This window comes from Oxyura jamaicensis, chromosome 8 (genome assembly GCF_011077185.1).
Source record: "Oxyura jamaicensis isolate SHBP4307 breed ruddy duck chromosome 8, BPBGC_Ojam_1.0, whole genome shotgun sequence".
NCBI lineage: Eukaryota > Metazoa > Chordata > Aves > Anseriformes > Anatidae > Oxyura > Oxyura jamaicensis.
In genome coordinates, this window is record NC_048900.1 from 23,804,713 (window position 1) to 23,865,660 (window position 60,948).

Sequence of the window (60,948 nt, forward strand, 5' to 3'; positions counted from 1 at the left end):
TCTATTTTTTTCCTCCCTTGGTGAATTCATGACAAATTGTGCACAGAACCTTTAACGCTTTGACTAGGTTTGGAGAATCATCTCTGATCCTCAGTATAAATTAAGGTTCCTCTTTATTTCTGAGAGCTTCACTCCAAGGATTATTTGGATTACAAGGAGCAGGATTTGGTGGATCATTTTCTTGAACAACTGCAGGGACCCATGGCCTTGTTACAGACCAGATTAGGAAGTAAAACTAGGCTGTTTGAAAAGGCTTTTGGTATCTAAGGAAACTCATTTCAATGTCCAATGTGATCCATCTTATTCCAGACTCTGACACATCACTATTTGCCACATCTGAACCAGACCCCATAAGAGGGAAGGAGAAGAATCACTGAGGCTCTCTGGAGAGCTGAGTTGAGGAGGGAGAGAACATCAAAAGTGATCCTTGGATGGAAATTGAAGACAATGTCTTGCACCTGAATTATGAACAGAGGGGTTCAGCCAGAGCTCAGACCCATGGTGTTCAGTAAATTCTGAAGCCTGTTGATACTGGAATTATAATTTATTAGCAGATTTCCCAATAGCCAGCAGAGGAGATGAAACAAGTTGTTTTTCACATCTGTGGCAACCAAAGGATCAGATTCAGCAGTATATATATTCAGTGAATCCTCTCTTTGCTGTACTAAAGAGCTTCAGGAATGTTTTTGCAGCACATTTTTACCTTCTATTGTTAAATGCCCATCTTTTCACAAAGATATTCACTCAGGTAGAGGTTTAAGTCAAAGGGGAGGGCAAGCCAGCACACCAAACCATGAAGAAAACAATGGTTGGTATAACAGCTGGGCAAGTAACTAGAAGAGACAATCTCTCTACAATCAGCCAGACCCAGCTCTATTTATGCAGGTGTAAAAGAGCTCTTGCCATTGGAAATAGTGTGCTCTCATTGTATTACACATTCTTTCCTCCATCAGCATCCTGTTTAAACAGGCTCAGTGAGAAGGGGGTGTCTGCTATTCATTTGTGGATGCCTTGTGATGATATGAAGCACAATTGTGTAATTTATGCAGAATAAACCAAGGAATGGCTGCTGTTCAAGGGAACTTGCAAGGTCTCAAAGTGCTTGAAATATTGGAGCAGGCAGAAAAGATAACAAAGCCTGATCTTTTTGCTACTCCTTTAGTTAGGGCTGCTCTTTTACAGGGGGAGAGGAAACAGTTAGCAAAAGAAAGTGATTCAGATGTGCTTGCGTATTGCTGGAAGTGAGAGAAGCACAATGGCTCTGCGAACCTATTGAGAAACTCCACCAAAGCCAGTGTACTTGCCCTGGGAATGAATATTGGCCCGTGGACGCTTCTTTCTGTGCAGTGCAGCTCTTCAGATGTGTGTCAAAATGAATGTTCAATTGTTTGTTTGTTTAGAGCCAACAATGTCAGGCTTCACATTATGACCCTGCTGTGCTTGGCTTGTTCATGACTTCTCTGCCCGAAATCATTTTGTTTTTATTTAGCTGGAGAAGAGAGAAGGACGTTGGAGACTTTGCTCTATCTTGTAAGGCATGATTCAAACTTCAAATGTTAAATCTGGGGCTTGGCTCTGAGGCAGGTCAAAAGAGAATAGCTTGGAATAAACTGCTGATGTGGAGCCTTGCTTTCTACGTAATGGCAGGATGTTTTCATGCCATGAAACTATGAACAAGTCCTCTAGAATTACTACAACGTTACCTTCCAGAGAGATTTTCTGGCTTAAAACTAAGACCTCCTGATTCTGACTTCCTGTGCAGTAATGCTATCACTACATCGAGGTAATAAACTCCCAGGCTTTTCATGTCAGTATTCTGATTCAGTTTACAAGAAATTTTAAGCTGCAAGAAAATACTCAGAAATGAACATGCAAAAAGCAAAGTGTTTCAAACTGCACTTGATATGCTGTTCGCACGCACTGGCTCTATTCTTGTGAGAAAAAAACAAAACAAACAAAAAAAACTTCATTTTTCTTGTTCAGCAGCTTCCTTTTGAAAACACAGCTTGTTCAGTCTTTTTCCATTAATTGATATCAACTTATTGATGGTTCAGTGCTTGCAACAACACAATGTTTGTTCAAGATGCAACTCCAAACTAAGCAGAATGTTAGGCGCTCACTAAGAGCGAGTGTCAAAATGATGGTATTTACGAGGATAGAGATGGCCTTTTCCAGTCAGATCCATTAATGAAACTCATCAGAATGTGGTGTTACTTGGCAAAATAAAACACCATGTCCTTGCTCTGAGAAATATATATGTGTTCTGACATTTTCAGAACACCATAAAAGGGACATTTGGAGTGTTTTGCAATCATGAGAAATAATGGTTTAAAAATACGCTGATTTTATATTAAGAAAATGTGGTCATCCTAAGTAATAATGTTGTTTTGGCAGCTGTCTTAGAAGGACCTCAAAATATTCATTGCTAAACCTCTCAACATCACAGGGAGGTGGGAAAATAACTTGCTAGGGTAAAATTTGATGCATTAGTGGCATTCACAGATATGCCCACAGTCACATAGTGCCTTGAGGATTGTGTCAGAGACTGGAGCAAGCACTATGGATCAGTCTGTCCTGCCTGGTGATATTGTCATCTAAGCATTGTTTCTTTTTGGTTTTAATGTGGACAGTTCATCTAAATCTGGGCTGAGTGACCAATCTGTGCAAGTTCATCAGAACAGAGAGCAGGATAGATCAGAACCACATATTCCTTATATTGCCATAATGCTACTTAGGTTGGAAGGGAACTCTGGAGTCCTCTGGTCCAAAATCCCTTTCAGAGTTTGCTCAGGGTCCTGTTGAGCCAGGTGCTGAACAGCTGCAAGAATGGAGATTTCAAGGCTTTCTTGACCCCCTTTTTAGTGTTTGACTACCCTTGTTACTTTTTCCTAATTCCTATCATATCAGATGATCTCTTCTTGCAGATTGCACCCATTGCCTCTTGTCCTGTCTTTGTGAACTTCTCAAAAAGTCTGACTCTGTCTTCCCTACAGACTACCCAGTAGGTATTTGGAGACAGGAATAAAATCACTCATTAGCTTACTCTTCCTAAGATTGCATCAATGGATTTCCAAAGTTTTATTGGAAAAATATCATTAAGCTCTTGCTCTATTCATATTTCCTTCCCCAGGCATCTACCGTCAGCTCTGCAGGGGAATGAATGTCAGCCTGTGTGGACCATTGGCCTTACCACTATTGCATTTATGTATCCTTGGGAAGGACAAACTTACGCTGACTCACACCCTCAAAGCCTTTCTGTGAGCTACAGGGTTGTGATTGCAAGTGAGCAAGATGACTTAACTGCTACCAGTTGTTTTAGATGTTTAAAATTTCCTCATGTTTGAAAGCCAGTGCAGTGCAGATGCTTTCAGGATCAGGTTCCTTGCAGATTGAATTGCCCTGACATCTGCAAAGTGACTTGCTTCTCAGTGTCTGTTTCAAATTCAATAAAGTTTACAGTAGCCATATCTGACCACAAAGTGCTCCTATCAACTTCTGTGCAGTCCTGGAGCAAAACCCACCTTTCCATTTATTTATTTATTTATTTATTTTTCTGGGGTTTAATTCTCACACAGTCTAGGATGCTACCTAAGTATTCGGCAAATGCCACAAGGTTATGGAACGGTATTACTAGATGCCAGAAACATGCAACAAAACGAGAGAGAAAACTCAGGATGAACCTTCTCTGTTTACGGCTTCTTCCACTCTGCTGTTGTGATAATCATAAAGAAGTCTTTGTTAGAGCAGTTCTCTAGATATTCTGAAAGGGGTCTGAATTGGTGAAAACACTGCACTTTGCTTAAAAACTAGAAACATGATTCCTGCAAGGCTTCTGTATGTTTAATGAATTAAACAGCAGCGGGGCACTGCTTCAGCCTCTGCTTCAGCCAGACCAGTCTTCTCTGCCATGGGGACCAGCATCATGTCCCTCCTGTGAATCACATTCAAAGGCATTCAAAAGATGTAACAATTCTGGTATAAGTGTCATTGATGCAATAAAAGTGGCCACCACTCCTGCCTAGTACTGTCATCCAGATAACTGACATGCAGAGATGGGATGTAAGGCTACGTGGATTGATGTTATGCTACATTATGGCTGAAGTTCTCAGTTCATAACCTTCCTCTCTAATTTTACTTTCCCTTTCCCTTTCCTTTCCTTTCCCAGGTCCCAGTAGATCTGTCTGTATGCCACTGGTTTACTGGGTAGTTCTGGGCAAGCCCTTGCTGCTCCCTCTTTTGCATTTTCCCTCTCCACGAAAACAGACCTCGATTTTATTTGCAATGTGCAGATGGGGATTGCTGCTTATCAGTCTGATGGCTATTATTAGCTACTAGGAATGAGAAGTGATAGCAGCAAGTGAAACAGGGAAAGGGCAAATGTCCCAAATCATTTCCACTGATGACTGTTCCCACTAAGCCTGGGGAGAGGCTGTCACTCTGCAACAATTCTCCTTTGCACCGGTACCAATGAGCAGGTGCTTTAGGTGGCATCAACCCTGAAAGTGGAGGAGGTTACCTCTATAATGGGGTGTATCGTGCTCAGGGTGAAAACTCCCGCCACTAGCAGGCAAGGTTTCATTAAAGGTGTCAGACCTTGTCGCTTCACTTCCAGACCTCTTGGTAATCAGGCAGGAAACCAGAGGATATGTTATTACAGTCAAATTTCTGCCTGATCACCAAACAGCTCAGCAATTTGGTGAAAATTGCCTGGCCCTCCCACATGGAAAATAAATAAATAAAAAAAGATCTTCTCTCAGCATTAACAAGTAAAGGTCAGCAATTTTTAGTATCCATTAATTCATTTTCTCTCTCTTCACTTTTCTTTCTCCTGCATGCACGCATCTTTTTGCACATTGGCGGACTGGAGCAAGGATCTGCTGAGGACACTTGACACCACATAATTCATTCCAAACAAAAGGAAGGAACAGCATGGGAAGGCCAGGAGGTGGAGAAAAGCTCTTTTTAAGGAAATGCTCAAACACTTTAAAGTGTCTTCTCTTGGGGGAGGGGGAAGTAGGGAAAGGAAAAAGGAAATCTTTCTCAGCTCTGGGGTCTCACACATGAATTTTGTGACAGAGATGAACAGAAAGCAGGTGAAAGAATATATGTAGTGAGAACAGAAAGCATATGGGTAAGGAGAGCTCAGCACCTTTCTCACAAATCTTTTTCCCAGGAGAATGAGCTGCTGCTGATTTTGGCTGTCAGCAGTGCTGGGATTTACAAGGTGCTGCTGGGCTTTCTCATCCTAAGTCAAAGAGCGGGATGCAGCAGCATACCATCATCCTTGTCATGGCCTAATGAAAGGACTGGCTAATTGCCTAGTGCAGGTATTCACGAAAAGGTGTTTGCCTGTTTTCTGTGTTATATTCTTTAAAGAAGTGAAATGTTCACCTGGTGCTCAGTGGTGGGAGTGGAGGAACTTGCATAACTTGCATTAAATCTTTTTCTTTAGAAAAAAAAAAAAAAAAAAGAAAAAAAAAAGAGTGAGATAGAGTTGGGCCAGACTTGGCTTATTGGGGTTTCCTTCCTCTTCTTTATGAATTTACCTCAGCAGAGATATTTTTGTTCCTCACTAGTTAGCAAAATGTCCTCAGGATTATTTTCACTCTGGGAGAAGTGGGTGTGATGTGTATTTATTTATGAAGAATGTCTGTATTGCTGTCTTTTCCTGAGCATGGTTGAAAACAAGCAGCGGGAGTTGGCTTCTTTGCATGTGGTGCTGAGCCTCTTTCTGCCTGCTAAGCCTCTGCTTTCTCTTCCCTGCCGTGACGCTACTAACTGTCCCCCAGCTGTCTCTGGCACTTCTCTCGCATCTCCTCTGAGAGCTCCTGGAGCTGTTCTGCTGCTTCACTCTCAGATCAACCTCCTGCCCTTGTACTGGCCACCCCCTCTTGTGCCTCAGCCCCTGCTCAGCCAGATGCTTGGGAGGTGGTTCTTCCTTGTGTCAGTCACTGCTGAACACAGACAATTCAAGACCGATTACTTTTAGCCTGGACGGAAGGCGGCTTCCATGTCCTGCAGCCTCAGTGGTGTGCCTGCAGCCTTAGTTGTGTGATACGTAGGACAAAGCAGAACATCGGGGTTCATTTCTGTGGAGAGACTTTCAGAGCTGAAAGTGGAAAGTGGTCTGCTGCTCTGTGTGGCAAAGTGCACAGAAATTCATCTGCCAGGATAACACTAACCTGAACAGTGCACAGGTGTCCTGCTCACAAACCCAGCTCCACAGCAAGATTTTCTTCTCTTCTACTCACAAGAAGGAGTGTGGCCAGCAATGCAGACATAAGCCGAGCAGTTTAATGTTGTAGGCAGGGATCAGGAGCTGGAGATCAACCACCCAGCCTCAGTCACCTCTCCTGGGCATCTTGGTCTACCAACAGGCAAGGCTCCTGCTGAGATGCAACCGCTTTGCCAGTTCCTTGCTTCAGTTCACCGACCAGAGTTCTCAGGGGTGAAGGCCCCAGTCATGCACTTCAAGCCAAATCCCTTTTGTACCTTGTCTTGTGTGCCAGTATTTTCTGTTATGACACCCAGGGAGCATTTTTGTTCTCTCTCTTCTCCCGTAGCTGCTCCAGGAGCCCATACTGTGTGCTTAAGCCAACCCAAGAGGAACAAAGACAGATGAGGGCAGAGGGCAGAGAAGACATCAGTAACAGAAGACGTCAGAGGGGGGAGCTGAAAGGGGAGACAAAGTAGCTCAAAGTGCTCTGAGATGCTGAGGTGCCATGGGGACGAACAAGTAGGGGCTGACACACCAGACTGGGGCAGCAGAAAAGCTGTAAAGTGTTTTGGGTGCAATGGAGCAGAAATGATGTGCCAGTTGTTTCCAGTTTCCCAGCGGTGAGAAGCTTCATGACTTAATTCAGGGAATATTCAAGCAAAAGGTCTGAGTGCACTCTCCTGCTCTGGACTAAATCTCATTCCTTCTCTCTCCCTGCCTTTGTTTAGCTAAATCCTGAGCTTGCTGGGGTGGGGGTGCTCTTCGGTATGTGCACAGCCTGCACCTCACGCACCAGTGCTAGTGAGAGAAATGACAGCTTGTGTTAAAGGAAAATGGTCTGGGGAGAGCTGGAGCACAGCCACAGGGGTAGCTGCGATGTCTGGGGTACGATGCCCCAGTATGCACCAACTCTTTCACTGCCTCCATTTCCTCAAAAAGGAAGGAAAAGAAAGAAAAAAAAAAAGCCCAGAAAACACAAGGCACAACTGTGTTATTTTTCCTTTCTGAAAACAAACGGTCTTTTCAATTAGACTGATTTGTCCCTGGGACAATCAATCTGAGGTTTATAAAAGCAAACACTAGAGTAATTAGTTCTATCCATGAAGAATATTAACTCTGTTTATCTTTGTGTAATTAATCACTGACCCTGCCAGCTCTACAAAGCCTCCTTTGCACAGATGGGGCAGCCAAGGAGGGGAGCAGAGGGCAGGAGCGGGGTGAGCAACATGAGAGATGCAGCGAGAGCGTGTCAGGATGCTGTAACACACGACTTCCCCCCACACACAAGGGTTCACGTGTGAATCCTGTGACACCATGTCCTAACCCCAGAGCCACAGGGCTGAGCAAGGACCCATACCCAAATAAACACTAAATAACATAGTTTGATATCCTCGTTCACGTTAACCTTTCAGCTGTGGGGACACACATGGTTCATTTGCCGAAGTCATAAGGCAGTGGCTGTGTTTTCCCTGCAGCACTGCAGTGACCAGGGCAGCCAGCAGCCACCAGGTGAGCAAGCGCTCGGATGCCTTCAGGAAGAGGAATCGCAGCCTCTGATCCGGCTGCAGTGACTGCTGCCAAGTGCCACCCCAGAGCTGGCCGTGTGTCAGGGGCTGGTGTTACGAGCTAGCTGTGGTTTGCTCTGATCTGAAGCCTACAGGGAATGAAGCAATTCCCAGTCTCCTCCTCTATCCCTGACCTCCCATTTAACTTTGGAAATGTTTGGATTTATTCAAGTGCTTTTCAACAGCATGAAACAAGATCAAGGACTGCTTCCCTCTTCCCTTACGCTTGGTAGGGTTGTACAGACCATCTCTCCTATGCTGCTTCAGTAAGGTCTTTGACTGATATTACAGTAGCAGCTGAAAACACTGGAATGAAATTCAAGGCGACAAATACGAAACACTGTGCAAGCACGTAGCTAAGACAAGTCAGGGAAAACGCAGCAGGTGTGTGCAGTGGGCAGATGGAAAAATTAGCAATAACATGAGCAGAAATGATGGGTGTCTTGTCTTGATTCGGATTAGGGAAGACCAGGCTCCCTACTGTACAAGACTGTCTCAATTTCTGCCCACAGTCCATTAACACTTCTGCACTGGTCCCAGTGCTTCCCCAGGAGGATTTTACCACGACATACAGAACACACCTTTCTGCATGCAAACCATCGAAGCTGCTTGTGAAAAGCCCTAGGCTGAGCTCTTCTGTTAGGGAGTGAAAAAGTGTCCCCCTTTCATCACCCCTTGATGCCAAGCTACCTTGCTATCTCAGCCGCTCTCCATTGCATCTGAAGAAGTTGAACCACAGGTCAGAGGAAATCTGATCGTCCTCTCCCACATCCTACCCCGAGCTGATGCTCATTAAGGTGAGGTATAGCTTTACCTTCATGGGACACCCCTTTTGCTCTTTATCAGCCCTGCTGAACACTAATCAGGTCACATATGGCCTCTGTCAGCTAGACTGCAAATCTTTTGTACCTTTTAATGAAAACATTGCCGGTGTTTTCTTTTTGTCGCCGTTGGAACCCAGCCACATCTCCGTGATAAATGGTGCCTGTTGATGAAGGAATGCTTCGGCCAGACCCACCACTCCACAAGGACACTGCGCTGATCCAAAACTGCAGCTAGGGGTTGTCTCCACAAGCCCTGGGATGCAGCAGGGGTTTCAGTCCCTCCCAGTTGGTGGGACAACAACAAGAAAAACTCCGACAATTTTATTTTTTTCTCCTTCAGGAAGGCCAATTTTCTGTATTAGCTCACATTGTCATGATAGCTACTAAATTACAAGAACTTCTATCGAAAACCTCAGAATACAAGCCAATTTATTATTATTATTATTATTTACAAAGATCTCAAATTTCAAATACCAGAGATCTTATTTAAGTTTGCTGGTGGACTGCACTTCAAAGACTCATGGAAGAGTGAGGTTTCAGGCAAATCCAGTGAATGACACCACATCCAAGTAATACACAAGGAGTTGGACTCAGTGACCCTTGTGGGTCCCTTCCAGCTCAGAATGGAGCTTTCTGCTCTACAGTCAGAGGTTGGGAGATGAAAACCAGAGTGGGGAGAGAGACTTAAGAATGGGGGTAAGTCTCTGTGTCTTCTTTCACATGGGACAACTGCTGATCAGAGCAGTTACACATGAGCTCCTTCTGCTTCTCCTGAAGGGTTACCCCAGCCATGGGTAATATTCCCTAAACCCTCTCCTAGCTACCCATACTCTTTCTCAACCATAGTTAGATTTTTGTATTGGACCAACAACAACCCTAACCAAAAGCCATATAATTCTTTTACCCAGATCACCAAGCAGATTCACCTCCTCATGCAGCTGTGTGATTGCTGATGGTGAGACGAGATGGGGAGCAGGTCTGTGTAGCCAAGAGGTGGAGAAAAGCGAGTTCTTGTAGCTTTCGTTGATGATCTCAGATCACTTTAAAATAGCCATTAATCCTCTCTCTTTAAAGAGTAATGATTTCAGTGGTGGATAATCTCAGGTCAAGCCCAAGTGGCTGTCAAGATGGGTGGTCATCACAATAAAATATAGGATATCAGGATGCAACTCAATTTAGCAAGTAATCTGCCAAAGTCAGTGACCCTGTAATTAATGTCTTAAGGGAGGGAAAAGAAAATCTTTCCTTACAGGAAGGGAAAGACATTTTAACGTCTTCAGGGGGTTACACAACTGAGCAGTGTTGTCTAAGAATGGAAGCTGGGGAAAGGGATTGCTCTCAATTTCCAGTTTCAATACTTCATTCACAGATGCATGAGATCTGAGAAGTCAATGAGTGTTTCCTCAAAGACAACATAATGATCGTGAGTTCAAGCATATATTTTTCTGTGCAGTGTAAATGAGTTTCTCTGGCCTTTACTGAGAATTCATCACAGAGATCATATGGAGAGGCATCACCAGACCTTGTTATTTTTCTTTTCTGTTTCCTTCCTTTGTTTCAAAAACACAATAATTTTTCCAAAGCCACTGTGTCTGTAAATCAAAATTCCACTTGGACACGGCGCTTCTGTGCTTGTGTCTACAGCTTTCGATGTAAAGTGCTTTAGCGAGACTCGGGGAAAATGGTGAAATAACACACCTGTGTTTCTCCTCAAAGCGAGACAGCTGGGCAGAGGCCAGGCCACAGGTCAGGTTAATCTGATAGTTGTGTATCGAATAGGCACAGCTGAACTGCAGTGGTCTCCAGGTGGCTGCCAGGCTCAAGGGAAGGGGAGGAGGTGGTAGGACCAGGGCAAGAGGAAGAGCTGGGATGAAGAAGTGGTAGAGCCCTGAAGCTGTTAGTTGCTGCTCCTACCACCAAAAGGAGACTGAGAGGATGGAAAGATAACTGCATTGAATAGGAAGGATGCAGGGATGAATAAAGTCCTTGTTCTCTCCATTAACCTCCACTCCAGGGCAGCAGACCACTTCTGTGGAAGCATCTGGGTGCTCTCTGTTCAGCTGCAGTTAGGGTTTCCTTGTACCTGACACCAGTGATGGGGCAGCGCATGCACAAGGCATTCATACAACCTACTCATTTTTCCTTTGTATTCATTGGATGCAAAACACCAGTTTTGGAGAGCTCTGCTTTTTCAAGGCTCTCCACAAGACTATTGAGGAATTCCCACCATTCCTTGACCTCTACAGACCACCATTGGCACAGGTATGAGTTGTTGACCCATCCTTGCCATCTGAGGTGCAAGAGTCTCCTTCAGGTGTCTCAATTAGTTGATTGCCTGCCATAGCACCTGCCCAGTTTTTAATCTGTGCATGTTGTGGGAAGCCATGGCACTTTGGCAGTCCTGGCAAGACACAATTGCAATAGCAGAAAGAATCCAGAAGCAGGACTGGATGTTTATTCAGTCCTGGCCTTTGAGGCTGCAATGACGCTGTGCAAAGGGATTGGGCTCTTTGCCTTTGCCAGTGAATTTTGGAAGGTGAATAAAAAGGGGATTTATTAAGTGGTTTAAGGGTACTAGAAATCCCAGAGGGACTATTCCACATCATGTGGGAGGGAGCTTGTGCACATGTGAGGAGCCACTACTGTTCCCACAGAGGAGAGAAAGTGCAGGAAAAAAAAAATTCTTCCCCCAAGCCGCTGTCCCATTACCCTGCCACCAGCACATGAAATGCAGCATGACTGAAAGGAGTCTGACCTTCAGAAAGCAAGAATGAAAATGTTGCTTTTTATTCAACACACAGCCTTTGCTTAAATCCCTCTGTGGTCTGTTACAGGCTGGCACAAAGGAGCCTTTGATGGCATGGGGTGTCCCGAGGAAGCGGCGATGCCACCTAAGAAGGCACTGGGCTCCCAGGGGTTTTTTGCTTTCTTTCCCACCTGCCCCAGATGAAAGGCCCCAAGGCAAATGGATTTTAGGAGGTGGAGGGGTGAGCTGTTGTGAGCTTGTGTGTTTTACTGCCATATCCCAGCGGTGCACAGCTCCACTGAAAACCGGAGCTCTATTATTCTCTTGTATCAGTAGAAAGGAGCAGGGCAGCAGGGTCAAGGGAACTGAAAGAGGCCTTGCGGGGCAAGCAAAAGAAAGCATTGAGGGGAAAGTAGCACTATCAACTCTTGTGATGTGATAGCAACTTTCACCATCCTTGACCTCTTTCTGAAAAACGGTGCCTATCAGAGACAAATGACTGTGCTGGGAAAGCCTGGAAATTGCACTGGGGAGCAATTCAAAAGGTTTCTAAAAACTGCTAGGGGGAAAAAAACACTACATGTTTTAGATTAAAAGTGTAGGTAGAGTATAACGTCAACAATGTTTTACAAAGAGTATAATAGATCGATGGTCATTAATGATATTAAAATAAAAGTACACAAAGTGAGCATGAACTGACGTCTAAAAATTTACAAAAATATTCAAAGATGTGTGTGCATACATGTGCTATCATAAGAAATTATGTATTATCTATCATGGATATTGTCTATTGAATTAATTAGGTTTTGTTTTAGATATAACAAATAATGTACAATCTAAGCTGAAGCGTATTCTTTCATAAAACGTGTTGTTTATGGCCATGTCCATGACGATGAGGCAGGCAGATGAATTTTGAAGAGGACTGAGGCACAGGTGGTGGCCAGGGCAGAGCTCTGCTGCCTGCACTGTGGCACGCACAGACCAGCAGAGCTTCTGGGGTGCAGCACCTTGTTCTTACATTTAAAGGTCCAAAAAAAAAGGAGATTGTGACTCCAAGTCACTCATGGCAGTGACTCAAAGACACTCAAAGTCAGTGAATGCAGTGAAGAAGAAGAAAGAAGTGCATGATGGCCCGAAACATGCCTGGGGCCACTGCACTGAACTTTGCATTGTAAGGAACATATTTGTGAAAAGTAGAGAGTTTTTTATTTTATTTTATTTTATTTTATTTTATTTTATTTTATTAATTAATTAATTTTTATTTTATTTCCCTCCCTCCTCTTCTGTTTTCCTGCTAAAAGCCAAATTGAGAGCTAGCACAGTTTGGGTGCTAGTTATTTGCCATGCCCTGGTTTCACTTGTGCAATCACTTGAGCAAATGCTGAAATCTTCGTTACGGAAGGTCACCTGGGCAAGTATTTTCCAACCATTATATGTTTCATTCCTTACACAGGATTTAGCATTGCTATTACATTCTAGGCTTCCTCCAGGGGACGAAGGGAGAAAGGAAGCTATTTTTTTTATCCAGGTTTCTGTGAAATTGCTGTTAACCTGTGACACGATGCAAGGCTTGCTGGCTCTACCTGCTGGCTAGAGGGGAAACCACACTCCTCTCTACAGGATGTCCTTAAAGCATTAACAAGCCATTTCTCGAGACAGTAGATTAGAAATAATAGAAGAAATCAAAAAGCAGCTGCTACCTGATCATTCTCAAGCTGTCAGGTATGTCAGCAGAGCAAGACTGATGTTCCGGAGCAGTGGGAATTGATAACATTTCACTGCTTCCTGGCAGGCTCTCAATAACTGAGCAACAAGAAACATCAGCCCGGAAACCAGCCCCACTGCAGGAGCTTCGCTTCTGCGAAGATTAAAGCTCAGACTGTTGCGTGTCCCTCTGCAGGTCTGAGAATTGAGGATCGACTTCATTTCACCTCAATATAATGCTGATCTTGGGCGCTGCAAAGCCATGGGCTGCGAGGAAGGTTTTCATTACCAAATTTTAGCTCCATGGTCTGAGCTCTGATGGAAAAAATTAACAACTACAAAAGCAAAAAGGGGTTTGTCTGTGGTTTAGCTGATTCCTTTTTATTTGGCGTATCGGCAGGAGCGAAGTGAATGGCCTCTTCTCTCAGCTCTTGCTCCAAGTAATGATTGCCTCCAAACAGCAACCCTTATGCAACCAGTATTACAATCTTGACATTATAATCCTTTCCTGAACACACTTTCAAAGTCGACCGTAAAGAATAGAGTGTTTTTCCCTCTTAACTGCCATCCCAGCCTGGCTCTTCATGTCAGCTTGAGCTCCTCTGTTCATGTCTTGTCACAGGCAATCCAAGGTATGCCTCTCTGGGAGCCTTAGAGAGCTCGGATGCCAAACCCCGAGATGAAAATCAGTGGGTTTCCTGTGGAAAAAATGCTCAGAAATCTTATCAGCCCAATAATTTCCAGACATGTCTAATCCTGAGGGACTTGCCACTGGATTTACATCTGGATTGTATAAGTTTCACTGAAACACCTGCATTAGGCTCCCTCTCCAGCCAGCGGAAAAGATCAGCAGGGTTGACGGAGTCCTCCTGGAGGCACTCTGCTCAGCCAGAGACTATGGCAGGATAATAGGGTGATGAGTCTCCTAGCCTGGATGCCTCAACAAAGTGCAGAAAATGACAAGGATACGCTGGAGCCATAGCTAATAACTTTGTTTGAGTTATCAGACCGGAACCCAGCTCTGATCTTTCCGGAGCAAACCCTGTATAGTCTGGTTCTATCCCTCAGAGGAGTAGCTGAGCTTCAGCACACAAAAGACCTTGGTCTCTGGAGAAAGAAGAGTTCATTTTTAAAGCAAAACCACTCAGCAAGGGAAGAATTTTCCCCAACCCCTGCCCTATACTTGCCAACTTTTCTCCCACTAGGGTCAGGATTCAGAAGAGCGGGATCACCGTGGGTTGCTTTTGAAAAGTTCTTCTGCTATTCAGGAGATGTACCAATGGGATTTGTCTAGCACAGATCACAAAGTTTTTCCTTTTCTCTCTCTATGTGTAAACTACTTAATCCCTCAAACTTTTGCCCCATGCAGACTGACAGGGACTTGGAAAGCCAGTGTCCTCCCTGAGAGATGTGTTCTGCTCCCATAAGCAAGAAACCAGAAATGGGAGGGCTCAGCTGGGTGTTTATGGTTCCCCCTGGGTACAAGCTGGATGGAGATATTGCAGCTATGCTGTCCAGCTACAAAGAGTTTGGTTCCCAAATTGCCTGCCCGAAATTTACTACCACCACCGCATGCAAAAAGCCAGCACATCAAAAACTCAGACCCAGAAAGATCTGTCCACTGTGCTGGTGGAGCTAAACCATGGCATGGCCCTTTTGTTGTTACGCAGGGTGAATTCTGAGCAATTTCCTACTGGCAGATAAAATCTTTCTGTGGGTTTTCTGAAAGATGCTCTGAAGCTCGTCTTTCTGGCCTTGTGAAAGAGCAGCAGAGATGACTAGAAAGAAGACTAGAAAGGATTGCCTCTTTAATACATTTGCCATACTGATTGCACACTATGTGGCCAGACAAGTGACAGAAGTCTGAACAGTCTGATTAAATGCATGAGAAGAGAAATACCTTCCAAAAGCTGCTTTTGACAACGTGATATCAAAATGCAAAAAGTTATTTTCACAATGGTTCTATGAAGACAAGGACCCCATTGTGCCCAGTACCACCACAACACAAGCTAAGATTACGCTTACCCCAAATAATTTATGTTCTTAAGCTGAGGAAATAGAAAAGTTCATTTTCTTCACTTTACAGGTGGAAGAGAGTAAGTGATTCACCCAAGGTCACACAGGAAGCCTCTGAAAGAGGCAGAAGCACGACCCAGGTTTGCTGAGCCGTATTCTGGAGCTGTAACCACAAAGCCATTCCTTGCCTCCCAAAGCAGAAATTGGTTCTGGCTGCAACAATTTCTCAATGAGGGGATTTAACCATCATTTGGGTCTCCGTCATGGGTGGGCGGAGCTGAGACAAACCTAAACCCATGACGGCATTCATGGAGTTGACCATGTGGATGTCCCCAATGCCCAGAAGAAATTCATTATGCAAATGACCATCAAAATCAGCCCATCATTTCAAGTCACTAATGGAAAACAACTCTCCCTAAACTGCATTCCCAAAACATTTCCTCCAAGCAGCAGGCTTTAAAATATATATATGCACATATATATTTTTTATTTAATTGGTGTTGTATTTCTCTGACAGATTGGTTCAGAATGCAGAGGGAAGGGAGAAGCCACTGGAATGTGTTCTAAATTAATAGTGAATTGTGACACAATCCAGAGCACTCATAATAATCAAGTTAGTATGTTTTACATTTTCTCTCAATGTGTTTTGCATTTTTGCTGCATGGGGAAGGAGGCTTTAGATATTGAAACAACATAATGTTAAACTTAAAAAAATGACAATTCCAACACTGGCTGCTTTAAATAGTTTATACCTTGATAGTCTAATGCTCTGTGCAATGTACGTATGGCTTTGTTGGGCACCCCTCAAATAAATATAGAATATTTATGGTTAATGGATGAGTGCTATTATAGATTGAAAAAACTTCTGACTGCTGCCTGGCTAACCACTCAGCAGTATTTTTTTTTTCTTTTTCTACATAATAGTAGTAACAAAAGCATAGTAAAGAAATGAATGATAATTTACTTCCATTCTTCCTAATGTCCCTTTACCTGGGACTTCTCAGAGGGCGATGAAGGATGCTTCCCCATGCTCCCTGCAATCCCATTTAGTGGTAGCAAAGAGGTATTATTTCTGCCTTTTCCAGCACTGCATCCTGTTTCCTTCTATTTTCTCTTCCCATCTATGTTAAATATTACTCTATATTTATCTTCTGACCTTGAGGAAGGTCACAGGGGTTTAGGCAGCAGGGCAATTCAATGGGTTTGTTTTAGGAGTCAGGTATTTTCGCTTTTAGTTCTGCAGTAAAAGGGTGAGATTTTTCTCTAATTTAATACAAAATGTATCTTGTTTAAGGTCATTGCAAAATTTCTCTTCATTCATTTCACTTACCTTTGACATAATATAAGAATCACAAGGGAAGATGCCAATTTCTCTTCCCTCCTGAATGGCACAGTCCAGAAACCAAACTTTAAAATTACTGCCCTGAACTGTCTCATAACAAGAGAAAGGAGATGGTCACCTCTCAGGGATCATGGCTAACGTAACTGTTGAACTTAGCTGAGCAACTGGCACTTCTCCACTCTGGTCTGTAAATTCCTGGAGTTTCTCCTGGTGTTTGTGTATTCGGGTTGGATGTTCTCCAAGGCAGAAGGAGCCTCCTGCTCACAGTTTGTATAGTCACTTGGACCACAGAGCCATGACTTTAGTCAGGGTGGATCCTCCTGTAATAAAGTTTATCTTTTCCTTTGTTTGCATTCATAGACCTGAAGACAGGCAAGTGTGGCATTGGAGACAGCACAGCATTTCTTTCTAGTCTGGTTATACATCAAGATGAGCATAATGTCTAATCAAGTCAGTTTGACTATTGATTTGCCTGAACAAATCTTGCAAATCTTGGGAAGCTAATACCTACTTTCACTGTCTTTTCCCTTCGTGCAGTTGAAACAGTATTGTATCTACAGCCACATTGTCTTGAGAACAACATGACAAGTATATAAATGTTTATTTTATTCAGGTCAAACAGAAGGACTTCTAAGGGAGTTCCATCTTCTATGCAATTCTATTTTTTTTTTTATTTTTTTTTCTCCATTCCAGACCTGATAAATAATAAGTGATTCCTGTTGGGCTGATGATTAATTGTATACTTTAAGAATTGGTAACACCATAAATCACTGTTTAGCATTCTTCTTTGGATGTGTATTGCTGGCTGACTAATCAGATTAGACCTGTCTAATCACTGGAAATGGGTATATTAATTATGTCTCCTATTACATTGATTTCTAAGTCAGAATTCAAGATCACATTGATTCTCTAAATGCAGACAGCTTAAGTCAATAAATGGTTCTTGGAGAACGGAAGAAAATTGAAATAAATTGATGGAAAAATGCATCAATGTGCACATGACTTGTATGAAAAGAAAGATCAGCTGATGTGTGTCATCTTTGCTTAATTTCTGAAAAGCTGTTTACATCCTATGGTGATGGCTTTGATACATAAATGAGATTCTCAGAATGAGACTGACACAGTGAAGCTGGTCTGTTATGTGCAATAAACAGTGCTGTTGTTAAGTTTGGCTTTTACACTAAAAGTGCATAGTTTGAGGTCCCTCTTTCCCATGCTAACTGCTAGCCATGTCTACAGCCAGAGACAAGCCTCAGTGCCAAAAACACCACGCTAAACAGAACAAGTTGAAAGGCAGTAGAGAATAAAGCAGTTGACAGTGGATATCCATCTGATGATGGACAGGTAGTCAAACTAACACCTAAACAAGTTCAACAACTACTTAACAGGCAACTCAAATAGATTTGAGAATGTTTAAGACAAACCCATTTGTCACTGTGCCTGGTTAGATTAGCTCCAATAATTCAACATGTTAACAGGAAGGAGAAAGTATGAAAAATACAAGGTGTTATTAATTTCCAGCCATGGTTCCTACCCCACTGTCATACAGAGTGCCCATAAATAAAGAAATACTGATGCCACTACTTTCTTGTAGAAGACAAAAGTCTCTGTCTAACGATTTCTAGTCAGACTGGAATATTCAGGAGCCTCTTCTCCTAGGAACATCTTGAAATTATCCATGAAGTTTTCCATATAAAAATCTCTTCTCATTTAGCATCTAACTCACTGACCTGAATTTTCCTAGACTGAGCTTTCTTAGCAACTGATCAGCACCTTAGCTTTCCACGCTTGCTGTAAGGGATACCATGGTTCTATGAAAAATTAACCAAGGAGGACAGAATAAAGGACTGATACAAACATGTAACATTTGCAACTCAAACTGCAGCACACCTTCCAGATGCAGCTTTGTTTACCCATGAAGCGCATCAAACAAACTCATCCTTCTTGAGCTCTTTTACAGTCTGAACATACTTAATGCTTTTAGCTTGATTTTGTAAGAAGTTCAGTATATACAAAAAGTTGGACTACCCACAGCCATAGAAGCAGGTTATTACCAAGAATAAAAAGTGAATTATTACGATGGGGGAAGAAGAAAGCTTAAAAAATACACAGATCCATAGAGTCCATCTTCATTAGCTCTGCCACTTGCAGAAATACTAGTTTATTATTGAATACTCCTACAAATTCATTTCTTACTCACATGTAGTCACCAGATAACAATTTTTAACAATTTTGTTAACAGTAGTTTTGCCTTCATTCTGCTTGTATCAGCCCTTCACTGATCTTTGTACAACTAGTTATTTGTGTTTCACAGTATCCTTTTATGCTGGTTTATTAATTCCTATTGTTTCCTGACTTCACGATAGCATAATATGATTCACAAGAAGCAAATAATGAAGATCAGTTAGCTATTGAAGTCCTGGCAACACAGTAGCTACCTATGGTCGGGGCTTCATGGTCCATCAGTAAGTCTCTAGATGCTCTCAGCAGACAATATGAAGCCACTCCTCTGAACAAAACACTTGTCATTTGTATTCACAAAATACTGTCCCAAATCAAAATATTTGCTCTATGGTCCCGAGACCTCATGAAGAACCAAGCTAGAAACATATTCAGTGGTAAATACATGTGGGAGAGAAGAACTATTTCAAACAAAGGACAGTGCTGTTATAGGTAAGAGGACATTAAGAGTAGTATAAAATCTGGCTGAAAATATAAACTGACCAAGAAGGGAAATGTGGTCTTGTAACACTCTACAACATGAGGAGGGAGGATAAAGAAGGAAGCAGTAGAAAAGAAGATCTGCAACAAGTTTCAAAATGGAACTTGATGAAACTTTATTTTGAATGTAGGTCCAAGAGGTCCTTCCAGACCTGTTATCTCTCAAAGGAATACTCCACCAGCATGAAAAGAGGTCTATAATGTGACATTGACCTGTAACTGGAGAAATTTGGAGAACATAGAAAACCAGTCTGTTTATGCTGCTGCGGTTCTGGTATCTGTCATTGCTACATTAAAATCATGGTCTAAATTGTGTTAGAGCATAAGTATGGAAGCTATCTTGATGCAAAAACAGTCCCAGCAGATCTGGACAGTGCCATGTTTGTCCTGTGTATGTAAAATGTGGCTGGAAAACTGTATGTACACTTTGTTACTTGTCATGGCAGTTTATTTCTTTTCTTTTGTCTTTAAATCAATCACTTGACTCCCCCCAAATATCAGCCCTAAGATGCAGAAGGCATTTACGCATGCAGGCTATTACTGTACCCACCCAGACCTCCATGCTGATTGTGCAGATTATATAAACCTTTTGGATACATTAGCACCTGAATATGATTTATGAGGGCAGACGGGAGATGGTGATTGACCTGCTTTCATGAAAGCAGCCTGTTTGCTGTGAAACAGCTTCCGGCATAAATCATTTTAGACATGCTTTTACACTAGGACTAAATAAACACTCACTTATGCCTGGTACCTGCTAATATGTTAACAAGTAATGTCCTCGAACAGCCTCATTATTTGATTACATCCGCGACTGAGGACTTTGTGCTGTTGCTTTCTCTGCCTGCCAGGATCTCACTAGCCCAGACACATTAGCTCACTTGAATACAGAGAAAGTGGGATTTTATCAGTCTCCATTATCAACCCAACATAACAAAATAGAGCATAAGGGCATTTATGATCTCACAGCTGAGGCATTGTAACGCAAATGCCTTGATCCCTAAGTTCTTAATGGTGTTGTTGCCATGTCTTTGGGTCAGTAACATTGTGCAGGGTTAATTAAGAAAGACAAACACAGTGGAAATGAAGGAAGCTGGAGGAGTGCCTGCATCCCATTCCTGCCTGCACTTGTGACCAGCGTGCTCTTGGCCTTTGGAAGATAATCTCTGCTGCTGCAACCTCAGCAACATAACCCTCTTCATCAGCAGTTACTGAAGTGGACCATGGCTACAGGTGATCCCACATCTCTCAAGACAGAGGAAGGCAACCACCCAGCACGGAGGGGCAAGGACACCTCTCTCCCCCCGAAAAAGACAGTTTTTGTCTCAGGTGCAGATTTTACTTACTAGCTTTGCTTTCAAAGTAATGCTGGCCACCAGCCCAAGGTAAACTCACCCAAACCACTGCATACCTGCAGGTAACGACCTCCATGTTCACACTCCTTACCTGCACCAAATACAAAGCCAGGTGACATAGATGGGTCCACACAAACCACAGCTATCCTCATCTATGTAACTTTTCTCCTTTTGCAGCTCAGGAGTGTCAACATTGGCAGCTGGACTCACTTGTTCTACATAATTTCATTATTGGGACGGGATTGTGACATGTTAACAGTCCTCGTGAGCCACTTTGGGACCAGACCTTTTGTTAGTATCTGTTTTTCTGGTTGTTTTTCTAGGCACAGAAAGGTGTGATAGAAAGTGCAGGGGCTCAGGTTATATATAGCAGAAGGAGGGTAAAAAATAATCTGTGAAATAAGAGAGGGAAACGGCAGTCTCCAAGGTATGTGAACTTTATGTTTAAAATACGGTGGCAACCACTTGTAAGCATCAGCCACCATAAGCACCTTTGGTGATTTCAACAAGAAATGACTCCGCACTGAGATACTTTATCTGATGGCTGCCACAGCGGCCGTGACCTTACAAGGAGCTGCTCACTAACTTTCCATGGAAAGCAAATTGTGTAATCCATTAAACTGGGCGCCTGTTATCCTGGACAGGTGAGAATGCAGGCCTCCATATGGCATGTTTGGGACCCCTGTTAGAGGGGAGGGGGTGATCCAGAGGATGCCTCCATGCCATTCAGGAGGGCAAAGTGAGAAGCCAGCCTTCACCTGTACCAACTCAGGTTGGTACATGCACAAGGATGCAGGGTTGTTGCATTCTGCAATTGAGGGGGCAATCAGGCCCTGCAATGCCAGGAAATTGTCCCCATTTCAGCGTAATTATCTGAGATCAGAGTTTAAGAAATCCTTTAAAATTCTCAATAACCAAAAGCCTTAGGCATTTGTTTCCTCGTCTTTGGTGGAGTTGTGCCATGCTTTACAGTAACATTCTGTTATTCCTTGCAAAAACTACACTACCTTTAGCAGACTTCAGACCCCAACTCAGGAAAACTTCCCACCATGGGAAAATTTCACAAGTCCCATTGTAATGAAAGGGACTTAAACAGATCCTAGAAGTCAAACGCAGGTTTGGAAATTCTGTGAATCAGGCCCTAAATGCAAGCTTCAGGAATGCATTTAGCTCAGGATACCTTTTTTTTTTTTTTTTTTTTTTTTTACCTGGGACTACATATTCTCCCATTTTTGCAAAGAAAAGGTTAAAGAAGCTGATAAAGGTGAACACTGAACAGGGACTATTTTTATTTTATTAGATTTTCTTTGCACCTCACATTTATCGTGGCTGTTCTGGTAGTGATGCTGTCCTAGCCATGATGTAATCTGCAATTAACTAGTCTCCTTTTGTCAGCCTTCATCATCAAAGCCTGTTTTTATGGAGTGTTAAGTCTAATATTTACAGTGTTAAATACTTGGACAATATTTAAATTGGTTTCATCACTTACTATATTTAGTTGGAGTGATATTGTCTGGTTAACAGCAATGAAAACAATTCCGTTCTTTTGGGTTTTATATCTTGAGTGGGTATTAGGTAACTGGAAAATATGGTCATTATATTTGTCTAACATTTCTACAAGTTGTAACATGGCATTTCAATTTGGGCTTTAACTCATGAATTATCCGTACGCAAAACCTTTGAGAAGTTTCCAGGTTCAACATCCAAACAAGCACAGAGTTCAGTGGTGTTTCTGAAAGGAAAGCAGTTTAATATTTATACACATACATAGAAAAGTATGAAGACATTCTTCAGGACCTTTTCTTTCCAGCAATGCTGCTGTTACACAAAGCCTGCTCTAAAGTTATTTTTAATGTCAAACAAAAAACGCAATGAATATGTGATCTAATCCCAGCCTCATGGACATCACTGCCTTTCTGGGCATTGCTCCTTGCAGTTTTCGTTTGTCCTTGTGATTCATGTTTGTCTCCACTTGTAGCATATGTGGACAAACTTGCCCATACTCTCCTGAGTGATTTTGTCCTTCAAGCCAAAGGCCTGTAAGACTTTGCAGCTGTGCTTATTTCTCATCTCTCACAGTAAGGAACTCTGAGAAGTGCCTACCTTCACCAAAGTAGAGATCTTTACTAGAGGTTTTTGCTAATACTTACGTAGTAGAGCAACTGCTATGCGGACATTTTATTTCAGCTGCAGGGAAAACATCTTACCTTCTTTCTTGTCTTTAGCTTTTCTTTCTTTTTTTTTGTCTTGGTGTCAAGACATCTTGTCATCTCAGCTATGTGATTTCTAGCTATCCCACTGAGTTAGTCATTCTTCTCCTCGATGATCACAGCCATGGTCTCTGGGCCTGAACAATACCTGCTCCATATATTGGCTCCTGTCCACCAGAAGTTTCTGCTCCAGGGGCTTTTGTCTATAGTCCTATGCAAGACACATAACCGTAAAAGAGAAGCTTTATGGAGAAGGATTTTCTCCTGACTCCTAGAAAGGATGGTGCTCACAAACCATAGCTCTGACCCAGCTCTGCTGAGCTTGGTTCTTATGCAGGGGACCCCACTAACAAGAAAGAGCTGTAATCCCTTTAGACAGCTCTTTGAACTGCCCGGGAGCTCTTTGACAAAGTCTGATACAACTTCTGAAACACCGGAAACTTTTAATCACCCATTTTATTTTTTTGTTAGCAGATAAAAATAAGAGATTCTGCAAAAATCTACAGTCAATAGGCTACAGAAAACTAAGTGCAAACCAAAAGATAGACAGTAATATTTTTAGTTACTGTATGAAGTGAAAATTGGTGTACTTCCTTTAATTAGTCATAGGCTATTGAAAGTTGAAATCTGACAGTGGTTAGAGACTTTTTAAAGAAACACAGTAAAGTCCATTCTCTCTGTGAGCTGCGGTTTTGCCTTAACACTGAAATGAGAGTTCACTGAGCTTCAAATAAATATGAAATATGGGACCAGTTCTACTTAAACTTCTACTGTACTTACACAAAAGCCTTCACAGGTGTCACAAAATAGTTGCTTGTGCACAGCTGGCTAGAAGAGGGATGGGGATGAGGAAGGAAGATCCCACCTCTGTGATATGGCCATGCCTGGTGACTGAAGTCTCTTGTGGTGGTTTTAAAGACATCTCAGATGCAACCTGCTGAAGCTCCAGCTTTCAGAGTGACTGTCTGAAAGTAAAATGTACTCCTCCGATAAATAAAGAAAAGAGTGAAACCATAAATAACTAAATAAAATAGGCTTAAATTAACCATCCCTTGTAGATTACTTGGGTAAGGCTCCTTCCCACTCTGTCCCTAGTTAAGTATTCCCAAAGAAAGCAAGTCAAACAAGAGATCTTTGCTTTGGCTTGAATGACAATGCCAAATTGTCCAGAGTTGATACAAAAACACAAGAAGAACCAGAGTCTCTGAACAGTCAGGGGACAGAAGATAGAAGATCTTCTAGAAGGTAGAAAGACTTGATAGCACTTACCTGTTTTCTTTTCTATGTGCTTATTAACTATCTACTCTTACAAAGGTGGGCACAACCTTTTCTGCGTAGGAAATAAGGTGCCGAACATTTATTCCACAAACATTAATAGAGTTTAAACATTCTTAAGACTCTTAGCAAGGGTTTGGGTAGCTGAAGTTGCCATTTTCTATTGTTTTTCACTCTGTCCTTGCTCTTGCAAGATGGACCTTAGAATTCAGTGCCTAGTAAATATGCTCTTCAAGTGTGGTTTGAAAACCCCTGGTGAAATAGTCACAGTATGCTATAGGTGTGGGAAGGATAACGACTCGGGAACCAATGTCTTTTCATTTTATTTCCTATTTTCCACTTAGTCACAAGACTTTTTTTTTTTTTTTAATATATAAACTGTTTTATATAAGTTACATTGGATACAGTATTTTTGTATTTTGCATCTTTTATGTAATAAGGCAGGCCTGCATTTCTTTTCAAGAGCTTTTAAAGGGTCTTTTTGGGTTAGCCCCCTTCCCCAACAGTGTTCAGGACAATCTGTGAAACTTCCAAATTATTACTGGTTGTACAAAAACAGTTTATTTCAAACTTTGCTGAAGTATTGGGCTGGTTTGAGAAAATGAAAGGGAAAGGTTTAGTCATATTCCTTAGTTAAACTGTGTTTTAATTTAAAGATGTCACAGATTTTATGGCAGTCTTTATTTACTTTCAGTTAGTCCCAAAATAACAAATATGACTTCCAGATTTGCTACAAAGAGAGTAAAAAAGCAGGAAATGTAAAACAAACTTTGATTAAGAGCCTGATTCTGTTGATTAAAATCAGTGTCCAAACACTCATTGACTCCAGAGATCAGATTTGAACCTTTACTGCACTGGACCAGCTCCAAACCCCACTAAAGTCAATAGGAGGCTTTCTTTTGAGCTCAGTTACTGGGTGTCTGTCTGCCTTTTTCTCTCTTAAATTATAAATCACCAGGAGGAGTTTAATCTTGCAGTTTTCAGGGCCAGTGTGACATTTATTTTAACTTTGGCTGTTGACAAAGTACCCTGCATCCTGCATTTCCCTGCCGGCAATCACACGTCTATTCTAACTCACGTTACTTTCTGTCAGTGATTTTATTTTATTTACACTCTGCTTATTCCCATCCACTTCCCCAACCCTCCCTTTGCATCTGTCCATCACATTTGGCAGCAAGAAAAATGGATCTATTCTGCAATACCAATCTCAGTGCCACTTGCCAGTCCAAATAAGAGTTGTGTATCTAACACACCATACAGGGTCTCAGTTTCTGGATTTTGTCACAAGAGCTGTATTTTCTCAGCAGCTTATTAACAGCGTGTGTTTGGGGTGAAAATTAAGCAAATGGAAAAAGGATGTCACAGCAAGGAGCTGTGTTGCAACACTTAGGTTATTATATTGCATTAAGTTAAACAAAGAGAGTTTAGCCATGTTATGACTATGATTCTCATTCATTCCAGTCCCTTAAGAAAATGTATTGAATAGAGGCAACTTTCCTCAATCAATTTCCCATTGGTCAAAATGATCCCAGGTGCCACTCTTGTGAATTAGGCAGGAAAAAAAAAAAATGTTAAGGGGGAGTACAGCTTGGGGAGGGGGGAGGAAAGATTGCCATAACTCTGCTGATGCCAAGAATAAGAAGAATAATGGGAACCACTACAGATCGGAAACTTTCTTTTGGTCATTTATCAAGTCCATATTATTTTCTCATCCATCACTGTCTTCAGAACGCATGTGTCAGGTGAACAACAACAAAAAAAAGTTACAAGAAATCTTGAATTGTACTCCACTTTCCCAGAAAAATGTGCTGACTGTCTATCGTGTGCCTGAGGTCAACCATGCAGCTTTCAAAATGACTCTGGATCTATAAATAGTCCTTAGACAAAGCTGCCAGGCATCTGAGAAGGCTTTGAATTTCTCATTCAAGGAAGGGGTGACATGCAATTGCTCAGCACCAACCCTTCTGTTGGCTCTTTACACATCTGGCCAATGACTTTGTTGCCTAAATGGGAGCTGAGCAATTCTGGAAGTTGGAGTCTAAGTAGAAAACATTCCCACTTCTGCTCCGTCAGTTGTGTTGGTGAGGAAATACAGCACTATGACGCCTTTACCATATGTGAATTTCAGAATAATTTCTAATTCCCCCGTGCCTGAGCCATAGTTTGCTGAACAATTCCCATCAACTACTATTTCTGATTAAGGTGGAAGTGATGCAGGTGATTTTGATAAGATGACCTTCTTGGGTGACTTATTTAAAGATGTTATTCCACCTTGCAAATGCTTAGCCACTTGGTAGATTTTAACAAGAAAGTTCTTAATTCTCAAATGAAAGGGACAGCAGTGTTTTCCAGGTATGTCTCACTGACCTCCAGACAAATCAGCCCTTTCATGTGCAGTAAGAATGCAGTATCCTTTCTCCCTGTAGGATTTCTCACTTTAAGCTCTTGCTTCCAAGTCTTCACAGGCAACCCACTGCCTGCAACTCTCTCTTACTTACCTAAAGTGAGCATAAGCTGCTGGAATACAAGTTCTATTTCCTTGATGAGGGATGCTGCCTCCAGTCACACCATTCTCTACCTGACAGACACATTTGCTCCCACGTTCCTTCATTTGCTCCTCTTCTGTTCCTGTTTGCTCTCAAAAACTCATTTTTTCCATAAACCAGATGGCAGCACATGACCTGCTAACAGACAGGCAGGTGAGGAGTTATGTCTCTGCTCCTAAAATACATCCTGCTTGTGGCCTACTGGTAATCATACTTCTGATCATAACAGCCACATTATTTCAGACTCCATCCATCCATCCATCCACCCAACCATCCATCCATCCATCCATCCACCCAACCATCCATCCATCCATCCATTTCCCATGTATGACCTGTCTAATCTTAAATGGCATCCGACAGAGAAAACTCAAGGTAATAAACAATGGGCAACACAGAACGATATGTGTTGCTAAGCTGTGAAACTGCTTGCCACAGGAAACTGAGGATATGAAAAGATTTAGAAGTAGCTGGACAAGTTCCTGGAAGCCAAATTCATCAGGGGCTATTAAATACAGAGACACTACATCTGGCTCTGGAAATCCCTGCACCACAAATCACTGGCCCTGAGCAGCAATGCGCTTGCCCTGTTCTAATTTCCTTCCTGAAGTACCTGCTACGGCTGGCTACCATAGGCAGAGGATGGGGTTGGTGGGCTTTTGGTGGTAACCAGTTTGGCCATTCCTGTGTTTTTGTATGAATGGATGAGCTGGGACTGAGTATCACTCTCGGCACTAATGTGTCTGCGCTCACCCAGCAGTATTTCTATCACCAGCACTCTCTGAGCTGCTTCTGCCACGGCATCTGGACATCACATAGCACCTGAAGCACATTAAGCTTTTTCAGCAGGTAATAAACCCCTGGATAGTGTACGGCAGGCGAGTCCCATTCTCTAAATACCCACCACGGACATTGCTTTCTCCAGCAATTGTTGAAGCCTGGTTTAGATTAAACTACTGAAGACCAGCCACTGCAGAAGGGCAAGGCTGGAAACGGAAGTCTCTCATTTTGTTTGGGTTCCTTTTCCCACTGATTGGTTGTTTTGGGCTTGTTTGTTTTTTGGCAAGTAATTTTAAGGACAAATATAAAGTTAGACAGCTGAATGCATCAAGAAGTTCAGCCAATTTCTCAGGCTACTGTCTTTTTGCAGCTGTTCCAGACATGAAAAAAAAAAAAAAAAAAAAAAAAAAGGATCAGGAAGGGCTGCATCTTCCTGATGTCTACAGGGTAGACTTCTCTGATATAAAGCAAGGGGTTAGAGATGTCACTGGAAGATGGGGTGGCACTGCCATACAGGATTCCTGTAAGACCCTCTCCCTACTGGGGAACTGCTCTTTCCAGAGTCATTCCCAGTGTCATATATCCAGGCTCCACTTGTCTCATGCCCACTGTCCTTCAGAGCCCTGAAAGGTGAAGCACAGCATCCTTTTCTCACATAAGCTACGGGGGACAAGGTTGGGAGCAGACACCTCCACTTCAGCTGGATTCCCCAGACTTCCCTGGGAATTGATCCCCTTGTGTCTTGTCTCTTGTCTGTAACTGGGACAGCTTAGCCTGGAAAGGGTTGCATGGAGCAAGCTGAAGGAAAGAAAGGAGGAAGGAAGAAAGGAGGGAATGAAGGAAGAAAGAAAAGGAAACAATGAGAAGAAGGGAAGGGAAAGGAAGGGAAGGGAAGGGAAAAAGAGAAAGAGAAAAAGAGAAAGAGAAAGAGAAAGAGAAAGAGAAAGAGAAAGAGAAAGAGAAAGAGAAAGAGAAAGAGAAAGAGAAAAAGAAAGAAAAAGAAGAAAAAGAAGAAAAAAGAAAAAGAAAAAGAAGAAGAAAAAGAAAAAGAAGATGAAGAAGAAGAAAAAGAAAAAGAAGATGAAGAAGAAAAAGAAAAAGAGAAAAAGAAAAGAAAAAGAAAAAGAAAAAGAAAAAAGAAAAAGAAAAAGAAAAAGAAAAAGAAAAAGAAAAAGTATGCATTTCTGATGACAGCTGCACAAGCATGCCTTATTCTGGCAGATCTCTCAATTAAAATCAAGCCACCCTAATTTAAGGGGAAAATAAACACAGGCCTGATGCTATGTGCTTTGCTTTCAAAAGGAATCAGCCTGAGGAGAGGCAGCAGGGCCCTCCACTCAGTGGCTGCTTGCGAGGGAGCCGCCACTGCGGCTGCTGCCCCCTGACCTGAGATGAGGCCGGGCACGGGGCTGTCCTGCGTGGGGCAGGAGATGCTGGGCCATGTCACGTCATGTCCATGTGGGCCATGTCACATCCGTGTGACGGGCTCTGCCCAGGCACTGGCCGTTACAGTGAAGAACTGGGAAGTTCAAAGGACAACCACGTTTTCTAATGTTTTTCTTCTCCCACATTTTTAATTAAATGTGAGGCTCCTGTTCACCCTTCCGCTGTTGTCTTTTTTCCTCTTCCCACTGAACCCACGGTGAAATAAAGAATTACCATCAACATTCGGATGAGAAAATGGCTGAAACCAAATGAGACTGTCTGCAGAGTGAGTTCCCTCTGTGTCTCCCATGCTTACTTGATGAAACTATTCATGGAGCAGTAGAAACCCTCTGTGCCATTTAAGGTTTGGTTAATATTGCATAGGAAAAACAATCCGAACAACCATGGGGTGTTGCAGACCTCGTCAAACCAGGTACAGCCCTTCGCCTGCCCAGGGGGAGCTACTACTGTGGTGCGATGGAAGAAACCAAAAACCAGCAGCACAGGGACGCAGAGGTCAAGGGTAAAAGGGACACTTACCCACCTTGGACACCTAAAATGTGCATTCTCTGCACAGAGGAAATCTGCCTGAAGTTTCAGGGAAGAAAAAAAAAAAAAAAAAAAAAAAAAAGAATTTAAAGACTGTCACAGAAGTAAAAACGTGCAAACTCTTTGGCGTAAACTATCATGGATTCAGCTCTGGATTACAGAGGTTCAAGAGATCAAAGCAATAGCAACCAGAAGGGGCAAACCAGAGACAGCACACAGATAAAAGGAGAGATGAAAGCCAAAGAAAGCTTGGACAGGAGGCCGACATTGGTGAATGAGAAACTGGGGTTGGATTAAACCAGTAGTGCTTGATGTGCTGTCCAGTCCCTTTCTTGGCCCCATTGGCTCCCGCAGAACTGAAGCTTTGGTGTCTGGGGGAAGAGGAGGAAGGATATTTCAATTTTTTGTCTTTGCCAAGAAAATCTTCTGCATGCGAGTTATGGCTGTGCTGCCTGGGGAAGGCTGCAAGGATCCAGGACAGAAGGGATCCCCCTGGGGCTCAGGGCGATGGTGGACCCTGAGCTGGCTGTGCTACGGGCTCCCCAGGTGTCACCCTATAGGGGTAACACCACCTAATCTTTGTCTCACCTGCACGGGCAGACATTATTTTATATTGTGCAGTGTCTGCTGACATGCAGTGAGGGGAACTGAAAATAATCTGTGGGTGTGGATGGCCACAGGGAGGAGAAAAGGCTGTGAGGAGGAGAAGGAGGAGGAGAAAAAGAAGAAGAGCAAGAACAAGGACATTGTAAAAGAGGAGGTGGAGCTGGAGCAGGAAAAGCAGCATAGCAGGGTGACCTGTTCCTGGGGCAGGAGTGGCTGAGATGGAGGGAGAGACTCTCTAAGCAGCGAGGCCCAAAAATGAGGGCAGTAAGTGATAAAAACAGGGAAGCGCTCACATCTGGGCCTAGTGCTGCAGGGAACTGCCATAGAATGGCAGTACAATGTGTTATGAGGGAGGATCTGGGTGTGAGGTGAGCTGTTAGTACTCGGGGATTGTTCCTGTACTCCACGTTACTTCACTCAAAATGATTTTGGGGACTGGCTGGCACATGAACGAGTGGGTCTGAGGTGGGATCAGGTTAGAAAATGCAATCAAAATGATTATGTGGTTTGAGAGTTCAAGCTCAGGGTGGAGTAGAAGGAGATGTGGCTTGTGAATCTCCTAATTTCCTATGCATGGGCACACGAGCACCGTGTCCTCCCCAACCTGTTCTGTGTCCATGCTGGAGCTGCCAGTGCACGCGCCTGCACCCAGCACCAGGCTGCGAAGGTGGAAGGCCGTGAAAGGGGAAGGCCGTGGCCCTGCCCGCTGCTGTGGCCGGGACTGCACCGAGGTCACCCGTTATTCACAAGCTGCACTTGCGAGGCTGGAGAAAGCCCAAATTTCCCTCCTTATTGGTGTGGAGCAGCACCTCTGCGATCTCCAGCTGCCATCTGCTGGTAACTGCGCCGTGTCGGAGCCGGATGGCCAATGCTTTACTGCCCGACACTTCTCCCTGGCCGGCACAGAAGCTGAGCATCCTTGGGACCAGGATCTGCAGCAGCCATCAGCATCCCACACCAGTCTCAGCAATGTGATGCACAAGAGCCACCTGACCTCAAGGGACCTTGTTGTGAGGTGTGTGTGTGGGAAATGGATCCTGGTACATCAGAGCACTGAAGGACAAGCAGGATTTAAGCATGGCAGTAAACTGTGATTTATTGGAAGCTAATTTTTTTATTTATTTTTTTTACTGGATGGATATTGAACTTACCTTGGGGAGGCGGGGAGGAGGCAGGAAACAATCTGCTAAAATATGTTTCTGCAGTTTTCTGGTCACCTAGGCACAGAAAAGCAAATTACAAAAAGTGGAGCTGTTATTGAGAGCCTGAGTCTGTCTCGTGGTCTTGTTTGTTTTTAAATGAACTGTGCAGGTTCAGAACTATTCTGCTGCATGTTTACCAATGAAGATGCAAGTAAGAGCGGTCCAAAATCCATTGCATGAGTACTGACTGCCCCCCACAGCACGAATGGTTGGTTCACGGCACTGGTTGCACTTCTGGCTGGCCTGGAAGCACCCTCTCCCTGCCCATAGCTGCCCCTCTTGTCTCGTCCCTTGCCAGGTACATCACGTAACATGGTGGCCAGCCATGGCCTGTGGCGTGACCGCCGACAGGTATCTGCCCCCTCTGCGTCAGGCCCAACACATCACTCCTTCTGTTTTCTCTAAAGCCCCAGTTTCTGGAGTCATGGTGTCACAATAAGCATCCCAAATTCATGCAAATAGGAGACTTGCTGCTAGAACTCCTTGCGGTGGAAAAAAGTATAAAAATGCACCATCAGGGAACAGAAGTCTGAAGGAACAAGAAAAGCTTCTCTGCTAAAAAGAAAAAAAAAATCCTCATGATATCTTAGCCAATATCATTCAATTTTGGCCCCCAGCTTAAGAATTCTTAAGGCTTGGAGTTGGCAGTAACAAAACTCCCCTGATGCCTTGGCCAAGAATAAGGGCATTATTTCTTGTGTCCTGGCCAGAGTCCCAAACCGGATGATTCCCCTTCCATGTACGCAAAACCCTCCCCTGGAAATTCAGCTCCGCATGGGTCTCTTTATCACATTTTGTCCTCAGCTTCTCCAGGGCATCACGAAACAGCAGCATCCTCCCACACAAAGTCTCATCACACTGTGCAAGTTGATGGCAGTAGTTTATCAAGTCTGATGTATTCCTCAGGATACAAGCTGCTTGAGCAAGGTATAGGAGTCACATAAGTTATTATCACGGTGCGGATTAGCATTGGGGGTGTTGCTGGAGAATGTCACAGTCTTTCTATTTCTTTCTTTCTTTTTTTTTTTTTTTTTTTTTGGTAGGGTAGCTAGGTTTGAAACTCAACCAAAGAGACTTCTTATTTTTATTTTATTTTAGTTTTGTTTTAAGAAATCTGGCCCTGGAGGGAGCTGTCACTTTGGATGCTGATTAGCTTTTGCAAGTTGACAGGGAGCAAGGCGGCTTTCTCTGTAGCGATCCCAAGTTCTTTCGCCTAATCAAGCCAGCACTGCAGGCTCCATGTGGAGGAAATGTAACCCTATCTCACTGCCTGACAACTCCTTTAGTTCCAGACTTTGTTTCCTCAGTCCCCACAAACTGTAACAAGCCATTAAGTTTGATTTTTTTCATTCTTTCAGCAACCATTTTAGCTCTGCCTTCCTTGCTGCTTTTTTTCCTTAGGGATAGTCGCTCCGAAGACTGTACTCACTTCATATATATCCCTCATCCTTAGCATTTTTTGGCATCTGTTGTATCAACTGGTCATAGGATATGCAGCATCCTTCAAAAATGCTCCTTTTTAGTTGGGGGGAAGAAAAGAATTTGTATCTTATCTGTCCAGTTTGCTTTGGAAAAACATCCCAACTAGAAACGGATCGACAGGCTTTGCAGAAAGCTCTTACTAAAGCTAAACAGAGGGTCTTGCTGTTGCAGGGTTTGATTCAGAGGATGTGGATTTCATTTCCAGTTCTGTGAGAGTCTGTAACACAGTGACTGCAGAGAGGTGACATGAAATATGACTGTCTTTCTCTCAGATGTGGCAAGCAGTTAGGCTTGCTCATGGACTGATTGTTGGAGCAAGAGCTGCTGCCCCAGACTCTCAAGACTGGGGCAAGGGAGGGGAGGCAGCCAAATGCTGTGGGCAGAGATGATTTCCCTGGGTGCCCCCATGCAAACAGACACTGCGTGAGGAGCTGCATATGAGGGAGGGAACAAAGGAGCCCAGAAGACCATGGGGAAGACAGTGTAACTTTAATAAAAGGCCTGCAGAGCTTTGGGACAAAGTGCCAGCTGGGAAGAAACTCATCCGTGATTCCTTCTGCTGGACTTCAGTCTTTTTAAACAAGCAGGTTCATACCAGACTTTGCCTCCCAGTGAAAACCACCGCCAAGCCCCCAAACATTGACTGAACTGTCAGAAGGAAAAATGTCCTTATTCCAACTCCTAACTCTAAAATGAAGGATATAATTCTTCTTTGCCATTTTTTCCCTGACATGAAGAAGGATTTTCTAAACAGTCACCAAGCAGAGATGGATCAAAGCTGCCAATACCTGTCTGAATCTGCAGTTCCAAAACACGCAGGCTGTTGACATTTGTGGGTTTGTTGTGGAGCCTTTTCTCTTGAAATGGGCCACCCAGTGAAAATTTAAATGCATTGCATCGCATTTTAGTTGTGCACAGGGAGTGCTTTTTTGCAGAACACTTATCAAAATCATTCAGCAATGACTGTTTTTTCCCCGCTGTGTGATCTGGAAAAGGGTTGTGCAAGATCATACCGGGGAAGTGGGATGGGTATGAGCCCATCCCTTCGCCTGTCCTGGAGGAGCTTTCCAGGTCATCGTGCACCACCTCCAGCTTTTACCAGTATCGGTTTAAGTTCCTCATGGTTCTCAGACAAGAGATTGGAGGACAACATCAAGGGAAAGTGGTTGTACCTGAAATACCTAACGCACATACCCTTTGCAGGGTCTGTAAAGCATTAGCTTACCTGCTTTGCTGCAGAGCATCACTGACTCTGGCAGCAAGACTTGCCTCCTCCTGCCCTCCCCCTTGGCAGCTGTGGTCTTCAGAGGAGACAAAGAAGGAAAAGAAGGAAGGAGACTTGGAGACGAAGAAATTAGGTGGATATGTTTTTATTGCAGCTCTTCCACATCTTCTACTGGTTTATTCATTATTTTTTTAATCTTTGTTTTACTGGTGGTAGCTAATGGCCCCAGCTCACAATGGCTTCATCAGGCAGCATCACCATGAACACAGTAATTCACAGCTCACATTGCAGGGTCTGCACAGCATTCACTTCTTTGGTGTTTCTCAGACTGTCATTTCATTTTCACTCCAAGCCTGAACCATCTTTTCAGAAAAGCAATACCCAGAGTCCTAAGACAAACTACACAGAGATCCCTTCATGTCTTAAATTCATTGAAAATGCTCTTAGAAAAAAAGATTTATTCTCAGGGCTTTTACCCAGACTTCTGCACGGATTTGACAAAGACATTACGTAATAGCTAAATCTTCATTAGTTATATCTGTTTGCTTTGTGCCATGGTGACAATGATGAAAGCTGTAAATAAGTATATTGTCCCATCTTAACAAGGATAGCGTATCCATCAATAAGGACACTTACCCTGCTGAGATCTTTGCAAGGCTGTACAGGGAAGTAAATTAAAGGGAGAACAACATCCTTCATCTGAAGTGTCCTTGTTCTGTCACTTAATGTTTTACCCTTGCTAATATCTTTCAAAGTCTGGCTCTCAGAAAAGTCACTCTGTAAATATGACATATTTTATTCAGCCTAAGTCTACTCGGTCCTAGAATTATTTTTCTGGGCAATTGCAACTTGAAACTCCACCTGTGGCATCTCAGCTTGATTTCCCAGCAGTCACAGAAGATTCCCGGATTCCCAGCTCAGCTGAACATGGAGGCACAAAACCTTCTTCAGGTTGGCAGGTGATCGAGTTGGGGTAAAAAGCAGGTGGGATGAGGCTCCACTCACAGTAATGTTCATTTCAACCTAGACTGAAATGTCCGGTAGCACCCCATGTGGCGCAGGGCGTCTCAGCTCATGCGCTAGCTTGAAACTGCCCTGTATGCCAAGGATCTCCTTAACCTATACACAGATGATAGGGCCATTGGTCCACAGCGTTCAGGCAGGAGCTGCAGGTGATGGTTAGGACAGAGTGAGGAGCAGGTAAGTGACAGTGATGGCTGCTCGTGGGACAGGTCTGTGCTCACAGCTCCCTGCCGAGGGGAAAGACCGGTTGGTGCACAGGTACTGAAACCCCTGGGGCTCTGTGCTGGTGGCAGGGCTGCAGGGCTGAGGCTGAGCAGAGGCACCCACTGCAGCAGGCATGTGTCACCTCCGATGCATGGAGCTGTGAGCATCCCTCCTGGTGAGACGGGCACATAGAGAAACCTACCAAGGTACTGAAATCAGCACCTTCCCTGGCTCTTCTGCGTGGTGCTTATACCACTGCCCTCATCGCAATTATCCCTGACTCACCCCAGGGTAAAATAATAATAATAATAATATAATGCAAGGAGAGTTGAAGTGATGGACTTGCTCCAGGCTTCGGGACAGTCCAGGAGTGAAAATCGGAGTGTGGCCTGCAGAGGGAAGAAAAGAGCTGTGGTAGCACCGCCGCGGCTTCCCGGGGGTCTGCTCCTCTTCCCGCTGCCCCTGCCTGCTCCTCACCAGGCTGCTTCTCGGGAGCAAGCAGTTGCTTGCGTTTAGACATTAAATACATTAAAGCTCATTCGAATCAAACCAAAATTAAACTGCAGGATTTTATTCGAGAGTCATTTCCTCTGATAAAGGGCTGAGAAGAAAATACAGGTTAGCTGAATGCCTCTCCCATCCAGCCTGCAGAACAAATCCCCCCCAGGAGGTAAGGTGAGAAGAGAGGCTTGGCTATCTGCATATAGGCTAATTCCTCAATCCATTTAAAAATTCACTAATTGTCATTGGAGCTATTTGCTGACAACTGTGAAGTAGCTTCATAATGAAGAGGAAGTCCATTTATTCGTTAACATTTGCAAAAATAATTGCCTGTCACTTAACCGAACATCCTTTGCTCCAGAAACACTTGCTCTTCAGCATTTTTTTTTTTTTTTTTTTTTTTGAGCTGCACTCTTTGAAACGCCACTTATAATTTCCAGTCCCTGAAGGGCTCATTCTCAGCTGCTGTGACATGAGTCAGGGAACAGACTCCACAAGAGGACACTAAATGTCCTGTCACTTTTGCTGCAAGGAGAGCCAAGCACATTAATGGAGCCGCATTGCTGTGCTCCAGCAGGGCTCCGGCAGGTGGGTTGCAGCTCTGAGATACTGCTTAAACAGCGGGGTTTGAGGGATTGCTGCTCCTCTGCGGTCTGTCCTGCTCCTCTGCTGAACATTGCTGTGGTGCTGGGGGAGGCTGTGGCTGCAGGGCTCAGCAGCAATGGGACCAGCTCTGGCCAAGGAGATGGGGCACATGAGGTATCCCTAACCCCACCATCTGAGCTGCAGGGGCTGCCTCCTGCCCCACAGCTGCAAGCCACACTCAGGCTTGAATGAGGAGCAAGTTCCGGAGGGAGAAGGAAAGGTTTTGTGGGAGGTGGAGGAGATGTCTCAGGAGGGGAATGGAGATCTGCAGGTGATGGAGGTCTGTATCCTCCACCTCTGCTCAGCCCTGTGTGCCCGTTACCCCTATGAGTAGAGCCGACACCTCCACCAGAACCTGTTCATGCTGCAGGTGACACCCAGCAGGACCTTGTCCCCCACATTCACCAGCCCACCCCCGCCCTCCATTCCCAGCTCTTCTGCAGCCACTACCAACAAGGACAAAATTAGTCCTCCTGTCTCTTGGCTCTGGGGAAGCAAAATTAGGCTTTGTCGACAAGACCAAGAGGCTGTGAGCTGCGCTGCCTGCTGGGGAGGGCGCTCTGCAGTTAACCGGAGTGCTCAAGGTGCATTGCCGTGTCCCCTGCGGATAAGTGGGAGCAAACAAATTTGCCTCCCCCAGAATCAATAGAGACCTGCCTGCTTGCACCCGCCAGGCTTCTGCTGCTGTAATAGCTTTCACTCCAACGACCGCTTGTTTGTTCGTCACTGTGTTGAATTTTTATTGTTTCCTGGGCACCTGAATTCCTCCTCCGCCCCATCCATTCCCAGGGCAAGGAGCGACACATCTCCCAGGGGTGAATGCCTGCCAATGTTGACTTAAGAGCATAGTGAGCAGAAGATAAGCGCTACCCTGCTGCCGGGGCTGCCGGAGCCGTGCACCTCGCACCATGCACCCGCTCCTCACCTGGGGTTCCTGCAGCAGAGCCAGGAGCCAGGTGAACGTCACATAGTGCCGGGATGCGTCATCCCCTTGGCCGGGGCAGGGACAGGGATGGGTGTCCCAGGGGGCGTGGAGGGGCACACCTCCACGGCTGGCCCCACGGAGCAGTGCATGAGCAGCCTGAGCAGGACCAGGGGCAGGAAGGCCACAGAACTGCCCTGAATAGAAGAAGGGCACAGCTGCAGAGGGGCTCAAGGTATGGTCCGCATTGGAGATGCAGACGGTGCAGTCCTACCCTGCTGCACTAGCAAGGGGTCAGCCCTTATGGCTTGGGACGGCGCTCAGCGAAATAACACTTGGCAGGGTCCTTCAGGCAGAAGTCAAGGTCATGCTTGTTGGTTCAACAGGCCTGTGGTACATTGGAGCTGCCGGGAATGGCTTACTAGGTGTACTTACTTTTCAGGGTGCAAGCTTTCAAGTGCTTGCATGTGTTAGTTGGTGCTAGTCCAGGGCCTTCGGATGGTGGGGTGAAAGGGGTTGGGTTGGGTGAGGACTTTGGGTTGGGTTCCAACAGAGAGCAGGATTTCTGGTTTGGGAAGACTGGAGATGCTGGCTTTGTTTGCTTCTTGGGCAGGAATTTGATGAATTTCAAGATTAAGAGACTGTCTTTTTTTTTTTTTTTTTGCTCTTGGGTGCTGTGATGTTAAGAGGGAAGTGTGTGGGTGAGTGTAAATCAGCTCTGTGCGCAGAGAGCTGCCTGTTTGCACCAGGGGATTTAGACTTCCAGATATTTAATTTCTGGTAACCTTCCTTCAGCTTGTTGAAACATTTCAGTCTTGAAAAGCCTCTTGTGGATAATGAGACTATGGGGAGGCACCACTCCCAGAGAGCTTCAGACTCAGGAGTGGGGGTGGACAGGGGCCTTCCATTAGCAGTGCAATTAATTAGCAAGTAGGTAGCATTTGCAAGGAAACACTGGGAGAGAGGAGGATAAAACAAAATGAGAGAGTTGCTTTGATGCCTCTCTCGCAACCAAGAGCAAATGAAGCTTGCATAAGTTTAAAATGTCCCACTTGATATTTAGTGGGGAGGAGGACGCTATGGACAGCAGAGAAAATGGAGGGGTCATGGGAGATTTTTCTGCTTTGAGGTCTGGGGACAGCCAGGAGATGGCTTTTGCCAGCTTCACCTCCACAGCACCTTTACAGCCCCAGAAGGAGCTTTGGGCAGCCCCCCCCAGAGCCGTCCCAAGAGAGCAGGGGGTGGGTTGACCCTCTCCCTGATTCAGAGGGCTGGCGGTGCGAGATAGCTGCAGGCAGGGGCAGGAGGGACCCTTGCAGCCACGTCTGAGCATGGCAGAGATGAGATGGGGGAGCAGCTTCCCCACCCCACAGTCTGCCAGGCTCAGGGGATTGCTCCTGCAGGGCTGCATCCATCTGCCATCCAGCACTTGGGTTTTGACCATCAACTCGAGCACCCACAGGGACCTTCATGACCTCCTCCTGGTGCTTCTAAGCAGGGTCCCAGAGCAGAGGGAGGTGGAGGCACAGGTTCCGCTCGCCCTGAGTGTCAAAGGGTGAAGAGCGGGACATCTCATGTGGCTGGGGAACGGCCCCGCTGTGCCAGGCAGCCGGCGGGACGGGGAGGAGGGCTTGGTGGCTCACAGCTTGTCACTGCGTGGGGCACAGCCTCCTCCTACCTGTCTGTGGCCCAAGGCAGCTGCTGCTCCTGCTGCTGTTGCATCTTTCCTGGAGTCACGCAGGGGACCTGGCAGCGACTCTGCTTGTCACGCAAGCAGCTTAACTCCTTTGCTGCTGCCAAAAAGCCTGCTGAGAAGGCTCAGCTGTCTCCTCTCCCGCACTTCCCCCTGTTGCTATCCGCGCAGTGAACTCACAGCTTAACGTGTGCTCCCTGCCTGCTGACCGCCCGTCGGGCCCCTCTGCAGCATGGGGCTCCCCACTCACACCTTCTCCACCTTGTTAATTATTACAAGGGAAGCAATGAAGGCAAACGTGCGCCAAAGTCCAGCGTGAAAGAGAAAATCGGCAGTTCTCTCACAGCCATGAGCCAGCCCAGCCCAGCCACCACGGAGCCACCCGCGCTGCCAGGGGAGATGAAGGCGGTCTTTGGGGTGGCAGACATCATTGTGGTGGTCTTTTACTTCGTCTTTGTCCTCGCTGTCGGGATATGGGTGAGTCCCTGAGGTGACTGGGGTTAGGTCTGCAAGCATTTGATCCTCCCCACTCCTCTGCTGGGTACAAAGGTGTCTGCCTGCAAAAGGCATCCCCTGCACACACCGTTATCCCAGGCCCTGCTGAGCAAGTCAGGGAGGTGACACCTGTGAGCCCCCATCCCCACATGGGGACAGCTCTGGGGGTTGTTCTGATATCTGCCTCCCGTGCTGCAAAGTAGTCATGGGCAGGAGACCAGGGCAAGAGGAAAGCTGGGGCTGGGAGTGGGAAGACAGAAACGGAATGTTAAAAGCTTTGGAAAAGTTGTTATCAATTATTTGTTCATGTTGCTTTCTGTAGGTCTTTTATAGAGATCTACAGTGTTTTTCTCCTTCCCAATGTGTACGTTCATGGAGAAGACATTAAATAAATACTAGTGGCTTCTTTCCAAACCTAGACTACCAGAAGCCTGCATGAAGAGAGGCAGAAGCACACAAGCAAAGGGCTGCTGGCAACCCTGAATCCACAGCCGTGGGTGGAAGCAAGGCAGCAGGAGCTGCAGCAGGGCCTTGCTAGTCACCCTGCTATGCAGCTGCATGTCGTGCCCAAATGTACCCCTTGACAGCACCCCGTGGGGTACAGTATGTCTCCTGCTTCTCACCCTTGGGCCTTGCTTTCCCTCTGATTGCTGACAGGATGTTTCAAGGCTGCTGGGATGAGTGTTGGGTCTGACCTGAGGGTGGGTGAATGGAGGAAAAGCTTTTCCTTTCTCCTTTGTTTCCAGTCGTCGATACGGGCAAGCCGGGGAACCATTGGAGGCTATTTCCTTGCTGGACGATCCATGACCTGGTGGCCTGTAAGTGAAATGCATCCCTCTGTTTTTCATGGATTGAAAGTAATTCTCTATTTAAGGAGGGCAGGCCGCATGTGGGGATCTTGTCCATATGCTTTCTGTGCCCCTGAGACAAAGAGAATCCACCAGAAATCATCCCAGGAGACTTTGCCAGTGAGCTGCAACATAGAGCTACCAGACCAAAAAGATAGTTCAGCATCTTCAGTTGTTTCTCATCTCTAAATTTCTCTGCTAAAGTAATCAATAAAAAAGTCCATGCTGGTGGATGTGGAAGAGCTCTGACTGCCTAGTTGCATTTTGGCCCCAACTCACCAAAGATACCATTGTCCCCAAAGTCAAGGCAGCATTAGGTGATCTAGGAATGTGCTTTCCAGTAAAAAAACATTTAGAGACTGAAGAAAAAATAATCCCAAAGCCCAAGACTTTCTGAGACCTTACTATTTAGAGTAAAGTCGAGATTATTGACAAACGATGTAAAGGATATAAACTTCAAATCACCAAAGTATAAATCTTCACTGTGAAGAAAAAAAATCTATTGAAGGCATCTTTTCTTGGGAGTGAAAGGTACATATAAAGATAATTTAAAGTTTGAAAGGAATAAAATGCCACAGGAATAAATATCCTTCTCAGCCAATGCCAAACTCCAGCATTATATATCTTTCTAGTGAGTCATGACTAGCAGAATGCACTTCTCAACCAAAACACTGTTCCCCCCCCCCTTTTTTTTTTTTTTCCTTTGCATGTGTATTGCCCATAAATTCTCTAGGCTAAATTTTCAGCCTCTTCCATCAGAGACACATCTGTGTCTCTCAAATGTTATTTCTTAAACATTTTTTATACTTCTGCTCAGCCACATGACATTTAAAGAAAATGCACAGCTTGATGCTTTTCTATAATTAGGAGGGGAATAATTAAAAGATAGTAAAATGGAGAATTTTTCAGCCAACAATATTCTTGATTTTTTTTTTATTCTTATATCTTTTTGCTCCAACCACAGGTGACCACAGAATCCTCTGGGTACAGGTTGGCTCTTGGCTATTCTGATTTACAGTCCTAGGTCCATAGCAACCTCTAATACTGTTCACTTTTTATGTTGTTTGTCCAGGTAGAGAGCCAACTCTGCAGCACTTCTTGCAGGCTCAGCTCCTTGTGGCCTTCACCTTGAGTACATGACTGGCTTACATGTACTATTTCTTTTTACAGGGGTGACAAATTTCTTTTGTGTTAGCCTCAAATAAACCCTGATGTTACATTGCTGCTCCTGTACAATATATCATCTTCTGTATTTTTGTGTCTGATATAGATATCAGGAAAACAGATTATATTTCTTGAGAACACCACTCCCTGCCTAAGTTGCAAACTCATGTTGTAGCAGACAGCTCTCTAATCAGGAGTTTTCTTCGACAGACACGAAGGCAGAGCTGTTGGCAGGATTCAGTATGGGTGTTCATGCCATATTAATGTTTTACCTTGCTTGGAGGTGAGAAGCAGATCAAATTCCGCCGGTCTTTGTTTCAAGTTTAGCGGTGCTAAGAGAAAAGCTCCTCACAGGAGACATAGCTGAAAGCAAAGTTCCTCTTGAGAGAAAAGGGCTCAGCTTGTACTTTAGGTAACATCTCGTTTGACCCTGAGAGGGGTTTGGCATTGGCATACAGAAGGGAGGTGAGGCTTTGTGCCAAATTAAAGTATTAATTAAGTCATATAGTCTTTGCCCTGTTTAAATTGCCTTGGAGCTTGCATTCTTCCAATTAGGGTGTCAATGAGCCATGGTAGGGACAGCATCGAAGTTAACCTGAAGAGTTAGTATTTTCCAGCCTACCGCAGGGCTGAGTATCTTTGAACCTCTGTGTACACAACAAACACAAAGGGCTGCACATTGCCAACATTGTCCCTGCTACAGTTCAGGAACATCCTGTGTCAGGAGGAGCTTCAAGAGGGTGGTCATGTCACCGTGGCCTTGTAAACCACCACATGCTTGTTCAGTGCAGGACTTAAAAGAGGCTGGGATGTCTGCAAGCTGTGGAGAAGTAAAGCCCAAAGGGTCAGCAAGGTTGCACATTGCTGGCTGTGTTCCAAGGGAATTGAGAAATCCATCACATTTCGTAGACACTGAGGTATCTGTGGCTGCCACCAGGCTTCCCTCACCCACCTCTTTCCCCCAGAGCAGATGTTTATCTCAGGAAAACCCTTGCCAAAGTGAACCCTGATTCTGGGGGAGGAAAACCCAACTCTCCAGTAACACCCAGCCTCCTATCTGCAATAAGATGACATCCTGGGGAAAGGGAGCACCTGGGGAAAGTGCCTGGGCTAATAGAGGAGTTCCTCAGGGTGACTTTCTGTGTTGTGTGCCTGTGCCATGTGTTTCAGATCGGAGCATCTCTGATGTCCAGCAACGTGGGCAGTGGCTTATTCATTGGCCTGGCGGGCACTGGAGCAGCTGGGGGCCTTGCTGTTGGGGGCTTTGAGTGGAATGTAAGAGCCTGTTATGTTGTCAACTAAAACATCACCGTTTACAAAGGGACTGTGGGTTCATCTCCAAGACCTGATGCTAATGGTATCGGCAACTCCAGGTTCTCAAACCTCAGGAGAGAAGCCTCCAGAAATTGAGACAGCCATGAAATCTTTATTTTAGTTTTAAGTGGAATCCACTTAGATGCTCTTTGACCTTTCTGGAAGCATATGGCCTTATTTTTAAGCTTTAGTCATCACTCATCAAGATTAAAAGGTAATGGATGCTGAAAATGTAGTTGGATAATCACAGGATTCTGCGAACAGAAACTTTGAAAAAACAAACAAACAAACAAACAAACAAAACAAAACAGCATGTGCTCCTAAATTCAATGCAAAACCATGAGAATTGGCAACACTGCATTCACCTGTCAGCTGCCAAAATGTGACGTCTCTGGGGTGAACATCTGGGTGCAAAGGCAAGTCTCATTCTGCCCTACTGAAATGCCCTGGAAAATTGCCACTGACACCACACAGAGCATGAAAACCAGGCCCTTTGTGTGTGATGCTAATGAAATTTCTCAGCTGCAGTGATGAGGAGTGAGATTAGTGCCAGCCTCACAATAAACATCACTCACCTAACTCTAAATCTCTTGTCTGTATCAGCAGAGCCTGCTAATAGTGCCGGATCCTTGCCAAGCAGAGGCAGGGCCCAGCCCACCAAAGGCTCTTTCCTGGGATAACTATTCACTGCAGCTATTTTTTTTTTAAACCCTTAAGATCACCTTCAAGTCCTTTGTGAAGAAACCTGAGCCTGCTTTCAGGCTGGTGCATGTAAGACATATCACTGTATTTTAAGTAAATCTATTCAAGTAATTTTAGAAGCCCATGAAGACAAGATTGTATGTCAGGGCAAATCTAGCTTCATGAGTTTAGATTCATTTCTTTCAGATTGGAAAGGGACCTTAGGATATGCCATTATTCTCTCCCTTCAGCAAGGGACATCACTCAGCTGCGGGGATCATATGGGCATCTTTTACCTAAGCCAATCTCTGCCACTGCAGGAGCCATGGCTGTTCTCTTCAATCACGCTCAACCTCTGTCCCCAGGGCTCAGTTTCATTTCTGATAACTTAAATAACCAATCAAAGTAAAATCTGGACTAATGGAGGGTACTTGGAAGAAAGGTAATGTCCAGAACATCCAGGAAGTGGCTTTTATTTATGTTCTGGATCTCCTCTCTGTGCTTTTCCTGGGTTTCAGAAAGAAATACATGATGCCTTTACAACTTTCAGAAGTCTCTTAACCTGTGGCAAAACAACTGAACTGCCCCGTTATCTACCCACAACAGAAGCAGATCTGCTTCATCCTGAAAGGAGAACATCCCGGCAGAGTCTTGCTGCTGCTTATTTTTATGCTCTGCAGGGAGGCTGCTGCCTCAGCCTCATCACTTGCTAATCAAGCAACAAACAGACGCTCCAATCCTTCTCTGAATCACTTAACTATTCACTGCCACAGAGTCAGTGATTTCAAAGACCACCAAATACAATATCATCTTTAGAGACTCAGAGTAACAGGGAAAGATCTTGCCCCAAAGATCCAGGTAAGGAATAGATATGCCACCTGTGACAAAGAAGCATGGGGTGTAAGAGGAAAACCTCATAAGCTTTTAAATATATTGTGATAATTACTTCATTTGTCATCTCATCTTCTGAGTAGGGACAAAAAATTGGAGTGCTTCTCAAATACATTGCATGGCACCACACACTCCTTTCTTCAGTTGTCCACTGAAAGAGAAGATGAGAATTGTGTTCCCGTGTTGAATCATGTGCCTTTATTTTCTCTGTCTCTTTATCAGGCTACCTGGGCACTTCTGGCTCTTGGCTGGATCTTTGTGCCTGTTTACATCGCAGCAGGAGTGGTCACCATGCCTGAGTACCTGCAGAAGAGATTTGGAGGGCAGAGGATACAAATCTACATGTCTGTACTGTCCCTCATTCTCTATATATTCACCAAGATATCCGTATGTATCCAACTGAACACAACCTTTGTGGCTAGGGCAGGGGTAGGGCATCCTGGCACAGTGCAGAGATAGCTCAGATGCCCTTCAGAGGACCAGCTCAGCTACCAGAAACAGTATCAGTGTGTTTTGTGCTGCTTTGCTCAAGTAAATACCTGCCTCTGCATTGATCGTGGAGATGTACCTTGAGAGAGAGAGTACTCATTAAGCAGCAATGCACAGGGAGAACTTTACAGGGACATAGCTGCTAATTACTAGATGGTGTAAGTACCACAACATGCCTTTTCCCTTCCATCGAGTCAAACCTTTGGTAATTTAGACAGGGGAACTGCAGCATTACCCCATCTGAGCATCTGGCTGGTTGCATCCTGTAGATATGAAATCCTCTTAAATGATCATAAATCTGCATAGTCATAGTGATTAGTTTGCTGTTGTTCTTGTTGAGTTTTCATCATTAGGAATGTTATTCCTCTCTCCCTCTGTCACTTGTGTTGTATAAAGAGGGTATAGCAAAAGGGGTAGGTTCAAGCTTAAGACAAAGCTCAGTATCCTTTCTGGATTGCTTGCAGTGTTGTACCTTGTTGGTAGTTAAAATGCAAGGTAAGCTGTTGGGTATTTCATTTCATTTAAATGCCATTAATAAAGAGGTAGAACAGATGCTCAGAGATTTGACAAGAACTACCTGTGCCCTTGGAGGGACAGGACTGTATTTCAAAGCCCATTACAGGGACTGAAAATTTTTGTTTTGGGCAGTTTTGACTAGGCTCTAGTCATTTAGATGTCGTTTAGATGTAAAGTTGCCTTAGAAGATGTTCAATGAAGATGAGGCACCCACATGCCTTTTGCAGCCGGCCTCAGTGTCCTTACCCCAGCCTTATTACCTCTCAGTTCCTGGGAGGTGCACTGGAAGATAGCTCAGGGCTGGACACATGGGATAGATTTCCTCCTCTAATGGCCAACTGTTGGTTGTGTTGCTTGCCCCTTTCTGCCACCACTGCCTCCAGGAGCTTTGCTCTCTGCGGTTGGAGCATTTCCCAGGACGAGGTCTAGGAAAGAGATGTTTAGAGCAGAACTGGACAAATGGAAAGTCTCTCCTGCAATAGCACAACAGCGTGCACAGCTACACACTCAATGCACATAGTGGAAAAAGACCAATATTTCAAAATGACCTTCAGCAGAGCAGTATTTGCCAATGCCTTTCAGGGCAGGACCCTGGCCCCAGTCACTGCTGTTTCATCTCAGTGGTTTCTCCTCCATGCAGCTAATTCACACGTGGCTGACGGATGTGGCTGGCGCAGTTTATGGGCTTGACAGGTGCTTTCTATTAAGCAGTGCCTTTGTTTGTAGAGAGCTCATTTAGCGGCTGGCTGGACAGCAGGCAGTCGGTTACAAGAAGGATTTTTCTTCCTGTGCGTTTTGCCCAGGTATAAGTTAGCAACTAGGTCATTGCAGAGACCTCTCTGTTTGCAAAGAATAGCAGAAATCTCAATAAACAGCGCTGTCAAAGGACTGAACCTGTGTAGCTACAGAGCTGGTTGCATTTCCTGCTGGGAAGTCAAAGACCAGAAGACACGTTGGCTCCTGTAGTGTCCTGATAGAGGTTGTCCCATCTTGGGATCGCTTATTTGGGGCACAGCAAAGAGAAATCTGGTCCCATCCCCTCTGTCTTGCTTTGCAAATGTCTTTGTCTGTACCTCACCCCATACCAGGTGTACAGGTGTTCTTCAGATTGATTTCCCAATACATACGCATCTCCCGTATCACCTTCTGCATCTGAACGATGCTATCTGTATAATTCTGGGTTTCACTCAGTTTCTGGTTTCACTCTCTCAGGCAGAAGGTCCAAACAAAACCAAGGTGGTAGGGGTTGCTGTATTTCTAAGGAGGTCCTCAGCAGGTATAACCTGTTTTACTGGAGTCATTTTAATGCTGAACAGCATAAGTAGAAAAGCAGGTAGCTGACCTTTTCAGATAAATAAAACATGGTGCAAGATAGCAGTGACACTTCAGAGGTCTTTCAAGCTGAGAGTGACTCCTGGCCACCAGGACATGCTGATGGGCAGAACCTGGTCTCTCCTTTTTTCCCCCTTTTCCTTCTGTGGATACATGGGCACAGCTTCGATGTCCCCACAACATGGGATACTGCTCACCATGGGTGGCTTCACTGTCAGTGAAGCTTGTCAGTGCTGCAAAGGGCTGCAGTCTGCTCTATGAGATTGCACTTGCACAAAGCACAGCTAACATCAGACATTATTATTATTATTATTATTATATTCCAGACAGACATTTTTTCTGGAGCATTGTTCATCCAAATCTCTTTGGGCTGGAACCTCTACTTGTCCACTGTGGTCTTGCTAGCAGTGACTGCCATCTACACGATAGCTGGTAAATAACGGATTTTAAAATAAACACTATAAACTATGGGCAAGCCCCTTAGCATGTTCCTCCTGGGAGGGCTTGTCTCAGCTACAGGGTCCTGGGGTCCAGCTCAGTGCCAGCTTCTCCCAGCAGATCTGTTCTGAAATCATGGGGCTGGGGCCAGGGAAAGCCATTTCTCAGGTGGAATATCTGTTTCTACGTATGTGGGGACACTGTTTTCTCACTGTTTTTCCTAACAGGTGGTTTAACAGCTGTGATATACACAGATGCGCTGCAGACCCTGATCATGATACTGGGAGCTTTGGTCCTCATGTTCATAGGTAAGGGGAATCTGCAGTGGCATCATACACTGGTTTAATGACCCCAAGCTTGTTAGACCTTATCTGGGTACCTCACCTCACCCTTTCAGGTATAGTGCAGAAATGGCTTTCAATCACTTACAGAAGTGGCGCTGGCACAACTCTCATTCACCAACAAGCCAGACTTGCTTTGTCCTTTGCACTAACTCTGTGGCGGTGAGGTCCTGGATCTTGCCAGTTGGAGTTTACCTAGAGCTGCCAACAAGCTTGCAAAACTGCATCCCCAGGGACAACTTCAGCTCTCACTATGCTCATGTAAATTCAGAGTAACTCTGCTGACTTTCCGTGTTGACTCTGTGAATTACTGTGGATTCACCTGGGTGTAACGGAGAATTATAAAAAAAAAAAACAAAACAAAAAAAAAAAAAACAAGGAACTGACCATCATTGGTCTTTGCTTTAAGCCTTCTTGGCAAACAGAAATACAGATATATCCTGTTTAATTTCATACCTTCCTGCTCCAGTTCTCGGAAGATGTATGGGCAAAGGCTAGATGCTGAGCACATTGTGAGGATTTGGGTGACAGAGGTTTTCTTGCATTGATCCTCTTCCAGGATGTGCTGTTCAAACCACAAGGACACTGGGCAAAATCCAACTTACTCCTGTACACACCTTGACTGCCAAAAGTGAGGGTGGAATGAAAAGAAAGGAGATGAGAGGAAGATAGGTGAAAAGAAAGGCAATCATCAGACTCAGATAAGGAAATAACATTAAATCATTGGTATTTTCAGGATTTGAAAAAGTTGGCTGGTACGAAGGACTGAAGGAAAAATACAGCACAGCGATTCCAAAGGTCATAGTCCCAAACACGACCTGTCACCTCCCACGTACAGATGCTTTCCATTTGTTCAGGGACCCAGTCACAGGTGACATTCCTTGGCCTGGACTTATATTTGGCCTCTCCGTGCTGGCTCTTTGGTGCTGGTGCACTGATCAGGTAAAGAAAACGTTTCCCTCTCAGGCATCCCACTGCAATGTTCTTTCCAGCCCACTCCTCACTTTGTAGATCTGTGAGCTGAAACATGACTGTGTCTTGCTGTGCAGGAGTTACTGCCTCTGTTACTGGACTAGACCTAAATAGTTCTCTTCTTCCACCTTCTCAGCAAGCTGCTACTTTTGTGCGCTTCTTAGGGTGGGTGAGCAGATTATTTTCATCTGTCTTTATCCTGCTGTGGGCTGGTGAGTACTGGGGTCTGCAGGCAGTTTGTGCAACGAGGATAAAAAAAAAAAAAAAAAAAAAAAAAAAGGGAGCTGGAGCTGGTTCTGCAGTGACCTTGTGCAGACCTCCAGACATATTCCAGCAGGTCTCAGGTTTCTTATCCCTAGCCAAGTTACAACAGGGAGAACTGTACTTGTTTCTCAAGAAACTGTGCTTTTGTAGTTCAAGGTGGGATAATCACCAAAATCCACCACTGAACTTTTACCAAAACACCCTCGTCTGCTTCATTCCTTGTCTCTTGCTGCTGTATAACTGCTGTCTCCAGTCCTCAAGGTGGCTTCACTTCAGTCAAGGGTGAAATGATTCCTCTAAAGGAAATTTCCATGCTGCCCTCTGCCATAGCCTGTACACTGAGCTCTGAGCAGTGGCAGCAGGCTGCAGTCAGCCCAGATGGGAAAGTTGCCATTGGCATGCAAAACACTCTGGGATCCTGTCGCATGAAAGTCATCCATGAGAACAAGAGGAGAGAGGATGGATCCTGCTCTCTCTGCAGTGCTCCAGCTTTACTCCCTGCTCCCTTTCTGACCAATTGCAGGTGATAGTCCAGAGGTCTCTCTCTGCCAAGAACCTCTCCCATGCCAAAGGTGGATCGGTGCTGGGAGGATATTTGAAAATCTTCCCTATGTTTTTCATTGTCATGCCAGGGATGATCAGCAGAGCTCTTTACCCAGGTAAGCCTTCCCATATTCCTCACCATAGGTAACATCCAGGACACTTATGTCAGGACCCTGAACAGAAATGCAATATGTCATGTCAAAGTTTCACCTTTATTTTAGGACATAGTGCTCTTCAGCTCCACTTGCTCTAGCTGCATTCCAACTTCACCTCTGAATTTGTATTTACTTACACGGGGCATCAAGATTTGTTCCCTTGAGTTATGTGTCCTATGGCTCAACAGCGTTTACATGACTTCTTGTTATTTTCCTGTATTCTACAGATGAAGTGGGCTGCGTGGACCCAGACATCTGTAGACGGGTCTGTGGAGCAGCAGTGGGTTGTTCCAACATTGCCTACCCCAAACTTGTGATTGAGCTCATGCCTGATGGTGAGAAACCTTTACACTTGTGGAGGTGGGCTTGAGCCAAGCTGTACGCAGAATCAAACCGCCCTTATCCATCCTAAAGATAAGGAAATCTTCCTGCAGTTACCAGCCATCAGGAAGAAAAAAGAGTGCTGGGAATCCAAAAGATCTAGTCCTGATTTTTCTTCCATGTTTTCCTCTGCCAGGGCTCCGGGGTTTGATGATTGCCGTGATGATGGCAGCCCTGATGAGTTCCCTCACCTCCATTTTCAACAGCAGCAGCACCCTCTTCGTTATAGACATCTGGCAGCGGATCCGCAAAAAGGCTTCGGAGCAGGAGCTGATGATTGTGGGCAGGTCCTTACATTTCTTTGTGTCTTGTTGCTGTCATCATCTGTTTCAACTGCAGCACTTACATTCTTCAGTCTGGACCCACTAAGAAAAAAAACTGGTGCCAAAAACACAGAAGAGGAACACAGCGTGGGAAAGAGCATTACCCTGTCCAGCTTCACCTCAGATGTAGTCAGAGAGAAACACTGTGCTAAGGAGATCAGTGCCTCTCTCTTCTCTTAACTTAGCATAAATACTGCCTTAAATCTGTATTTTAGAAAAGCCAAAGTTACTCTGGAGTCACCATCACCAGAGGTCTTTAAAAACACGTTATTTTTGCACCAGACAAGAGCAATACATTGCAGTTGCTCCTTTTCAGGAAAAAGAGCAGCCTTGATGAGCTGGGCCTCCCAGCTCTCTATCTTTGTGATAAGTTATAGTGCCCTTTACGAGCACGCTTTAGCACTGCATTATATCAGGGGCATATAAAGTTCTCCTCTTGATAGCAGAATTTAAACTGCATTCTGTATGTTTCTGCTGTGTTTCCCTCTCCAGTCACAAGCTAGCAAGAAGTTTCAAAACTTCATTGTGGGACAGGTGAGGGATGCGGGCAATAGCTTGCTCCACTGCTCTGAAGTAGTGAGAGGGAAAATACCTCTTGCTCAGCAATATGGGCAAACCTCTGTAACATGCAATGCAAGATGAAGGAGGGTTGTGGTATGCACCTGAGATCCCAGAAGCAGTTTTAATAAGCAGAGAATGAGTTGGAATTTGGCAAAGACACCAGACTGAGCACGTTATCCGCTTGGAGAGGTCGCAGAAAAATTGCTAATGATCACAGCTTCCATCTTCCTCTGTTGCATCCAAGAGGAAGTCCTCTGAAGATCATGTCACTCTCTAAGACACATGAAGATGAGGGGCTTGCACTGACTGAGCTCATGGTGGGAGTCACCAGGCCCTTGTGGATCTCTTGTGCATATTGACTGCAAGTCCCAGTGCAGCTCACTCTGAAATCCATGAAATCAGCTCTGGGATTTGACTGCATTGATCTGAAGGAGAATGATTTTATCTTTACTTGTGTACATGTTATTCTTGACAGTAATCTCTGGCTTTATTTTTAGGAAATTCTGAAAGCAATTGTAAGTTTATTTTGCTGCAAAACTTCATTTTCAGGTAGACTCCTCCACCTATAGAGCTAATAAATTTTATCCTCATCTTCCAGAGTCTTTATCCTCATCCTGGTAGTCATCAGTATTCTCTGGATCCCCATCATTCAGTCAGCCAACAGTGGCCAGCTCTTCGACTACATTCAATCTATAACCAGCTACCTGGCTCCACCAATCACAGCTCTCTTCATCTTGGCAATCTTCTGCAAGAGGATTAATGAGCCAGTAAGTGGGATGTAAAATACCAATTGATGCACATATTTAATTTGATAAAATACATAAATAATTTTCCCTTCACTACCTAGCTTTGGAGATTTCTTAGATTCAGAGCCAGTCCAGCTAAAGTGTGACAATTAGAAAGAACTTTCCTGGCATGCATTGGTGGATCTTAGCCCAGTCTCTAGTGCATGTGTGTTTGCTTCCAAGAAGCCACTGCAAGGAGTGCTTCTTGGCAGTCTCATCTGAAATCACAAAAGCCAAAGTTGTTCTACACTTCAGAGAGGATGCCTCGAAGTCTAGTTGGAGGCATGTTGCTAGAAGGAGATTCTTGCATTGTCTGTGCTCTATCCATTCTGTGTTCAAGAGCAGAAAGAGAAAAATGAGGATATTATACTAAAAACATCCTCCTTTGATACATGTCAGTGTGAGATTCCATTAGGTCTATCAAAGAGCTGAATTAAAAAACAAACAAACAAACAAAAAACAGAGAAAGAGGACTTCAACCAAGCATAACATGCAGTGACCTTTTCCTTGTGTCTGTCTTTTCTCAGGGTGCTTTCTGGGGCCTTGTGGTTGGGCTCGCTATTGGACTCGTTCGGATGATCATCGAGTTTATTTATAGCACACCATCTTGCGGTGAGGAGGACAGAAGACCAGCTGTGCTAAAGGACTTGCACTACCTCTACTTTGCACTCATCCTCTGCGTCCTCACTGCCATTGTCATTGTCCTTGTTAGTCTCTGCACCCCCCCGATCCCTGAAGAAAAGGTAAGTGACTTTTCTCAGAAGCCCCATTTGGTTTCCAAAATCTCCGAAATCTGTCCTTTTCTTTTCCTTCCACGGCTGAGAAGTGGTGTATAAAGCATATGCTGCAAAGAAGCACTTGCTCCTCAGCTTTCTATTCCCCAGGTCTCATAGTGTTAATGCTTCCCGAGGCACTGAGTGCTTGAAATTGAGTGCGAGTTTCCATGCTGTGCCTAGAGCTGGGCAGACACCACAGCCCATCATAGCTGGAATAGAAAGAAAAGAAGAAGGGGGAAGGAGAGGAAATCATATTATGGAGCACTGCTGAGGAGAAATTAAATATATCTAATTGTAGCATCTACCCTGTTTCAGCAGAGCCAGCATCAATCTTGCAGGCAAACAAGATTAATATCTTTTGCAACATGGGCATTTAGGAAAATAACATTTTGTCCCAATGTGATCTCAATTACATTTAATAACTTTGAGTCAGGCACAACTTTCTTTTACTTAACACATTAACATGGTGCAGAGTTGGGAGGCTTTATATAATAAAACCTTACAGCAACTCTTCCCAGCCCCAAGTTTTAAAGCAGCTGTCAGTATAACAAAACTGCCATCTACCTCCAATCAAAGGTTGCTGGATAGATTTAAAAGACTTTATTTATTTATTTATTTATTTTCCTGTGAGGAAAAAAACTGCATGAGGAAATGAGGGTGATGCTGTCACAGCATTTTCTATCTGTTGCTTCCTCATAACTTGTAAAGTATTAACCAGTACCATCAATGTTTGATTGAATGTTAGTGGTGTCAAAGATACCCAGCTCCTAAAGATTACATGAAAGCAGGTGGTCAGATAGAGGAGAGGCAAAGAGAGAGAGAGACTGCCTTTTTGTCTGCTTTGAGATAAAGTCTCATCTTTTATTAGCTATCAGAGGATCCACATGGGAGAGAGAGATACTGGCAAGAAGGCACCATTAGTTCTGCAGCTTACGTTGTTCACTGCTGCTCAGGGGTGGCCAGATGGTTGCCAGCAATTAATTACTGTGGTTTAATGAGTTTCCACTCATCATCTGACCTGTGATAACTAAACGTGTTCAGTGCTCCCTGCCCACAGCAATACCAAGATAAGATGCATTAACACAGAACTGGCAAAGAGCAAACATCATACCAACAGTTCAGAAAGTGAAAAAAACTGGCCACAGTTCCAGAAGGCTTTTAGTCTGACCTCCGAGGTATAAAAACAGTTAAAACATGCTCTAAGGACTGTGTGTGTTGGGGGAGGAGGGATAAGAAAAGTCTCGTAGATGCATGAAAACCTAGAAAAAAAAAGTAACATATTTACCACGACTTAAACCAAGTCCTAAGAAGGACTTGCCTGCCTAACCTGACTTGCTAGACAAAAGAAGCTTAGTATATCATAGCTAGCTGGATTTTATGAACCATATTTAGTACCATACAGGATGTGATTAGCTACCTTTGGGAAGCTGAAGTAGATGCCAATATTGCTGGGTTGCTGCATGTCTGGCATGAATCTGAGTGGGTAGTGTTAAAACCAGCACCTTTCATTTTCCCTCGGTCAGACTGGCCCACCTTTTGCCCTGGACATGAGCAGGGTTGGACGGTGACCTGTAGTGGTGTGCTTTCCCTTGGTGCCCTGCCGAGGTGTTATTGGGATGCTGAGACACCCCAATGAGCTGGTCTGTGGCCATTCTGAGGTGGTTCAAGGACAGAAAGGCTGAGGGAAGGAAGAGTAGGAGGTAGAAATCAGGATGGATGTGTCAGCCCCCCTGGACCCGAGCTAGCACCTGAATTTTGGAGCAAACCTCAAGTTGCTGGGTTTTGGCATGCAAGTGAGCAAACTTGTACTGAAGATATTTTATGTCACCGTGACGGTGGCTGAGGGGTGGCAGGCATCCTGGCCAGAGCTGCCTGAAGCTCTGGCCCTTCCCAGTCCCAGGTGCTCCATAACTCACTTTGTGAGCCTCAGATGCTCACCCATAAACATTGCGTGGGGCTAGTTCTGCCAGCCCTTATCTGTGCAGCACTTTGAGAAGTAATGATGAAAGGCACCTTATAAGGGCTAGAAATTATGCCATTTATTTTGTCAAGTGAAAGGAAAAGAAAAACAAGCCACCAAAGGAAAAGCCAAGGAAATATAGTGATAGATCAGATTTCAGCAGATGTAAATCAGCACAGCTCCATCGCCTTTAAAGACCAGGAACAGCTGTTGAGCACAGTTATGCCACTTTACATCAGCTGAAGATCTACACCGGACAACTTTAAATATTGAATCCCAATTCTTTTCAGATAGCAAATGAGCAAAAGGAGAAAAGAGATTTGTATCTGATGTTAGAGCAGTACAGCTAATGTGCCTGGCTTTAAATGAATTACAATCCAAGAATTGCAAGCTGTAGCATTTTCTCCGGCTGTTTTGGACACTCTCCCATCCCTGTGGTGATTGATGCTGTGCTGGAAAACAAGTATGCAAGGAATTTGTTTGGTATGCTCCAGAGTTCATATGTCTTCATTGTAGGTAGTCCATATTGTGTCACGCCGTCCTTGAAAACCCTGCAAAAGAGCTTACAATTAAATTTGAGACTGTGAAGCTGAAACACAACTGTCAGGTGCCAGATGGCATTTTGGAACAGAAGGATTTATTTTAGTTTACAAACAACAAAAGAAAAACTTTGCTGAGTTATTACAAACTCCCTTGTCCAAGGAGAATGTAAGGGTGAAAAGGGAGAGAAGTAGCCCACAAAAGGAGTGCCACTCAGGCAGGTAATGTCCCCAGGGGTCAGGGTTTGTGCTGACTGGCTGATGGATCGGCAATTCCAGCTGATGTGCTCCAGAGCTGGGGATGTTTTCCCAGTGTGCTGAGGTCTGGATTCAGCATCTCCTTCAGGTGCAGAGCCCAGGAGGAGCACTGAGCTGGCCTGGCCCCACACCGTGCACTGCTGAGGTGCTGCAGCTGTGCAGGCTGGCGCTCCCCCTGCACCCCGTGGTGCCACGGAGAGCAAAACGTTTTGTAAACCCCTGCTGAGGAGCTGTAGACAGCCCTGTGGTGGCTTCCACAGCCATGCTGTGCTGCTGGTCTTCTCTGGTGTGCGTCCTTCAGGTGATGGCAAAGAGGAGAAAGGGTGACCTTGAGGAATTCAGCTAGCCCAGAGCTGCCCCAGGGGAAGCTGAAGCTGGAGCATGGCTGTAAAGCTTCACCTCTAGGGTTGTGGCTTGCCTTGTTGAACAGGTTGGCCACAGGCAAAGCAGCAGCTCTGTGTGGCTCAGTGGTGAAATGTGAGGAGGTTACCTGTGTTTCCATGCTGCTTTCAACTGAGAATTGCTCCCACCTGGCAGAGTCTGAGCCCCAGGGAACCTCCAGCCCCTGCAGGTTTCACTGCGGTATGAAGGGACAATCATTCAGTGACACATAGGAAGAGAAGTGAAAAGAAAAAAAAAAGTTTCTCAAAAGCTTTAGTACCCTGAAACTTTGCTACGTTCCAGTGACATTTCCTAAGTGATTAAAAAAAAAAAAAAAAAAAAAAAGAAGAAGAAAAGAATCCTTGAGAAAGATGAGGATCATCAAATCAAAGCAATTTAGCACATCGTGACAAGAAGGATTAGCCCTGCCCAGTGCTCATCTTGGTTGAAAATGATTTAAATAAAGCTATAAATCTTCTGGAAATTATGCAACATTTTATGTCAGCTGGAAACTGCTGCCTACATTTGTGTGTGTAAAATTCAAAAATTAAACTCACGTTATTTTGTAAGTGACCCGTTCGAGACATTCATCTCCGTACGGGCAGAGCAGGGAGGCAGTCGCTCATCAGGCAAACTCACGACTTTGCCTGGCCCTGTCATCAGCAGCACAGCTCCGCTGCCCTGGTCCCATCCTGTGGGAGGGCAGGCCGTGAACCTTGTGTGGGTTTGATGAGTGCAGTCCTTGCTGCTTGCCTTGGTCACAGCATGCAGAAGTTAGGAAGTGCCACCAAGCTGCTCAGCGTGCCATGGTCAGCCAAACAAGCAGCAGCCGCAGCTTGAATTTAAAGCCCTGCGCCCCTGGGATGGTTAACTCACAGCTGGAAAAAGGATGAACCCCTCCTTGGGTGCTTCCTGTGACCAAGCGAGGAGATGTTCAGACCTGCCCCAGGACATGAGCTTCAGACAACCTAGTTTTGTAAAGCAGAGGAGATTGCAGCCACAAAAACCTTTCCAGAATGGATCATCCTTCATGGCTTGTCATTGAAAGGACAATGCAGGGCATGGCAATATCTTGTATTAGACCAATAGAGAAAACTGGAATTAAACATAAATAAAAACCCCAACACAACAAATGAAAAAGAAAAGAGAGATAGAGATGTCAGCATGTGCCCATTTCTTTCTTCTTGTAATTACACCTGTTGGTCCGATGCACGGTATTGCCCTCCATGCAAACTCTGACCTGTTTATCACCACCGTGGCTCTGTCCCTCTGTGCTGTTGCAGTCACAGGGCAGAGACACAATAACTGCTGCTCGTCCCACCCAGAGCCCTGAGATAAGCTCATTTGGAAGGGCAGGTTTCTGCTTTGATGTGAGCTTGTCTCAACCGTGGGGTTTAATGTTCATGTTGGATTTTCTCCTCCTACTAAACTGCAACTGAAATGGGACACAAGATCCTCCAGTCTCTCTTCATGTCCCACAGAGCCACTTAAATACCAGTGTCCCTAACTGATCTTCCTGTGATGAGGGTGAGCTGAGGGTACAATTGCTGTCCATATCCATAGATATCCATCTATATCCAGAGAGGGCTATCTAAACTTCATTTTTTATTCCTTCTCTCTCTTTCTTTTCCCCCTTTTAATTGACTTTGTTGCCCCTTCCCTGTTGGAGGGCTGCTGTTGTGGACACAGAGCATAATTTTTTCATGTCAGTAAGCTGAGCAAAAAGGAGTCTGCTTCTGCAGTGTCTACTAAAAGTTTTCTGCTAGAGACAGGGATGGAACTGATTAAGCAGAATGACAACACAACAAAACAAAACAACAATAAAAAACAGATGGATCAAAAAAAACAAGATTACTCTTTTTTTTTTTTTTTTTTAGCTTTTCAGCTCCAACTGGATGATACCAGCTTTTTTTTCCCAGTGTGTTGGCATCTGCACAAAAGGAAAAGGGAGATGAGGGAAAAGCAGGGGAAAAGAACATCACTCTAGAACTGCTCTCCCAGCACCATCTTGGACCTGTCTCCCCAAAGAGAGCCATGACTTACATGCCAGTTTGGGATGGGCAGGCCATAACCTGTGTGTTCTCCATTCCTCTTTGCAGCTCGCTTGCCTGACGTGGTGGACGAGGCACAAAAAATCACCTGACATTGACCTGAGAAATTACAAGAGTGAATCAGCACAGATGAACTCTGCCAATGGAGAGGGTGACCTGCTCGAAAGCGCAGATTTGGACAACAAGGAGGAGGCAGGTAAGGTGCATGGATGTGGACAAGCACATTCATGTGCACGTGAGTGCATAGTCAGGATCTCACACATGGGCCCTCCAAAACTCATGAGAAGTCACCTGTTGTAGTCACTGGTACTTATGGGGCTACCAGTTGTAGAGATGTGATGAATTGAAGTGTGGCTGTTGGTCTTCCCAACATACCTGCCAGCAATTACTTTCATGTCACAGTCCTCTTAATGGCTCAAAAGAGATACCGTTCCTGAAAAACAAGAAAACCCAACACTCAGTAAAATGTTTTTCCTCCTCCTGATCAAGTCATTTACCTATGTGAACTCATCCAGTGCAGCCCTACCCAGGCTGCACTGTTATTTTGGCACTTCAGGCCTGGACACCTAATGGCAGGATGGACTCCTCAGGTGGGGGTTAGCAGCCACCTACAACAGTCCCCTGGGGGTGGAGGTCTGTGCTGCTGAGACCCTGCTCCCTGGCCCATTGGACCTGGGGCTCTGTGCCATGACACTGCAGCTATGTCTCATCAAGATGCTTTTGTGGAGATCTGTATTGATCCTGCAAGCATAAGCAAAGCAGTAGCTAGTAGTAGCACTCTCATGGCAGGCTCTGTAATCTCAGCATCAGCACATACAGATGGTGTCCCTTCCTGGCCCCATCACTGCCAGGAGATAAAGCCCTTGTGCATGTGCTAGAGGGGCCTTCTCCTTGCCCCTGTGTGGTCTGTGCTGGCCAAACTCACTCAGCTATGCTGTATCATACTGCATCAAAATGGCATTATAATCCAAGGAGTAGCAGGAAATGCTACATACATGCAAGTTCTGTTCAGAGTGGACAGAGGTTTATTCTGCAAATCCATTAAAAAACAATCCAGCTTTCTGGTTTTGAGCTTATTAACCTTCCAAGGTTACAGAGCAGGAGAACTCAGAAGAAAGGCACATACACAAGATTTTGCTACTTCCTCCTTTTGTTGGTCAGGCCAAAGGACATTGGTACCAATTACAGCCAAGCTAAACAAAAGTGAACAAATAAAAGAAATCTCCTCATTTTTTTCCCCCAATAGAATAAGTTTGGTTTTAGTTGAATGCAGCTGTTCATCACTATTTATTACTTTTTATCAATTCCTAGTTCACTTAACTAGCTCATATTTTTATAAACAAATGTCTTGGTAATTTGGTGATTAGTAATGATGGGAAAGGAAATACAGAACAAAGGATCTGACAGTTTAATGAGATTTTTTTCCTTACATAACACTTTTTCTTTCAAGGCCTTATAGCAATCTATCTTTCAAAAAAAAAGAAAAAAAAAAAAAAAAGATTATATTTGGAAAGAACAGCCAGAGCATTGTACACAGCACAGGACTGACAATTAAGATGCATACTTCACCTGGCCTGACATGTGTAAAAAACAAGCCAGGAGATCTCTAAATGGACCATCATGCTGTCAGGAATATGTGAAAGTGGAAGGAAGCTGGGTTGGGGAGGAAGGGGAACAGCTCTTTTAATTAACTAATGTACAACTGGTATTGCAATCAACCTGCAGTAATCAGCACATGTACATGGTAGAGGCAGAGCTTGCTCCTTCTGTCCCACCCGAGGTGCCCCCCAAGCCCCCGCAGGCTGCCCGGCACAGCTCTGATCAGGCAGATGAGGGAGGGCCGTGTCCCAGCTCATTGGTAATTTTTGTCCATCTCTCGCAGCACCCAGGCCTCCCTGCTGGAAAATGCTGTACCTGTGGTTCTGTGGCCTGTCCCCCGGCCCCACGCGCACCCTGTCCCAGGAGGAGAAGGCTGCCCTGGAGCAGAGACTCACCAGCATCGAGGAAAAGCCCCTGTGGAGGACTGTTTGCAACGTTAACGCTATTCTCCTGCTGACCATTAATGTCTTTCTGTGGGGATATTTTGGCTGAGGTGGGGTCAGGCAGCAGCATATGGCTTTGGTTTCTCTCAGGGCTTTTCAACTTCATGTCCAAGCTGGAGGCGTCAGGTGAAAGAGATTCTGGTAATGGTCCCCGTGGTGCTGGCGTGCCCAGGGCGGCCTGTCCCCCCATGCAACCAAGACTCACAACTGGTCGCATCTGGGACGTGTGGGTAAAGCCAGGAGGCCTGGGGGCAGCTTTAAAAGGTGCAGAGCTGAGCCCGGCAGAGGGCAAGAGCTTTGGAAAGCCTGGCTGTGGTGCTTGCTGCCCTCCTGAGACTTGACTTTGCCCCGCTGCTCGCAGGGGAAGAACTCCTGGTTTACTCTGGTGTGAGGATGGGAAGTGAAGCACTACCACAGGTTTCTGTATGGCCGAACTGGGACAGGGTTAGAGTGGAGCACTGGGCTAGCTCAGCAGCGACAACCCAGGCTCCTGCAGCCCCCCAGGACCAGTGCTGGACCCCCCCCCCCAGCTGGCACTGGCAGCAGAGACGGGCCCCCCCTGCCAGCCCCCCGGCCTTCCTGCTCACAGCACGAGCCTATTCACTCACCGCACCAATCCTGCCCTTTAACAGCATTACAGCAATAAAAGTGCCTTAGTAACAAAGCCAATTTCGACTCTGGGTTATTGTGGTTATATATCCTTGCACTGATGCACAAAGGTCTCCTTGGGACCACGGTATCCGGGCTGTGGTGGGGAAAATGAATACACCTCCTTGTGCCGGGTCACCTCTGATCCAGGCCCCTCTGATCCCCCCTTGGTACCACCCTGAAATGTGGCATTGCTGTCACATTTTAAATCACCTCTGTGGGAGGAGGCAGCAGTGCCCACACTAATATCACGACGTGGTGGTTAGGACATGCACCTGAAGAAGGTTAAAAACGCCCATGGGGATGTGACCCTCTGTGCTCCAGCATCTGAGGGGCATGGCTGAGCTACTGGGCATGGGCTGTGCAGGGAGGTGAGGGCACCAGGTGAAGCACAATGCCATGAAGATGGTGAATGATGAGCCTGCAAAGAGAGGAGACGTGAGACCTGTGCCCACCTGATACAGGGAGCTCGGGTCATGGGTTCCCCACTTGTCCTCAGTTTGGGTAGAGGAGAATGAATCAGCTGTGCAAGACAGGGTCTGTGTGTGTGCTTGTGCAGATCAATACAAGCACTTTTTTTAAGATGAAAAGTACATTTTCTTTAAATAAGGGAGATCACAGCCCCATCAGCAGCCTGTCCATACCCATGGGAGGAGGTACACGCCGCAGAGCTTGCCTTGCCTTTCCAGTATTCAATTTCAAGCAGGTGGTGCCCAGATCAGAGGATACCTCAAAACATTTAGAGGAAATCAAGTTACCAGCTGTGATTAATAGCTGGTAAATGCCTAATAATAATGGACACATTTCTAATGCATTTAGAAATACCAAGGCTCGCACCTCCTCGCCTGGGGCAGTGAGGCGCTGAGTGCTCCTGAGCCACAGAGCCCCTCAGCAGCACTTAGCTCAATGGCTTTATTGGCTTTTTGGACCACACATCCTCTAAAGCCATGGGAAAAGCAGAAAAGCAGCACAGAGCAGGTTGAGGAATACCACGGCAGTGTTTTTTTTTTTTTTTTTTTTTTTTT

General features: G+C 44.8%; 1 protein-coding gene and 1 long non-coding RNA gene across 2 annotated transcripts; both read left to right on the forward strand.

Moving 5' to 3' along the window:
• Positions 1 to 10,442: 10,442 nt before the first annotated feature.
• LOC118170411 lies at positions 10,443 to 14,055 on the forward strand. The gene is made up of 2 exons (XR_004752704.1): positions 10,443 to 10,868; positions 13,145 to 14,055. It is a non-coding gene; the product is annotated as an uncharacterized LOC118170411 (long non-coding RNA).
• A 23,077-nt stretch (positions 14,056 to 37,132) lies between these two features.
• Positions 37,133 to 59,940, forward strand: SLC5A9 (solute carrier family 5 member 9). The gene is made up of 15 exons (XM_035333241.1): positions 37,133 to 37,317; positions 39,055 to 39,252; positions 40,017 to 40,088; positions 42,453 to 42,557; positions 44,391 to 44,555; positions 46,832 to 46,937; positions 47,171 to 47,251; positions 48,021 to 48,226; positions 49,044 to 49,179; positions 49,446 to 49,553; positions 49,736 to 49,886; positions 51,082 to 51,250; positions 51,796 to 52,011; positions 57,282 to 57,429; positions 59,116 to 59,940. The coding sequence occupies exons 2-15, from the start codon at positions 39,124 to 39,126 to the stop codon at positions 59,322 to 59,324; spliced, it is 2,001 nt and encodes a 666-aa protein (XP_035189132.1). The 5' UTR covers positions 37,133 to 37,317; positions 39,055 to 39,123; the 3' UTR covers positions 59,325 to 59,940.
• The last annotated feature ends 1,008 nt before the right edge of the window (positions 59,941 to 60,948 follow it).

Coding starts and splice junctions, on each gene's coding strand:
- SLC5A9 (XM_035333241.1), top strand. CDS start 39,124: ATGAGCCAGCCCAGCCCAGCCACCACGGAGCCACCCGCGCTGCCAGGG. Junction 40,089..42,452: donor GATCCATGACCTGGTGGCCT/GTAAGTGAAATG, acceptor CATGTGTTTCAG/ATCGGAGCATCTCTGATGTC. Junction 48,227..49,043: donor GGTGCTGGTGCACTGATCAG/GTAAAGAAAACG, acceptor GACCAATTGCAG/GTGATAGTCCAGAGGTCTCT.